This window comes from Arachis hypogaea, chromosome 6, assembly GCF_003086295.3.
Source record: "Arachis hypogaea cultivar Tifrunner chromosome 6, arahy.Tifrunner.gnm2.J5K5, whole genome shotgun sequence".
NCBI lineage: Eukaryota > Viridiplantae > Streptophyta > Magnoliopsida > Fabales > Fabaceae > Arachis > Arachis hypogaea.
In genome coordinates this window covers 111,044,923-111,115,230 of record NC_092041.1, presented here as the reverse complement: position 1 = coordinate 111,115,230, position 70,308 = coordinate 111,044,923, and the positions used below count along the sequence as shown (strand labels likewise).

Here is a 70,308-nt window from a genome sequence, read left to right as displayed (position 1 = left end):
TGAGTATTTAAATTATATAGAATGATACAATATAAAAGGAAATTTATATGTGCTAAGAGAATCGAAATAATAAAGACGTAATATCTTATAATAAATATTCAGATATGGTAAATAATGCTAATTGATCTAATTGATCCTAATTATACTCTAACATCCCTCCTCAAACTCAAGTGACAACTTGAGTTTGAAACTTATTTGAAACAACTAAATAAAAAATGCATGAACTGATAGAATGGGTGCAGATGGAACTGCCTCACAGACGAAACTGCAGGAAGGAAGTGCAGACAGAACTGCCACAAAAAAGCGCAGATGGAACTGCCACAAGGAAACGCAGATTGAACTGTCACAAGGAAACGCAAACGGAACTGCCGGAAGAGAACGCAGACGGAACTGCCTCAATAGTGGCCAACTGCTGAAAAACTACTGAAAAGATGACAAATTGCCGAAAAACTGTTGAAAAGTGACAAAGTGCAAAAAGATGACAAACTATCGGAAGGTGATAAAAAACATATGGTTTCTTCATGAGAATAAGTAGTGGATGAGCTAATCAATGAGGTTAGAAAAGCATCAAAGCATTGACAAAAGAGAAGGAAAAAAAATGACACGAAAAAAAATTATGAAGAGCATGGTGATTTTACGAGAAGAAAATTAACTTATCCTCCTCAAAGGAGGATACCATGGCTCTGATACCATGTTAGAAAAGAGAGAGGGAGTAATAGTAAAAAGTTTGCGAGTATTCAAATTGTATAAAATGATACAATATAAAATAAAATTTATAGGTACTAAGAGAATCGAAATAATAAAGACGTAATATCCTATAATAAATATTTAGATATGTTAAATAATGCAAATTAATCTAATTGATTCTAATTATACTCTAACACATAATAACTAGTTGTTTATTATATATTAATAGATTAACACGATATAAATTTAGATATTCTCAATTTTAATTTTTTATTTAAAAAAGTTAAGTGTAATTTTTATTTTTAAATATTTTTTATATTTTTTTGTTTCATTTGTAAAATAAATAATAAAAAATTACACTTTACCTTCTAAAATAAAATCTAAAATTTAGAAAATTCAAATTCACGCTATATATAGTCACTGATTGATTCGGATTATAGAAGTCTTGAAACAATGACACAAATTATGATTCTGCGACCTTAATTTTCCTTTTCCATATTAATGCTTCGTTTACCTAAATTTTTTTAATAAATAATCTGCTGCCTTAAATGTTTCTTGCAATTTTTATTAAAGGTGAAAATTTGCATATTTTATAAAATTAATAATTAAAAATTATTAAATAATTTAATATATTTAAATAAATTATTATTTGATAGTTTTTAGTTATTAATTTTACACAAATATAAATATATACATGTGTTTTTATTTTTGAAAAAAGATCTTCTAAAGTGATAATACTAGTAAAATAGTAAAGTAATACTTTAATTATTTTTGAATTTATAATATTTATTATTTGTGAGTTTCACTATCTTAATCCAAAGATAATTAATGATATACTTTTTTTCTAAAGTAACAATACAACTTTAAGAAAATTAAATCTTTTATTTCTATATATTAAAATGTTTTTTAATGGTAAAAAAATCTTTAAAGTACATCACATTGTAAAGAGAAAGAGGCCGATTTTAACAATTTAACTAAACAACCTTCTAATGGTAAATTTAATCATCAAATTCTTTCTGTTACATACTCATATTATATATCATGAAATGTTTTATGCGATTGATTCGTACGACCCATTTTTCCTGGCATTTTCTATAAGGTAAATTAATCATTTGGTATTTTATTTTTTACAATATTATTAATAAAAAATTGAAAAAAGTTAAAAAAATTTTAAGATCTAAATCGGTTGGTTTATCCATAAATATTAGCAGAGTTCAAGAAGAATTCTGATACCATAATAAAAAAAATAAAAAAATACATAAAATATTTTTTAATTTTTGTGTACTCTTTACGTATTCTTTAAATTTTTTATTAATTATCCTTAACAAAACCATCAGACATCAGTTCTGACTATTGAAACATCGAATTATTCCTTTGCGGTAGGAACTAATTATTATATTTATTACTATAACTTACTAAACTCTAATTTTTCTGAAAGCGATTCACCCAACTCTAATTTTTCTGAAAGCGATTCACCTAATTTTTCTATGGCTGCCTGACAACATATAAAAAAGTGGAACAAAGAAAAAAAAATGCAACAAATAGAATTAACATTTTCACTTGCAAAAAAATAGTCTATATATAATAAAATAGTTCAACATTAATTTTATACTTTTATTCGTGAATAAATTTATTAAGACTAAATTTTTATGAATAAAAATGATTCTATATAAGCCTAATGCATAATCGCAGGACCCAATTCGGCGACTCCGTAGCCCATAGGGTCCAAGCCCGAAAAGAACAACCAATCATTCTAAGATTTCTAACACTGTCGTTCTCGAAATTCAGAATAATGTAACTAAAAAAGGTGATAACAACACATTTTAATCACAAAAGAAGGAGTAATAATTGTACAAGTAAAATCAACTGTGAAATCTTATATACATAATCAACAACTACAAGTCTACAACCATATATGTATATACATACATACATTAATTAATTAAAACGAGTGATGTACCAACCCAACCCCTATCCATTTTCAAGAATGACAACGCGACCCCTCAAAATAAAATCGATCAAGTTCGGTCCCTGTCCCCGATTTCCGTCACACAAGGCAGTCTCCATGCGTTTTTTTTCGGCAAGACATGACGAAAAACGCTGAGCTGGCTCATTCGGTGCGTGACCTGTCATAAGAGGTGGATAGCGTGTTCAGTCAGTGCTGAGCTGGAGAAATTGAGATGGACAGGGGCTAATTTGTCCTACCCAGTCACCATATAAACGACGTCGTTTCAGTTGCTTTTGAAGAGGTGGGTTTCCATAAAACCCCTTCCCCCAGCCTTGACATTTACAAGAAAACCCTAGGTCAAAAGCTTCTTCACTTCTCGAGACCATTGTGGACGCTGTGTTGGTAGAGGAAAGCGCTGACGTTGCTGCTTACAGTGTTGACGACGTCATAGTTCACGGCGGTTTGGTGGTGCTGTTGACGGAGCTGGACGGAATCGTGTCAGGACGCTGCAGACAGTTCATGTTAGTGATTTTATATGAAGCATTTGTCCCTTGTGCGTTGTGTGGTCCCCCCAAATTGATTTTGCTTCTGACAAGGAACCATTGTTATTTGCAACCCTTTGTGGTCCTAATCATGAAAAAATTCAAATAACCCTGAACTATGTGCATTTTGGAAAAAATTAAATAATATAGTGGTGGTCATTCTTGTTTAAACATGTTTATTGTTAGGGAGATTTTATTAAAGCTTGAATAAACTGATTGCAGATGTCTGAATATATGGTTATTTCTGTGTTTTACCATGGGGGAGATTTATCAGAAACTCTGAAGGTGATCTCTACTACTTGGATGATAAAGTGAAGAGATCCCCCCCCCTTAGACTTGGATTACGTAAATTTTTTTGACTTGGTTGAATTATTTAAAGAATTGGGTTACCGGGAGTATAAGCAGATGTTCTGGTTTGATATGGGAGAACCGAATATGGAAGCTAGACTCCATGTAATTAAAGGAAATATAGAAATTAATCAGATGAGGGAGGGTAAGTTGAGGTACAGGGAAACTGATGAGCTATACATCTATTTTGAACACGATGTGACATGCCTGATGTAGTTAAAGAAGATGTGGCTGAGGAGACTGTTGTGTTGGATTCATCATCATCGTCGTCATCAACTGATGATGGATATGAGACAACAGAGGATGAGCCTTACAAGCCTCCTCCCCCTGGATTTGAGACATATGACAGTGGTAGTGAAGAGAAAAACAATAGGAAGAAAAAGGTTCCAAAAAAGGGAGTTTCAGCAAAGAAAAAGACGAGTAATGAGGCTGCTGGGTATGTAACTGAGGATAAAAGTACAGATGAGGAAAAAAGAACTAAGAAGAAGAATAGTGTGCCTAAAAAAATAGTGTCACCTCAAAAGAATGAGGGTAAGAAGGGTGGTTTAAGTAGTAATACCCCAAGACAATCACCAAGAACTGCTAAGAAGAGAACATCTAAAAAATATTCTGGTGTTAGAAGGAGGCATATCTTAAGAGATGGACTAGGCAAGAAGGGAATGGAGGGCCAAAGTAGAGAAGCTGGACCAAGTGTTGGGCCTGGACAAACAGACCAGAGAGATGGGCCTGTAGGTGGATCAGGTGAGGGTCCAAGTATGGGTGATAGGCCTAGTAACCGAAGCTCAGTCCCAACTGAGGTGGAGATGGATAGTGATTATGAGAAACCATATGAGTATGAGAGTGAGGCCTTTAAGAGCCCAATTTCTTCTGAGGATGAGGGAAGGACAGCATATGATTCCTTTAGTGAGGATACTGAGTATGGAGAGATAGTATTTAAGGTTGGTCAGATGTTCCCTACAATGAAAACGTTCAAGAAGGCTTTAAAAGACTACTTTGTATTTGAGGGAAAGGATGTGTTATATATTAAAAATGAAAAGCATAGGCTGAGGGCAGCATGTGCTACTGAGGATTGTCCATGGCTGATTTTCACATCCTGGAATAGTGCTAGTAGGTGTTTCCAGGTGAAAACTCTGATAGATGAGCACACCTATTGTTGTTAGATGACATATTACACTCTCCTTGCACTAACATGGTTATACTCCTGTGATAGACAAAGGCAAAGAAGAACAAGAAGAAGCTTCCAAAGACAATGCATAAGAAGGGTAATTCTGACCGACAGGAACAGAGAGAAGAAATTCCCCTTTCACAAAATGCACCCCAGGCAGATGAGGTATAGTGATTGGTCAATGTTGTTTTAAGTTGTTTGTTTATTTTATTCTCATTCCATTTTTGTTACAGGTTGCAAGAGAGGCTATGAACCTGAATCAACCACCCCCACAACCTTGCTCCACCCCCAACATCAGTTATGCCCAGAGAAGAAAGCACCCTATTGTTAGGCCCCAACTGCTCCTATCTCGACTCCACCTTCATTTGGACAACCTACTCCACCATCAGTTCAAGCAGCATCAGGTCTTAGACCATGTGTTCCAACCGGTCAGGCTATGAACCCGAGGACAACAAGTGCTAATGTTCCCTTTCAACAAAGTGCTCCTTCTGCTGAGACCATGACTGCAGCAAGTTCCGGGACTGCAGTAAGGCTTTTCAAGTTCATTCCTACTCCTGGGTTTATATCTCTGAGGAAGACTTGATATCTGATATGTTGCTGTTGACATAGATGATAAGAATGACTCCTTTTGTTATTAGTTTAAGTGTCAGTGTTTACAAATCTAGGAAATATTTTGGAAGCTTTTAAGTGTTTCTATGCATGTTTAAGTCATTTTGAAACTCTACTAGACTAATGTGGAAGACATTTAAGTCAGTTTGAAACTTGACAAATTTAGGAAATATTTTGGTTCAAGGCTACATGTTGGCCTTCTTTTTGTTGTTAGAGGGTTATAAGTTGTCCCTTTCTCATGCTGAACAAGGACATGATTGGTTGTTTTGTGTACATGTTTTATATAAGACATCTTTTGGGTTTGTTTATCCAACATTTTCCAGTAAGTCCGTATGACTACATGCTGCCAGAATTCATCCAAGTAGTAACAGACCCTTTTTCTTGGATCAAATCATAATCTCATCTGAAACAACAAACATACTTCTAAAGTAATACAACTTACAATGTAAACAACATACACTGGTAAAAAATAAGACACACTTTGAACTTAGTATCATAGAAAGTTCCTGCTACTCATATGCCTTAAAAAAATTTGGAGATTACAATTCCAAATACAAAAGCAATAACCAAAGCTTTAACACTAATGCCGCTAGAGCCACTATTGGCATTACAATTTTTAGCTTCCAATTCTAACCCACTAACTCTAGCATCTAGTTCCCTCAGTTTTTCAGTATCAACACCAGCAGCATCAGGAATCTGACTTTGATCTCGCATCCAACCCTCTATATCAGGAGAATTTATGAGAAACTCTTCAAACGATGCAACATAATCATCCAACCATGCAAAAAATTTACAATGCGGTTTTGTGCTCTGTAGAATATACCCACAGCTCAAAAGATGTCACATCTGAGTTAAAATCAACGAAACTTAAATTAAATTTTAGATTACTTTGAACTGTGGACATCCAAAAAATAACTGGTTAGGGTTCAGTTCTGTTGAAGAGAGAAACAAAATAGCATGTGCCCCACACCGGCATCGTGGAGTAATGAACTTCTTCTTCTTTGGCGCAGCAACACTTCCTGCAGATACACTTAGAGGACTTCTGCCTTCATCTTTAAAAATTTCTCTTCCACTCCCATCAATGGAACTCGACGGTGGTTCGTTGCTGCTGCTCATGGCTCTGTTAGGGTTTTCTTGTAAATGTCAAGGCTGGGGGAAGGGATTTTATGGAGACCAACCTCTTCAAAAGCAACTGAAACATTGCTTCCCACTGAAATGACGTCGTTTATATGGTGACTAGGTAGGACAAATTAGCCCCTGTCCATCTCAATTTCTCCAGTTCAGCACTGACTGAACACGTCACCCACCTCTTATGACAGGTCACGCACTGAACGAGCCAGCTCAGCATTTTCCGTCATGTCTCGCCGAAGAAAAACGCATGGAGACCACCTTGTGTGACGGAAATCGGGGACAGGGACCGAACTGGATCGATTTTATTTTGAGGGGTCGCGTTGTCATTCTTAAAAATGGACAGGGACTGGGTTGGTACTTTACTCTAATTAAAACAGAAAAAGGTAATAATATACAAACAACACTATTCTATACCAAAAAGAAAAAAAAACAAGAACAGAGCATCTTGAAAATCATCATTGTCATCGCGGTTGTCGTCAATTTCCGGTGTTACTTGTCGAAAGGGTAGCCACTCGAAACCAGCGGGGTTGTGGATGTGGAGCTAAGAGGACGATCAGGAGCAGAAAAATCGTAGTAGTAGTAGTAGCTGCCTTCTCCGCTGCCACTATGCTCTTGAATATTCTAATCTTGACTCGGCCCCTTCTCGGCGGCAACATCTATATGTCTTTGACGGTGGTAGTTATTCGTTTGGCATCTGCTTCCGCCATTGAAGTGAAAAACAGAAGAATTGAACAGAAAAAGTAAACAAATGGTGATTGGAGAAAGTGAAATTCAGAAAGACAACAAGAATAAGAACGAAGAGCCAAAAGAGAAACAAGCCTTTTGTTTTGGATTGTGAATTGTGAATTGTAATAAGAGTGAAGTGTGAATTTGAGTGAGAGCTGTGTTACAAAGGGATTAGAGAGTTGCTTCGTTTACCTAAATTTTTTTAATAAATAATCTGCTACCTTAAATGTTTCTTGCAATTTTTATTAAAGGTGGAGATTTGCATATTTTATAAAATTGATAATTAAAAATTATTAAATAATTTAATATATTTAAATAAATTATTATTTAATAGTTTTTAGTTATTAATTTCACACAAATATAAATATATACATGTATTTTTATTTTTGGAAAAGATCTTCTAAAGTGATAATACTAATAAAATGATAAAGTAATGCTTTAATTATTTTTAAATTTATAATATTTATTATTTGTGAGTTTCACCATCTTTATCCAAAGATAATTAATGATATACTTTTTTTCTGAAGTGACAATATAACTTTAGGAAAATTTAATCTTTTATGTCTATATATTAAAATGTTTTTTAATGGTAAAAAAAAAAAAGAAAAAAACCTTTAAAGTACATCACATTGTAAAGAGAAAGAGGCCAATTTTAACAATTTAACTAAACAACCTTCTAATGGTAAATTTAATCATCAAATTCTTTCTGTCACATACTCATATTATATAACACATATCTACGTTATTAGATACTTACTAATTAAAAGTGGATGTGAATGCTAATATCATAAAATATTTCATGCGATTGATTCGTACGACCCATTTTTTCTGGCCTTTTCTATAAGATAAATTAATAATTTGGTGTTTTATTTTCTACAATATTATTAATAAAAAATTGAAGAAAGTTAGAGAAATTTTAAGATCTAAATTGGTTGGTTTATCCAAAAATATCAGCAGAGTTCAAGAAGAACTCTGATAGCATAATAAAAAAATTAAAAAAATACATAACGAAACATTTTTTTATTTTTGTGTACTCTTTATGTATTTTTTAAATTTTTTATTAATTATCCTTAACAAAACTATCAGACATCAGTTTTGACTATTGAAACATCGAATTATTCCTTTGCGGTAGGAACTAACTATTATATTTATTGTTATAACTTGCTAAACTCTAATTTTTCTGAAAGCGATTCACCCAACTCTAATTTTTTTGAAAGCGATTCACCCAATTTTTATATGGCTGCCTGACAACATATAAAAAAGTGGAACGGAGAAAAAAATGCAACAAATGAAATTAACGTTTTTACTTGCAAAAAATTGGTCTATATGTGATAAAATAGTTCAACATTAATTTTATATTTTTATTGGTGAATAAATTTTTTTTTTTACTAAAGATATGACTCGAATTTTATATTTACTTGCAACTCATTGGCTAAAATTTGGAAAGATAGGAGACTCGAATCCACAACCTCTTAATTGAGTATGGGAAGTCTATGCCATTTGAGCTATTACTCATTGGCGTAAATAAATTTATTAAGACTAAATTTTTATGAATAAAAATGATTCTATATAAGCCTAATGCATAATCGCATGACCCAATTCGGCAATTCCGTAGCCTATAGGGTCTAAGCCCTAAAAGAACAATCAATCATTTTAAGATTTCTAACACTGTCAGTTCTCAAAATTCATAACAATATAACTAAAAAAGGTGATAACAATATATTAAAGGTGATAACAACACATTTTAATCACAAAGAATGAGTAATAATTGTACGAGTAAAATCAACTGTAAAATCTTATATACATAATCAACAGCTACAAGTCTACGACCATAAATGTATATACATACATGCAAATATTAATTAAAATAGAAAAAGGTAATAATATACAAACAACACTATTCTATACAAAAAAAAGAACAGAGCATCTTGAAAATCATTATTGTCATCGTGGTTGTCGTCAATTTTCGGTGTTACTTGTCAGAAGGGTAGACGACGGGGTTGTGGATGTGGAGCTAAGAGGACGATCAGGAGCAGAAAAATCGTATAGTAGTATAGCTGCCTTTTCCACCGTCTTTCTGCTCCTTGTGGCGGCCGGAGCAGGATGTCACTATGCTCTTGAATATTCTAATCTTGACTCGGCCCCTTTTTGGTGATTATTCGTTTGGCATCTGCATCGGCCATTGAAGCGAAAAACAGAGAAATTGAACAGTGAAATTAAACACATGGTGGTTGGAGAAGGTGAAATCAGAAAGACAAAAAAAAAAAAGAATGAAGAGAGAAAAGAGAAACAAGCCTTTTATTTTAGTTGTGAATTGTGAATTGTAATAAGAGTGAAGCGTAAATTTCAGTGAGAGCTGTGTTGTCAATTGTAATAAGAGTGACGCGTGAATTCGAGTGAGAGCTGTGTTACAAAGGGATCAGAGTGTTACTGTAACAGTTTTGTTATTCAAGTTTTTTTCATTTTTACATGTTTCATTGTAGGGTCTTTAATTTTGTTTTAATAGATTCTAAAAATATAAAAAAATTACAACTTAAGTTTTTGGAAATCGAATAAGTATTTAAAATCTTATAATGTTAGACTTATATTTTTGGATTTGGATTCTCTAAAGTTTGAATTTCACTTTAGAGAGTAAAGTGTGATCTCTCCCCATTTATTTTATAAGTGTGATCTCTCACATTTGTACATTCACAAAAATCAATCATTAAATTGCATATTGAAATATGTAGTTGATCTTTTATAAAAAATTATTATAAATAAATTTTATTATTCAGTTATTATAGATTTAATTATTTTGTTATGGCAGATTTAATTATTCTGAAATTTGATTATTTAATTAAAAATATACAAAATAATATAATTATTTATACAAATTACATACTAGTTAATTTTATTTTTTTTATGTATAAATAACAAAAAAATTAAAATGTATTTTATTTATTATTTTTATTAGTAGATCATGTTTTAATGAGTATTGTACTCTACTTTTTGAATTTGAATTTTTTAAATTTTGAACTTTTATTTTAGAGAGTAAAGTGTGATTTTTTCACTCTTGACTAATTTTTCTATCATATTTTCTCTTGATTCTACCTATGAAATAACTTGTAAAAAATCACACAACTTTATTTTCTAAAATTCAAAATTGAGAGGATCCAAATTTCTATTTTTTATATGAGCATTTGTCCAAGAGAATAGACTAATAGAAAAATAAAAATATAAACATTACAATTTTCGAGAAGCTTAATTTTCCTTTAGAAATTTAATAGTTTATTTAAAAAAATTTCATAAACTTATTTTTATTTTTTATCTAAATTTTATAAGTTTTTTATATATTTTTTTCAAAAGTATACTTACCGTATTACTTTTGTTTTTCCTATATATTCACAATTATATTTGATTTTCATAAACTATAAAAGAGTTCTATCTAATATGAAATATATAAAAATTGTATTTTAATAAATGAAATCCATAAAAGCTATATAAAAGGATACCAAACAAAAAAATGTTATATTGGGATAATATTTAAATATGATAATGCAAGACAATAACAAAGTAATTTTATTTAATGTAATATTTAATATTATTTATTTATTCTAACAGTAACTACAGAATATAAAATAAGAAAAATAATAATTAAAAACATAAAATTAAATAATTTTACTTACTTTTTATTAGTTTTCAAAAATTTTGTTGGAATATTTAAAGGAAACACAGAATAGAACTCAAAAACGAAAAAATTTTAAAATTATTTAGAATACAAATATCAATTTTAAATTATTTTTTAATAAATATCCAACAAAAATATTAAAAAATTAACTTTTTAAATTATTAAAAAATATATTTAATATCTAAAAAAATAATTACATCAAACAATACCTATAATATTACCAACTTTACACGACTCTCCAAAATATCAAAACTCCAGAATACAAGAGGAGCAAAATATGAAAATACTGACAGTGGCACATTTTACAAGAAAGGTTCCATAGTATTTCTTGGAACGGAGAGTAGGGGTGTTCATAAAAAAACTAAAATGTGGTTAACCGGTTAAAAAATCATAACTACATTTTGGTTAACCAGTTTAATAAAACAATTTTAAAAACTATATCCATATTTTTTAAAATTGGTTAACCAAAACCAAATTAAAAAAAAACAGTTTTTAACCGGTTAACCAAAACCAAAACTAAATTAAATTCTCCTTTTCTCTCTCTCCCATTCTCTCTCTTCTTTTCCCCCTCTTTCTCTCTCTCCCATTCTCTCTCTTCTTTTCCCCCTCTTTCTCTCCCCTCTCACTCTCTCTCCCCCTTGCTTCCCCTCTCTCTCTCTTTCCTCTCTATCTCTCTCCTTTCCCTCTCTCTATTTCTCTCCCCTCTCCCTCTCTCTCTCCTTTGCTTCCCCTCTCTCTCTCTCTCCTCTCTTCCTTTCCCCTCTTTCTCTCCTCACCTTTCTCCCTTATATGTCTCTTTTCCCTTTTCCTTCTTTTTCTCTCTCACTCCCCTCTCTTTCCTCTCTCTCTACTCACCTTTTCTCTCTCTCTCTCTCTCTCTCCCCCCTCTTTTTCCACCTCCCCTTTCTTTCTCTCTCCTTTTTGCTCTATCCTTTTTTTCCTCTCTCTCCCCATGCTCTCTCTCTCCCGTTTCCCTCTTTCTCTCTCCTTTGCTCTCTCCCCTCTCTCTTTCTCTCCTTCTCTCTCTCTCTCTCCTTCTCTCCCCTTTGTCTCTCTCTCTCATTGCCCTCTTTCTCCCTCTCCCTTCTCTCTCTTTCTCTCTCTCATCCCCTTCCTCTCTACTCATCTCTCCCTTTCCCTCTTTTCCCTCCTCTATCTCCTCCTCCTCCTCCTCCTCTCTCTCTCTCCTCTCCTTCCCTCTCTCTCCTTTCTTCTCTCTCTCTCTTTCTCTCTCTCTCTCTCCCCTCCCCTCTCTTTCTATCTCTCTCTCTCAATCCTCTCTCTTTCCTTTCCTTCTTTCTCTCTCTCTCCTTCCCTCTCTCTCCTCCTCTTCCTCTCTTCTTTCTCTCTCCTTCTCCTCTTTCTTCCCCTACTCTCTCTTCTCTCTTTTCTCTTTCTCTCTCAGCCTTTTCTCACTCTATCTCTCTCCTCTCTCTTTTTTTCTCTTCTCTCCAAAGCGAGAGAGACGAGAGAGAATAGAAAGAGAGGAGAAGGAGGAGAGAGAGAAAAAGAAGAGAGATGAGAAGAGAGAAGAAGTAAAAGAGAGAGAGAGATGATATAGAAAAAAGGGGGGAAAGAAGGCAAGGAGAGAGAGAGGAAGAGAGAGGAGAGAGATACATAGAGAGAGAAAGAGAGAAAGAGAAAGAGAGGAGGGGAGAGGAGAGGGAAGGAGGGAGGGAGAAGAGGGGAGAGGAGAGAGAGAGAGAGCATGGGGAGAGAGATGGAGAGAAGGATAGAGAGAAAGAAAGGGAAGGGAGAGAGAGATAGATAGATAGAGAGGAGGGGGAGAGCGAGAAAAGGAAGAGGGGAGGAGAAAGAGGATGGGGAGAGAGAAAAATGGGAGAGAGAGAGAGAGAGAGAAAGAGAGAGAAAAGGAAGAGAGGATAAGAGAGAGAGGAGGGGGAAGAGAGAGAAATGGGAGAGAGAGGAAGACAAAGAGAAAGGAGGGGGAGAAAGAGTGTAAGGGGAGAGAGAGAGAGAAGGAATAGAGGAGAAGAAAGGGAGAGATGGAGAGAAGGAGATAAAAAAAGTTACTCGTATTATTTAGAAAGAAAATTATTTCCATTAGAAAAAAATTATTTATAGAAAATGCTAAAAAAATAAGAAAGAAAAAGGAACGAAGCAATGAAAGGGATTTCATTATTTACAAATGTTACTCATATCATTTAAAAAGAAAAAAAAAGTAATTTTTAGAATAAAAAAATTCAATTTAAAAAAAAGATTAAAAATTTGGATTTTTGTATGTAAAAAAAATTAATTTTTGTGTAAAAAATGGTTTTTAATTGTAAAAAACAATTTTTTGGTATAAAAACTAGTTTTTGGTTTAGTGAAAAATCGGTTTAGGGTTTTTTAGTAAAAAATCGATTTTTATTTTAATAACCGGTTTTAAATTTTACTAACTGGTTAATAACCAATTTTATAATGTAAAACCAAATTGGTTAATAACCAAGACTATATTTTTAGTTAACCAAAAAACTGGTTTAGTTTTTGGATTAACCAAACCATGAACAACCCTAATTGAGAGAACTATTTAGTGGATAGTTAAAAAATTATAAATAGGTATGAGGAATACAGATTTGTGATTTTAGTGTGCTTTTGATTTTACATTTTCAATAGAATTCATTGTTTTCATTTTTCTCAAGAAATCTTCTCTATTCTAGAATCATCTGCTTCTTAATTTCTTCCTGCTTGGATACACTGCAAAGTAGTTTTTTAGGGTTTTCAATTCCTCTTTTATGGTATCCAGAGCCTATAATCTTGCTCATCTTTGTCATGAAGATTATCCTCTCTGACTCTTCCAAGAAGACCTTCTCACCTATCTCAGACAAACTCACTCAAGACAATTATAGCACATGGAGACACACGGCAATGTTAATAATTCAGAGCCTCTCGATGAAAGATCATCTATACAGCTCCAAGATTCCACCACAGTTCGTGAGTGATGAAGCGACCAAAACAATTTCTGAATCGGCGAAGTACAAGACATGGAAATTACAATATTTAACTCTCACTACTTGGCTTGTAGAACGATGACTACCAGCATCAAGAACAAGGTAATTCATCTCTCACAATTTTATGAAATTTGGGAAAGAATTGAAAAATACTTTGAAGATGCTTCTGCTTCACGAATTCAGAGTTTGAAATCCCAACTCAAATCATGTAAGAAAAATGGAACTGTTTCTAACTTTCTGAACAAGATTCGAAATGTGGTCGACGCCCTTTTTGCTCTTGGCTATGAGGTACCTGACTCAGATCACATACAAGCAATAATCGATGGTCTTAATGAAGATTACACTGTATACATTGGTTCGGTAATGTCAAGCCTTGGAACCTTAAAGGTTGCAGAGGTTGAATCTTATCTGCTTGCGTTTGACGATATGCTGGACAGGTTCAAGAAACCTGATGTAGATATGCTTGTAGCTCATTATGCTCAATCCTCCTCATCATTTGAATATCAAAGAGGTGGAGGCTTTCAAAGAGGCCGTGGTGGCCGCAGTAATCGTGGAGGACATTTTGGATACACCCAAAATCGCCCTCAATGCCAATTATGTGGAAGGCAAGAACATGTTGTGTGGAACTGTTTCCATTGTTTTGATCCTGCTTTTCAACCTAATTCCACAACCAATTCTACCTTAATGCAAATTCCATATAGTAATACACAACCACCCCTCCATCCTCCAATTTTCATCAACCTAGGGCATATCTTACCCATTCCTCTTCAGTAAGTGAAGCTTCTTGGCTGTCGGACACAGGAGCGAGTCATCATGTCACTTCAGATCCAGGAAATCTCCTCACAGCATCACCAAATCCTTCAGATGATGATAACTCTTTGTAGGTAATGGGTTAGGTATTCCAATTACTCATTCTGGTTCTTCCGTTCTTTTTTATTCCTCCTCAAATATTGCTTTTCGTTTAAAGAACTTACTTCTTGTACCACAAATTACTCAAAATCTATTGAGTGTTTCTAAATTCGCAGCTGATAACCATGTCTACTTTGAATTTTGGCCTGATTATTGTGCTATTCATGATCAGGATACCAGAGAACTTCTCCTACAAGGCATGTCTAGAAATGGCACTTACTCTTTTGATAACCTTCGAGTACCAAAAATTTTGTCTAATACCTCAGTACAGATCTCTGATAACCTGTCTAGTTCTAGATCTCAGTATTATAGTGCTTATACTACTACTACATAGCTAGCTAATCAATCTTTAGATTCTAGTGCATATCCTGTTTCCAAATATAATCAGAATAACACTGTGAATTTATGGCATAAACGATTGGGCCATAGTTCTCTTAAAACTGTAATGGATGTTATGAATAAAATTTCTTTGCATTTTAGTTTTCATTCTGCTGCCAATCATGTATGTGAAATCTATCCTTTAGCTAAGATGCATAGATTACATTTTTCTTTAAATGATACTATGTACATGACACCTTTAGAACTTGTTTTTGTGGATATTTGGGGCTACTCCTGTAATATCAAGAAGTGGATTTAGATATTATATTTTCTTTGTTGATGCATATTCTAAATACACATGCATTTTCTTACTCACAAATAAATCTCAGTCTTTAGTAGCTTTTCAGAATTATAAAACATTTATAGAAAATCAAACTGGACAGAAAATAAAGGCTTTACAAACAGATTTGGAAATGGAATTTATGTCACGTGCTTTCACTGATTTTCTTGCAAATGAAGGTATACATCATAGAAAATCATGCCCCTATACTCATCATCAACAAGGAAGTGTTGAAAGGAAGCATAGGCATATTACAGAAGTGGGTCTCTCCCTCTTAGCTACAGCTTCTTTGCCTATGCAATTTTGGGAAGATGCCTTTTTGAGTTCTGTTTATATCATTAATCGACTTCCTACCCCAGTTCTTGATAACAAAAGTTCTTTTGAGGTTCTTTTTAAGCATCAACCAGATTATACTTTCTTTAAAATTTTTGGATGTATGTGTTTTCCTTTCTTAAGGCCTTATAGTAAAACTAAATTTAATTACAAATCTGAACCATGTTTATTTTTAGGATATGATTCAAATTTTAAAGGCTATAAGTGCATGGCACAAAATGGTAAAAGTTATATGGCTCGACATGTGTTGTTTCATGAGCATACTTTTCCATATCAAAAATTGTTTTCTAACACCTTGGGCAGAGATGATTCTTCCAAGAATAATCCAGAGAGTGGCAGCCAGCTTAAGGCCCCTGCATTTACCATCATTGATTCAACTCCACCATCAATGTCTTCATCGAATCAAGCTACGAAGTCTTTGAGTATACATTCAGATACTGTATTACAAATTACAAGTGAACCATTGCACGATACAGCATCTCCTTCTCACTCAGGCTTGGACACTCATGACACTACTTCTAGTCATGAGAATGAGATCAGAATTTCAGAATGTCACCCACCTTCAGCATCTCATACCAATTCTTCTCCGGACATGGTTCCTATTAGTCGTATTGAAACTAGCCTTCCTTCTATCTCTTCAACAAATGCTCATTCGATGACAACAAGATCGAAATCTGGAGTGTTCAAACCAAAAGTCTTGACTGTTCAACAAACTGATCTACTACACAATACTCCAAGGACTGTGGCTGAAGCGTTACAATATTCTCACTGGAGAGAGGCAATAGATAAAGAGTTTGCTGCTCTTCAGAAGTGCAAGACATGGGAATTAACAGAACCACCAGCTAATACCACAATTATTGGAAGTAAGTGGGTGTTTGCTATAAAGAAAAATGCTAAAGGTGATATTCTGAGGTATAAGGCAAGACTTGTTGGACAGGGTTTCCATCAAGTGGAAGGTATAGACTATGATCAAATTTATAGTCCAGTGGGAAGGCCTTCCACCTTAACTATTGTTGTTTCATTAAATTGGCCATTGAGACAGTTTGATTTTGATAATGCCTTTTTCAATGGCACCTTAAATGAGACTGTATACATGATGCAACCTCCGGGATACTCTACAAAGGGTGAACAACTAGTGTGCAAGCTAAACAAGGCCATTTATGGTCTAAAACAAGCACCGAGGGCCTGGTATAAAACATTATCTACTACTCTTCAACAGTTTGGATTTAAAGAAATCAGATCTGATGTGTCTTTGGTTGTTAGATTTTTTTATTCTAATGTGATTTACTTGTTAGTTTATGTAGATGATATAATTGTTACCGATAATAATACTGCAAAATTAGATAAATTAATTTATCAATTGAACAATATTTTTCCGTTAAAGGATATGGGGAAGTTTAGTTATTTTTTAGGTTTGGAAGCTTCATATTTGTCTACAGGTAGTGTTCACATTTCACAAACCAAATATGCATCTGAATTACTTAAGAGAGCTGGAATGGAGACTGGGAATTCGATGCCTACCCCAATGATGTCCAACACAAAGCTTTTAGCTCATTACTCGGAACCTTTTCATGATTCCAAACTGTACAGATCAATAGTTGGTGCACTTCAATATCTCACAATGACAAGATCAGATATTGCCTTTGCTGTTAACAGAGTATCTCAGTTTATGCATCAACCAACATTACTGCATTGGAAGAGTGTAAAAAGAATTCTGAGATATGTGAAAGGTACAGTGGATCATGGATTATTATTTTCTAAATCTACTGATTTTAGGTTGTTGGCTTTTTCAGATGCTGATTGGGGTGGAGATCTAGATGATAGAAAATCAATCACTGAATTTTGTGTTTATCTTGGATGCAATCTGATCTCATGGAAGAGTAACAAGCAGACAAAGGTGAGCAGGAGCAGTACTAAAGCAGAATATAGAAAAATGTGTGCTGCACAAACTGAGCTAATGTCCATACAGCAGCTTTTGGAAGAGCTTCGAATCCCACAACCTATGTCACCAACCATCTTTTGTGACAATCAGAGTGCCTGTCTATTGGCTGCAAATCTGATTTTGCATAGTAGATGTAAACACCTTGAGCTGGATTTACATTTTCTAAGGGATTTAGTAAATCAAAAATCTCTCTATGTTGTTAATATACGCTCTCAAGATCAGGTAGCCGATTCTTTAACTAAACCATTGTCCCTGAGTTCGCTTCATAAATACAGGTTCAAACTACGACTTCGAGACAAATCGTGCCTCAGTTTGAGGGGGAGTATTGAGAGAACTGTTTAGTGGATAGTTAAAGAAGTATAAATAGGTGTAAGGAATACAGATTTGTGATTTTAGTGTGCTTTTGATTTTACATTTTCAATAGAATTCATTGTTTTTATTTTTCTCAAGAAATCTTCTCTATTCTAGAATCCTCTGCTTCTTAATTTCTTCCTGCTTGGGTTCACTGCAAAGTAGTTTTCTAGGGTTTTCAATTCCTCTTTCTTATTGATGTATAATTTCATCTTAACATTACAATAACGTTTATCCTACTGGAAAAGTCCAGGGAGCCAGCAACTTTATTAAATTCTGTCCAGCATGTAACCAGCAAAACAAAAATGAGTAATTCCATACTATTGTATGAAATCTCACACCATTAAAAATATCATTAATGGTTACTTGATGGCTACAAATCACAAAAGTTGCTAGTCCCTACCACTCCTATATTCTACTAGGAAAAAAACTGATGAACACAACAAATCTAGAAGCCATGAAATTGATTTTTGAACTTGAAAATTCATATGCAAATAATTGTTAAATAATAATTTAGTTAATTTTATTAAATTATTTAATAATTTTGATTTATTAATTTCATATAAAAATATTTATTATATATAAATTTTCATTAATTTTAAATTTTATATTTTATACTAATAAATTTTCTTTTAATTTCAAGAACGAAATCATCAATTAATTGTTAATTATTTTGTTTTTTATTATTATTAAATACAAAAAAGATAGAAGACTAAAAAATTAGACTTTTTATTTAAATAAAATAATAAAAGATCAAATTTACGTGAATCCCCCAAATAAAATTTTAAAACGTGAATCTCCTAAACTATATAATATATAAATCATTTCAGTGTAATCTCAGTTAGATAATGCATGAAACATGTTACCCTAGGACGATTTATACATGAAATTTATTGGATAAATGCACATAAATCGTCCCACGTCAATGTGTTTTTCAAGTTGTACTCATCCCACCTTAGTATGAGTTATACATGAAATTTATTGGATAAATGCACATAAATCGTCCCACGTCAATGTGTTTTTCAAGTTGTACTCATCCCACCTTAGTATGAGTTATGTTCTTTCACTTGAAGCCCACAACCCAGCACGATTTAAGTGCAAATACACAAGCTCAGCACCCAAGCACGATTTACGTGCGAATCCAAAACTAATAGATATATTTAAACATAATTTTAATTTGTACTTAAATATTTCTAGGTTAAATATTAATTTTTCAATAAATTTCGGAAGTGAACATTTTAATTAGTTAAAAAATATATATAAAAGATGATTTTGTTACAACAAAGATTTATCTTCTAAAATAAATAAAAAAAACTTTCTTTAAAGGACTAAATTATTGTATATGAATAACTCTATTTTTATTTCAAAGATAATATTTAAAAAATTAAAGAATTTAAATGTTTTAAAATAAGAAAATAATTAAAATGATAAAATAAAATTTGACATTATTAAATTTGTAATTTTATAAAATATATTTTTTATTATTTTATTTTTAAAAATTAAATTTTTATTTTATTATTTTATCAATTTATTCGATTTAAAAATTTTAATCAAGTATTAGATACTTATATTCAAAATTTGTTATAAGTCCAAAATTTGTTTATATTATATTCAGATAGTTATATTTTTTTTGTTATATGTCTAAATAATTTATGAATATAAAAATATTTTTATTTCTTGAATTAGGTTTTAAAATTGAGGTAAACTCAATTTTAGTTTTAATAGGATATTGAAATGGATTTAATCTATATCTACAAGTATTCACACAATAAATGTTTTACAAAATTAATTTTAGTACGTCAAGTACTCAACTTAATTGTTTTTTTTTTCTCTTAAATTCTACATTTGCTATGTATTTTGATTTTTTTACTTCATTTTTATGCTAGTGTTACTTGTATCCTCTGAATATTCAATTATTGATTGCTATTTATCCAAATCAGTACTATTCTCTCTACATAAAATATGTTATCCAATTCTCTATCATTTAGATAAAGAATTCATTGTTCGATTTTAGAATTATTCTAATATTTAATCCTAGATTAAAATCTTTTAAATTGAATAAACTGATAAAATAATAAAATAAAAAATTAATTTTTAAAAATAAAATAATAAAATATATATTTTCTAAAAAATTTTATTTGATCATTTTAATAATTTTTTATTTTAAAACATTTAAATTCTTTAATTTTTTTAGATATTGTCTTTGAAATAAAAATAGAATTATTCATACACAATAATTAATCTTTTCAATGAAGTTTTTTTAATTATTTTAGAAGATAAATCTTTGTTGTAACAAAATCATTTTTATATTCATTTTTTTAAATAATTAAAATTTTCACTTCCTAAATTTATTAAAAAATTAATATTCAACCTAAAAACATTTAAGTACAAATTAAAATTATGTCTACATATATCTGATTTGTACGTAAATCGTGTTTGGATGCTGAGGTTGTGTATTTACATGTAAATCGTGCTGGAGTTGTGGGTTTTAGGTGAAAAAATGTAACTCATGCTAAGGTGGGATAATTTACATACAACTTGAAAAAAACATTGACCTGGGACGATTTATGTGCATTTGTCCAATAAATTTCATGCATAAATCGTCGTAGAATCATATATTTCATGCATTATCTAACTCACATCACCTGGGATGATTTATATATTATATAATTTAGGAGATTTACGTTTTAAAATTTTATCGAGGAAATTCATGTAAATTTAATCTTCTATTATTTTATTTAAATAAAAAAACCAAAAAATTAATATATAAAAAAAGTACTTATAAGAATTTTTTTATTACTTATATTTTTAATAATGATTTAAGGTGGAATAAAGGGAGTAATTTATTTGTTGGTATTCAATTGGATTAGAGAATTATATATTTGATAAATAAGTATAAAAAATTAACTTTTAATTAGTTAATATTAATTATTATTTTTTGTTGTAAATTTTTTAATTTTTATTTTTTAAAAAATTTAAGATTTAGAATTAAAATTTAAAATTTAAAATAAAAATAATTTTAAAAAGATTAACCGAAAAAATGTTAGTTCTCTAGTCCAAGATGTATATTACGTCCTTGTTTTCGAATTTATGCAATAATCATCTCATGATCACAAAATAGAGCATACTTAACCTTGTTAATTATTTTTTTTAGATATGGCTAGGACTCTATCTTATGCTCACCTTAGTTTAATTATCTTCAGTTTGGTTGAATACATGAGATAATAATTAATAAATATTAAACAAAATAAACTCAGTTTATAGAAAATAATAATTAATAAATATTAAATAAAATGACTATTTTTGGTTTTTTTATTAACTATTTTCGATATTATCATATCTTAATAATTAAAGATTCTTCCACTGAATCCTACATTACATTCAATTGTTGCATTGTTGGAAGCTAACTTTCTGACGAATAATCAACGTACTTTACTTAGTCACTCGTCACACCCAAAATTTTTTTAAATCGTTGCTACTAGATCCGTTTACATTTCTATATATATGAAAATAGGGCTGAAAGTGAGTCAAGCCAGCTCATGAGCCAGCTCGAGCTCGACTCATTAACAGCTCGATAAACTAAATTCGTAAGCTGGTGAGTCAAGCTTGAGCCTGAAATTGAGCTAATAAATTAAATGAGTCGAGCTTGAGTTTGGATAAGCTTGGCTCATTAGCTCGTGAGCTGGCTCGATTATATATATATTATAACAATCTTAATTATTTAATATTTATATTTATTTTTTACATATAATTTTAATATAGGACATAAATAAAAAATTTATAATTTATTGATAGATAAACAATATATAAAATTGATCTTTTCAAATATTTTTTAAAATATATAAGTTATAATTTATTGATATAGAATTATAGATTATGTATTTATGTTTCTCTTATTTGAGCTAGCTCGTGAGCTCGAGCCAACTCGTGAGTTTTTTGTGAGCCAAGCTTGAGCTTAAGAAATAAGCTCGATTGTTAATGAGTCGAGTCGTGAGCCAAGCTCAATTTTCGTGAGCCGAGCTTGAGCTTGGTCTAGCTCGACTCAGCTCGACTCACTTCCAGCCAGTGGCGGAGCTTGAACCAAAATTTTGGGGGGCCAGAAACTTAACATAAAAATTTAATAATAATATTTATATCAAAATAAAATTTATAAATATAATTATTCTTTAAGTTTGTTACTAAGATAATAAATAAATAATTCTACAGATAAAAAATATAAAATAGTTTATAATGGTACTCTTCGAGTTTTTAATGACTTAAAATCTTCAATAATTGAGTCAGAACTAAACTTTTCAGCAATTTCTTTCTTAATGTAAATAACCAAACTATCCGTAAGAAAGTCGTCCTCCATCTTGTTTCTTAACCTTGTCTTTATTATTTTCATTGTTGAAAATGATCGCTCTGTAGTAGCTGTAGAAACTGGAAGAGTTAATATCAGACGAATCAATCTATCAATCAAGTAATACACTTTTGACTTTTTTGTTTCTGATAAACATCTACACAGTTCATGAATAGTTGACAAATTCTTCATTTCTGGATGCTGACGAACATCAAGAATAAAATGCTGAAGCTGAAAAGGCAAATTAATTTTCTCTTGTTCAGTAAAGTCTTCGGGATAGTATATCAACAAGAGTAGAAATCTTAGCAATGTCAAAATTTTTGTAAGCATCCTTAGGCATGAGAGTAGAGCTCAGACTTAGTAGATCCATTGCTTGATCATTAAATCTGCTATTTAACTCTTGTAATTGCTTATCAATTGTGACTAAAAATATCTCCACTCTAAAATAATGCTCAACTGTAATATGATCTTTTTGGTGACGCGAGCGTCCTTGCCTTGCAACATAAGAAGCAGTTAAATCAGGAATTAGAATATCATGTTGCTCACAAAATGATTTCACATTTTTTAATAATTCCTCCCATCTGTCATCTCTCATGCTTTGGATAAGTGTTTTTGTAGAATGAACTAGTTGCACAGCATTAATTATGTCTTGAGACTGCTTTTGTAAAACTTGACAAAGAATATCAGTTATTCCCATCATATCTTTCATCAAATGCAAGATCAATACAAACTCAAATGAGGTCAGGGTATTGTAAGCACTATCTGCATCACCACGCTGAGAATAAGTTGATCCATCAACAATAATCTTTTGTAAAACAGTCAACGTTGCACCATACATATTTATCAAACTGCAAACAGAAGAGAAATGAGAACTCCATCGAGTATCACCTGCTCGTTTCAAAGTACCAATTTGATTTGCCCCTTTACCAGTTTCAAGTTCATCAATCTCTAATAAATGGACAATTTCATCTGTCTTGGCAGCATGTAACTCATCATGTCGCTTACTAGAAGAATAAATGATATTGACGATGAAAGTCAATTTTGAAAAAAACTTATGCACAGGAATAACTTCTCTTGATGCAGCAACTAATGCAAGTTGTAATCAGGGAGTAAAACAGTGGATATAGTAAGCATAAGGACAATCTTTTAAGAATAATGCTTGTAACCCATTCCATTCTCCTCTCATGTTGCTGGCGCCATCATATCCTTGACCACGAATATTAGAGACATCAAGACCATGTCGAGAAAGAATGCCACACAATTCTTGTTTTAGAGTTAATGATGTAGTATCTTTGACATGTACAAGATCAAGAAAACGCTCTTGAATAAAGCCATGTATATCAACAAATCTCAAAACAAGTGCCATTTGTTCTCTTTTAGATTCATCACGAGCTACATCTACTACAATGCAAAACTTGGAATCTCCAATTTCTTCACAAATATGCTTTCTCACCTTGTTTGAGAGTATATGCAAGATTTCTTTTTGAATTTGATGTGAAGTATATTTAGCATTATATGGAGCATTTTCTAACACAGTTCTTGCAACTTCATCATTGTAAGATGCTATGAGTTTTATCATTTCAAGAAAATTACCTCGATTTTTTGATTCTGGAGTCTCATCATGGCCTCTGAAAGCACAAGCTTGAAATGTAAGCCAATGAGTTGCATCAATGGAGGATTTTAGACGAAATCGATTCTTTTGAATTTCCTCAGAAGTATGATCCTCAATTACATTTTGGATGTGACTTGCCTGATTCAATAAATCTAGACATGCTCCAACTGCATTATTGTGTGGTGAGCAAGGATCTCCAATATGTTTAAGAAAAGCACAATTCTTTCCATCATTAACTTTTTTCCAATTTCTAAACCCTTTACTAATAAAAATATCTGACCCATTACGTCCACTGGGTTTTTTGCTAACCAAATAACAAAATAAACAATATGCAGCATCTTCAGAAGGTGAATACTCTAACCATGAAGGAAAAATACCAAACCAAGCATATTGAAATCGTCTTGGATGCTTCGTACCAGATAAAGGATAATTGTCAAGATGCTTTTGATATGGACCCATTTAAGATAAGCTCGTCTAACCTCATCTCTCTGGTTTGGGTGATATTGCCAAATTTGAAGCCGTTTTCCAGGGTCTCGTTCCAAAGAATTAAGATCAAACTCATCAGATGCAACTCTTTGAACTTTTGGAGGTTGTATCTCACTTTCTTCGTGATTCATTATAGTAGAAGAACTATCTACAAGTGTTGATATTGTAGAAGTTATATGTTCCCCTTCTTGAATATTAGCCTTCCTCTTAAAAAATGTATCAATTCTTTGATTTTTCATCATTATTTTGTATAAAAATTTGAATATATATTCTGTAAAATATGCAAAAAAAAAAAGTTAGAAGGATAAATATTAAAATTTATAATATTTATTGAATTTTTTTTTATGAATTTATCAAAATACAATAATATCAATACTTATTAAATATTATAATATTTTTATTATATAAAAAATTAAATTAAATAAATAATAAAATATAAAATAATATTAAATTAAATAAATAAAAAATACCTAATTTTTTGAGAAGCAAAGCAAAGGAAATCTTGTGTTTTTATAGTTATCTTTTTTCATTTGATTTGATTATTAGATATCTTTTATTTTATTAGATGATTTTTTTTATTTGATTTGATTATTAGATGATTTTTGTTATTCTTATTTTTTTTTGTTAGATAATTTTTTTGATTTGATTTGATTTTATCTTTTAATTTTAATGTGTTGTGAAGTTAACAAAGGCCCACTCACTAAAAATTATTATACAATAAATGTATGAGATGGGAATTGAACTTGGATATTTCAAGTTATAATAAAGCATTTAAACCAATTGAACTATTTTTCATTTTTGATGAAGTACTACTAATTTTTTTATAAAAAATTTGGGGGGTACTTCTTAAATTAAATCATCTCACATTTTAAAAAAAATATTACACTAAATCACAATTCAAAAACACATTATTGTTAGTTCTATATTAAGAATAAAAATATACTATCTTAAGAAAGGTCAATCAATCAAATCAAGTACTATATATTATCACCTTAACAATTGAGATTAAGTTAATCTATGTCTAAGTTTGAAAAGATATGTGACTTAAACCCGCGACCTCTTAACTGAATATGAGAAGTCTATGCCATTTGAGTTATTACTCATTAGCGCATATGAACCTCTTTATTTAACAGAAAAGCTTTATTTTATCATATAATCAAATGGACAACTAAGTTCACAAAAATGAAACAAATAAGCCCTTATTGAGCTGCACAGGCAAATAAGAATTTTGTTGATATTTTTTAACATACAATGTTGTTAACCGTGAAAAATAAAGTTTGTTATGTTATATATATTATTATAGGTTTAATTTTACTTCAAATCATATACTTCCTTTTAAATTATTTAAAATAACAAAAAAAGGTTATAATTGAACGGAACGGCTAATAAAAAAAATACTTCTTAAAAGGCGTTTAACAGAAATAAAAAAGAGAAAAAGAAAAGGAGAAAAAAAAATATAAATTATATACAGTACATGTATGAAATTAATATATAAGTGTCAAGTTAATCAGTCTCTCATTTTATAAACTTCTCATTTTTTTTTTAATGTGAGACTAATTTTATGCACTCCTCACACTTGCAACATTAAAAGAGAACTCTCAATACTTAGACCACGTGTTGCATCACTAACAAATCAGAACATCTCGCCCCCTATGTTGAGTTAGCACACCTTCCCCGTATTGGTAACACGCCCTCGACGTGACACGTGCTAAGTCAGCACTCAGCAACTAATACGTCCACTAATATATAAATACACCAAATACACTTATTTCCATTAAAAACACTAATAATATTTTCAAATTATAATAGTTTTCGCTTTAGAAGAGGGATGTCGTCATCGGATAGGTGTTCAAGATGTCTTTCTAGCCAGGAATCGGTTATACATTGTATTCGGGATTGTCCAAAAGCTCAGCTTGTCTGGCAAAGGTTGGATATTCCTTGTCATCCTTTGGATTTGAAGAACTGGTTCTTGTATCATAGCAGAGAGCACCCGTTCAAGTTCTTTTCGGGACTTTGGTGGATATGGCGAGCAAGGAATAACGACATCTTTAATCCCCACGAAACTTGGCCTCCGGAAAAAGTCATTTGTCTGGCATTAACTTCAGAAAATGAGCTTAGAAATATTTTTGAATTACAACGTATGTCCCTTCCCTCTACTCTAAATGGTTTTTGGAATCCCCCATCCATTGGTACTTTTAAGATTAATTGTGATGCTAGTTATTTTGGTTCGGGTGATAGTGTTGGTTTTGCTTGTGTTATTAGAGATTGTAATGGGAGCTGGCAAAGGGGGTGTTTGGGAATGATTGAGAGTAATAGTATTCTTCAAGAAGAATTGTTTGCTATTTGGAGAGGATATCTCTTAGCTTGGGATGTGGGTCAACGAGATGTTATTTGTGAGACAGATTGTGTGGAAGCATTTAATCTTGTTACTCAAGATGGTTTTGGGTTTATTGATCCACTGGTACTCAAAATAAGAGATATCATGCATTGGAATTGGCGTGTTGACTTTCGTTTGATTATGAGAGATGCAAACACGGTGGCAGATACTATGGCAAAGATGGCGATGAAGTTACAACTTTCGCATGTGAAGCTTCTTTCACCTTGGGAGGAGTTTAAGAGTAGTCTTAAACGGGACTGTCCCTCTATTTAAGCAGTTCCTTGTTTTGTTTCTTTTGTTTTTCTTTATTTAATTTATTTCAGTCACCAAAAAAAAATTATAAAGTAGCCTAATTTGGCATCTTTAAATAAATAACCACAAAATAAATAGTGTATTTTTTTTACACTTTGTTTGGATGTTGGAAAAAAAAAGAAAAAAAAAGAAAAAAAAAGAAAATAGAAAGAAAAGTTGAGTTATTTGTATGTTGTTTGGATGAATAAAAAATAGATGGAAAGAAAATAAAGAGAAAATTTTTTTTTGTTTGAATAGAAAGAAAAGTGAGAAGGAAAAAAAATCATAATAGTATAAAATTACATTAATACCCTTATCATAAAATAAAGTATAAATATTTTTATTTATTCATGTTTTATTATATTTTATAAATATTATAAAATATTATAATTTTATATATTTGATTTAAATTATTTATCTAATACATATAATGTTTAAATATAAATTTCTATTATAATAATATATTAAAACTAAATTTATATTAATATTTGTCAATAATAATATAATTAAGGGTAGTATTAAAAATACAAAATTATAACACTTTTTTTTTTGTTTTCTTGTTTGTGATGAAAAGAAAAATTTTTTAAACTCACACAAAAAAAATTTTTCATTCTTATTTTTTTGATAACCAAACAAAAAAAAATATCATTTTTTATCTATTTTTTTATTTATTTTCCATCAAACCAAACATAGTGTAAACTAGTGAATGAGCTGTGTGATGCACGAAAAATATTTAGTATTGGAATTAACAAAATACATCATTTATGCATAATATAGTGTGTATCATAATCAAACAAATTTATACTTAAAAATCCTAATGTCTGCCCTTAATCGAATTAAATTAACATATACAAATTTTTCAGCATAAATGAGAAACTGAAAATCATTTCTTACATATTCGTTACTAATGTAAAAAAGTTTCTTCATGTCATGTTACATAACAAAAACACAATTTCATATATTTGCTGGTTCAACATTAGATAGAGTTACCTAATAACCTCCTATTAAACATTGAACTACCTAATAAAAAATATCAAGACTTCAACTTAAAAATATCATCCACAATTTACTAATCAATAATACTGAATGATACAAATAGAGATTTCTCTATATATAAAAAATATAATGCCCGGAGTCATAGATTATGAAAAATCTCTTTATACACAAAGGCCATAAATGCATTAAGAAACAAAAGGATCTAAAAAGCATGAAAAAAAAAGACAAACAAAAGTTGATAAGAAAGCAAATGAAATTAAACATAAAATGAATGAAAGATTATTTTATTTAGAAGTACATAATAAAAAAACATAGAACGTTAGTACTCTAATAATTATATAGAAATATTTAGGATTTCATGAAAACCATGATTTATTAATTATACTCTAATATTAGCCTCTAATAAAAAAAACATTACTTCGATGTAATATTGAAAATATGCATTATAAAACACATAATGCATATTAAATTATAAATTTAATTATCTTTATAATAGTTAAAAGAATTAAATGTTAAACATGCATTAATTTTTTATATACTAAAAAGATAAATTATAAAATATTAAAAATCATATTGTATTTCTATTAAAGTTTTAGACAATTTGTTAAAAATTGCAACCATAATTATTACAATACTAAAATATGTATTCAACTTGTTCCGTTTATTTCAATCTCGCAAGAAAAATTGTAAAATATCTCTGACCATACTAAAAATAAATGCCAAGGCATGGTATTCCATTTTATTAGTGATTAGATTCAAACTAAACCATCAATATTCGTGTCAATAATTATTTATATGTCAACAATGTACTTATATATTCTATAAACTTTAGAAATAATATTGGTCTCTCGTTAGATTTACAATGAAAACGAATGATACAACAAATTTTAATTTGTATATATAGACTACTTCTTAATGGATTGAAGTTGAGAAGCCTTTCAAAGTACTCTTTCGAGATACCAATTGTATCACTTGTATAGCAAATCATTCAAAAGCATTGAAGATTACTTATTTTCTCCAACGAAGTCTGAAAAAGGCAAGTGCTACTAAACCAAAACTGCAAAAAAAAAAAAAAAAGTTGTGCTACGAAACCAAACCTGTTATCCAGAAAAACAGATGGTGTACAATTTTGATTTCTATAGATTGTTATAAACTAATTTAATATGATAATAAAAAATCTTTAAAGCCAAAATTATATCTCTCAAATAAAAAAAATGAAAATATAATATATAGGCAAATCAAAATTAGCACATAACTCTTTCAAAAACAAATAAAAAAGAACACGTATATATATAGAATCTTCTTTTCCACTTAATTGCTCAAGTACCGAATGATATTAAATTTATCAATCACATGAGCAAGTCTTTCAAGAATTTCTTAGTCCTAAATCATTTTAAAAACATAAATGGTTATTTTTTTAAAAAAATTGGATGCACAATGCACAAAGCCTAATAAAGAGGAGCTAAATACAAATGGTCATATAATAATTCAACACATAATATTTTTCTATCAATGGTCAACTAAATTTCCAAAATTCATAACATTTTCTAGTTATCCAACTGATGCATATAAATATGCTCAAACACACACACAGAAGCACCAAGAAAGGGGAAAAAGAAATAAGAGTACAACTAATTACCAATCACAAAGTTGTAAGGTGAAAATCCTATATTCTTATTGCACCTCTTTTGATAAAAAATCTGCCCCAATAGTTTCTTTATACTAATTGCTAAACTTATTATTCACATTTCTAAATTATATTTATTAGGAAAATATAAGAATATGTAGCTCCTTGGTATACCGTTAAACTATACAAAAACAAATCACAAAAAAAAAATATAATAAGAATCAACAAAGATAAATAATTTTGAAGACAATCAAATACTAAAGAATACCTTATTTATCAAAGATGTCTTTCTCACCATCTGATGTAAACTCAAGCTTCAACCACGATTGAAAGTGCACAAATGATTCAAATAATTGTTACATGTAATGAAAATTATTTTACAGTATCAACAAATCATAATAATAATGATGAAAAACTAAAAAAAAAAAAGAATTGGTATAACAGTAAAAGAACAAAATAATATCTTTGTAAAGCTCACAACTAAGTTACCTGAGAAGGATTAATTTCAAAAGCATGAGTTTCTTTCTCTTCAATAGCTGCTGCCACTTCACCTTCATTTAGCGACTTACCATGAATGCCTTCAATTTTATCTGTTGCTTTACTAATTGCAAATCCATCCCCATTTGTACCATATAAGAGAAAAGTCCATATGAAATTTAAATTTCACTGGTTCAGTCAAAGAATGCATATTGCATAGTATTTAAGATACAGTAACATTTTCAAATGTTCACATCCAAAGTTGTATGCATCCACAACATCTATACCACAATCACATATTAAACAATACTAAAATTGTGAAAAAAAGAAATGTACTTTCTGCACCCCCAAAATCACAAATAAATGCATCCTTTATGACAATAATTTCTACTAAGATTTAAACATGAAAATTCTAGAAGTATGCATATACTTCAAAGGCACATGCACACATCAGCAGTTGAAAAAAATACCTAACCAAGACAAAATAAGCTGAAAGCTTTCTGTTCATATCAATGCCTCAGGAGCTAATGTTCAAACACAAATAGTTCACTGCTCTGATCAATTTTAGCCAAAGTTATTTAAAAATAAAATAAATTAAAAAGGTGTTCGTGAAGAAGGAAGCCTGCAGAGTGATAAAGCCAGAAAAATGTTCCATGTTGCTATGCTTCAGAATGACACTCTCATCCACCCATTCATTTTCTTTCCGAAAAACACTTTAACAACAAATTTGAGAAGCTAAAAACTCGAATTTTCTCAGTATTATGAATATGAATTCATATAACATGAGGCAAAAAGTAAAACAAGACAAAAACAAAAAAGGTCCAGATTTGAAATAAACCAGTTACAAAAAATGGAAAGAAAACTGTGAATTTAAGAGAGAGGAATGTACCCAAAAGCTGATATGCACTCTTAGACTGCGATGAACAGCGGAGCAATCGATGCATATGAAGAAGCCATACGTAACGGACGCTCATGTTGGATTCTTCACATTGCAATCGAAACACATCTAAAGCGAAAAAATAAAAAACGAATTTAAAATCACAAAAAGTAAAAATATAGTAGATCAGAAAAAAAAAACTTGAAAAACATCAAACCAAAATCTTAAAATTGAAAATTTGGACATAAGAAGTGATCAAACCTTGTTTTCAAAGAACTTATTTAGAAGTCCCTTGTAAAATGCCCAGAATCCCCATAGTTGTAGCGGATCCGCTGCCACCACCATCGTCGTGCATGCCTCCACATCTGCGTCCTTCTTGGTTGCAATCCCTGGCCATATGGCTCATTCCCACCACAGCTGTAGCAAGCGCCAGAAGAACGACTGAATACAGTAAACAATGAAAAGAGGAGATTATAAATATACTTGTTTTTTCAATTCAAAATTGAAATTTGAAATTTCATATTCTTTTTACTTGTTTGAAGAGGTGGAAAATAAATGTAGGTGAGAATGAATAAGAAATAGTTAGTATTGAAAGAGAAATTAAAGGAAGGAATTGTCAGAGTCATTAAAGCCAAAGGGCAAAATTTATAATACCATAAATAAATGATGACTGAATAGTAGAGGCAGAGCTCAGATGAACAAACATTGCATATATAACACCTTAAAGAACACAACCCTCATTCCCTCCTCTTCAAGACAGTTGAAATGCATTCCACTTACTTACCAGTGTGTCAAGTAAGAAGAGCAAGCTGTTTAACTTGTCTTACTAGATTTCTAATGCCAACATCCACGAAAAAACTTATCATGAAATCATCACGATTTAAACAATTAGCAAAAAAACTTTTCTGAGGAAGCTAATATGCACTTCGAAGATGCTACAAACAGCGGAGCAAACGATACATATGAAGATCCTATACATAACCGATGCTCATGTTGGATTCCTATACATAACCGACGCCCATGTTGGATTCCTCACATTGCAGTCGAAATGCAACTAAAGCGAAAAAATAAGATCGAATTAAAATCACAAAATTTCAGAATATGGAACAAAAAATTGAAAAACCTCAAACGAAAAACCTCAAAATTGAAAATTTATGGAATCGAAAGTAATCAAAGCTTGTTTTTAGACTTGGCCGTGAGTTTTCTGAACACTGCACTAGGAATCAGAGAAAAAATAGAAGAGTTGGAAAATAAAAACTTTTAGGTCAGAAATTGCTACAAACTCAACTACCACTTTTCCAAAATCTAATCTCAATACAATTTAATTAGATGGAAAGAAGGTGTAATGGGATATCATACGAGGAAGACAAAATGTTAGTCTCTATGAGGAAAAAGCAGTTAGCAGCAGAGAAAAAGATGAACTGCCTTCTCCTCCGTGGCCATGTAACCCATCCCACCACAGTTGTAGCAAGCACCACCACCATTGTCTCCTCTTCTGTATCCACCACCATGCTCTTCACCGAGCGTAACAACTACAACCACACTGCAGTATAATAGGAGGCAAAAAGAAAAATAAAACAAAAACAAAAAAGTTCAAGATTTGATGTAAACCCAATTACAAAAACGGAAAAGAAACCATGAATTTAAGAGAGAAAAATGTACCAAGAAGCTTACTGGAGAATCTTCTAAATGTTCCAAATATGTTATCTGTTTACAACGCCCTCCATCACCACCACGATAACGAATTGAAAAATAAGAAAATGCAGGAACAACCACAAAACTGCAGTGAATAATAAAATTAAGGGGTTATAAATAAGAGTGATTCGTATGATGTATGGCAGTTAAATTCAAAATTTGAAATTCACTAAAAAATTAGAAAAACAGGTAAAAAAAAGGAGAAAATTAATTGAAATGAAAGAGTGAATAACGCTATTGAGAGTGAAAGAGAATAAGAGGAGTTGTCAGAAAATATTAAAGACATTGAAGCAACTATACAAACTGAACAATGAATGCTGGGTTACCCTTTTTTTGCCATTCAAATTTAAAATTTTAGGTTTTTGATACATGTTAAGGGAAGAGAAAATAAATATTAAAGTAGAAGATGAAGGAAAATTAATTGAAGGAAGAAGTTGTTTTAAGAAGCAAAATTTACTTGAAAAAAAAAAAATAAATGATTGAATGAGAGACTACACATGAATTAACTGTTTAGATAATACTATAAAATGTCTAACTCTCAAACTCTTTCTAACATGACACGTTGGATTTCCACTATCTAACAATCCTCTATTAATAGTTTAGTATTAGATGAATGCTGACGAAAGAATATTCTTTCGACAAAATTGATCAAATGTTAATTTGATTTGACCGTGATAGACTCTATATTAACACTTCCATGACTTTCGATCTTTATTCTTACTCCTTTAGAACCTTGTGACCATCACAACCATTAACACTATTATTATTACCTCTTACTGCCATGACTTTCCTCTTCTCCTTCCTGTTACTACTCCTCCACAATGTATATCCAACTCGATAAAATTTGCTCTCTTCCTCTTCCTCTTATTGTGTGAGTGACCATTTTTTGTTTATTAAGTAGTTAGAGACTAAAAATATATCTAAATTATTAATAAAAATACTTTTAAATTTTATTGTCAATAAAAATACTTTTAAATTATTTTATTTTAAAATATACACTCATGAACTAAAATATTTTATGTTAATGAAAAATAATAATGTGACAAATAAAATTTTTTATGTGGTAATTGAGATTCTGATATTGACAAATAAATTATGTGATGTTTTTTTATTAACAAAATAAGTCTCTGATTACAATTAGATATTTTTAACACATTTTAAAATGATTTAAAGACGCTTTTGTTAATGTTTTGTCGATTTTTAACAAATCGATGGTTGTTCGATTCTAATGGTTTGTGAGCGAAACTTATTCTTTTTTTGTAGGTACCAGTTTTCTATAGATGCATCAAAGTGTCTTCGATTAGATGGGTATCGAGATGAAAGATAAATTGAAAATTGTAAAATAATAAAAGAACTGAAAAAATAAAGTTTTCGAAAAGAAACAATACTGAAATCGAAAAAGTTGCGTTGAAATTTAAAGAAAGTAGTAAAGTGCCTTCGATTGGGTCAAAGGATTTTGACATGAAATTTAAAAGTATTGTAATGTAAATTGGATATAGAAATTAAAGAATACTTGAAAGATAAATTAACTTGAAAAATAAACTTGCTTAAAAGATAAAGTTTACTGAAATTTTAAACGGAAAATAAAAACAAATGGAAGGAACTCTACAGAGTACAGATAATTGACTTGAGGCAAATTCAGAAAGTCGTTGGGATGTGAGAGTGCGTGAGTAATTTCTGAAACGAAGTTCCAACCCTTATTCCTTAAGACTTTCTAGTATTTATAGTCTACTTCTGTAACGGATAATTAATTACATAGTGCAGTTTTGCATACGCACTCCTTAGTAACCGTTCCCGCTTTTTGGCTAATTAACGTTTACTCATTAATTCTTCATGTGGTAAAAGCCCTCAACTTCTCTACTTATGTAACCCTTCGATCCACTTACTTTAAGCGCCTATTTAATTTCTCCTTCGAATATCTATTCGACTAGGCCCACTTGATTTTAATAATGTATCCGAAATCGAGCTTGTGTCGAGTAACTCTCAACCTATACCTACACGTGCCTTTTTAAATATTTCGATCTGATTCATTCCAATCAAAATATTTTTCGACTAACAGTTAATAACAAATTTAAAAATATTTTGCCAATACCAAAATATTTTGGTACATTTTTTGTGGTTTATTATTGGTAGTTAATCTCTAAGCTTTTAAATTGCGAAATACATTGATTATTTTCCGTTGTATAACGGTATAAGTTTTTGGTAGTTTGAAAAAAGAATTAAAAAATTGTTCTTTTGATAAATTTGGAGGCTAATTTCTCTCACAATTTAAATTTTTAATAATTATTAAACTAAATATTTAATTTTAATGCACTATTAATTTAAACCATTTTACATACTTATTGAATCGAATTTATGTGTTTAAATAATTTTTAATATATTTAAAAATTAATCACTTTTCCAAGACAATTAGTTATCCATATAAAATTTATACTGATAATACATGAAATTAAATTCTTAAATTTATAAATAAAAAATTTAACAAAATTGTGCTTTTAGATTACTCGTTAACGATTCTAAATGTAACAATTTAAAAAAAGTGTGTTAAAAATATAAAAAATTTGAATTTTTAATAAATATGTCCTCTTCTATTTTCTTAACATACCCAAACTACAAAAAATTATGAGAAAGTGATAAATAGATCTTTAATTTTTTGTCCTGCAAATATTTTCGTTTTTAACCATTTGAAAATACTTTTAAGTCTTTCACCTCCTTAAAAATTGGATAGATTAGTCATTCCTTAAAAGTTGAGTCTGACAAAGACGTTTGTATGGAGGGACTAATCTGTCAAACTTTTAAGGAGATAAAAGACTTAAAAGTATTTTCAAATAGTCAGGGATAAAATTGTTTAAGGGAAGGGACCTATTTGTCTTTTTCTCAAAAATTATAGACACCAAAAAAACATATAAAAAAATAGACAAAAAAGAAAAAAAAAAAAAAAAACAAGTGGGACACGTTTGGCAATACGAAAAAGATCATCGTGTGGCCTATAAATAGTAGATAGCTCCTCCAGGATTCCATATGCATTGATTTGCATTCTAACCTAGCTAGGTTGAGTGTGTTATCTCGATTTCTCTCTCTTACTCTTTCGTCAATCTACGAGGTTTAAACGCCTCGCAATTTCTCTTCCCCGAAAATATTGTTTTTTCTGCTAACAAAATTTCTTTGCAGCCTCTTCGCAAACCCTAACCCTCACACCCCTCACTCTCTCTAATATTCCTTCGATTTCCTCTTCTCGCAGGTATTATCCTCTTTTCCAAAACCCTAGAACTACAAACACTTGAGTTCTTATGTTTAAACCCTAATTTTTTTTTTATTTTCCTTTCATTTCAATTTTTTGAATAATTGAACACTTAATGGTTCGCAGAATATGGGAGAAACCAAGGACGAAGGATACGAGGAGGAGCTTCTTGACTACGAAGAGGAGGACGAGAAGGCACCTGACTCCGTTGGAACCAAAGTCAACGGTGAAGCTGCCAAGAAGTGAGTTTGTCTCTTGCTTATGGTTTTATCTGATTCGAATAGAAAACCCGCATGTTAGAAATAGAAATGATTGTTTGGAATAGGATTTGCTGGTTGAAACATGTCAATTTTTTATTTGGTTTCCGTTATATCTGATCTGTTTTTATCGTATGCATTCTCCCTTTACTTGGGCTTGTAATTGTTTCTCCTTTTGTTGAGTTTTGGAGTATAAATGTTGAGCTTATATAAATCCCTGTAAAATAGTGTTTTGTGAATACTGTGTTTGGTATTTATTTTGGTTTGTTTTTGTTTTGCTTTTTGTCTGATGTTTTATGTTGTTGTTATTGTTTTGTCCGCAGGGGCTATGTTGGTATCCACAGTTCAGGATTCAGAGACTTCCTTCTGAAGCCAGAGCTTCTCCGGGCTATTGTGGACTCTGGATTTGAGCATCCTTCCGAAGGCAAGTTATCACTCATCCTCATTTATAGTGATTGGCTCATTTCGGTTGCACCTGTCCTAATGACTTACAAGCTCCAAAGATCTAATTGGATTTTGGATGCCTTTACCTTTGTTGATTTTCTGGGATGAAATAAAATTCTTTGTTGATTGTTTACCCAAGTCATTGAGATTTCTAATTTTTGTTTGAATAATTGTTTTGATAAGCTTTAGTTTCTAATGTAGTTTTTGACACTTGTGTTTATGCTTATCTTCCGGCCAATTTTATGCTAAGATTTGGGATTGAGGTTACCAGACAGCTTGTCAATTTTTGTTGCAATATTGCACACATTGGCATCCCTGACAAGTTATCGTTCTGCCAGTAATATTTGTTTGATGCACACGCTGATTGAGAGACTGAAAAATTGACGTATCTCTGACCGTACTTATTTGTCAAATTTTCTTTTCGCAGGTAATACTTCTATATAATCTTATTTTGGGCAACTAATATGCTTTGGTAGCCCTGCAAAGGGTCAGAAAGGTTTGTTTTACTTACCACCGGTTCCTTCGACCGTCTTTGGTTCATCACCAGTGCAACACGAATGCATACCTCAGGCAATCCTTGGAATGGATGTGATTTGTCAAGCTAAATCGGGAATGGGAAAAACTGCAGTGTTTGTTCTTTCAACTTTGCAGCAGATTGACCCTGTTGCAGGACAAGTTTCTGCACTTGTTCTGTGCCACACTAGGGAATTGGCATACCAGGTATTTTATTTGAAGTTTATTATATGAATGGTGATGTAATTTACTATTCTAGTATCTTCTCAATCTTATTTTAGATATCTTTTCGGTTTCTTCCATGTAGATCTGCCATGAGTTTCAGAGGTTCAGCACTTACTTACCTGATCTCAAGGTTGCTGTCTTCTATGGAGGTGTCAACATTAAAGTTCATAAGGATCTACTGAAAAATGAATGCCCTCATATTGTTGTTGGTACACCTGGAAGAATACTAGCACTGGCTAGGGACAAGGACCTTTCATTGAAGAATGTTAGGCATTTCATTTTAGATGAATGTGATAAGATGCTGGAATCACTGGGTATGTCTAATTGCTGTGCTGTAATTGTGTTCAATCTTATATTTGAGTGCTCTTTAATTTGGATATGGTTTTAAATATTCCTATTACGCTTTATGCAGACATGAGAAAAGACGTGCAAGACATTTTCAAGATGACTCCCCATGATAAGCAAGTGATGATGTTTTCTGCAACACTTAGCAAGGAAATTCGTCCTGTCTGCAAGAAATTTATGCAAGATGTAATGTCCCATGGCCAGCTCTACTTGTATTTGAAGTCTCTTTTGCATAATACTCGCATTCCCTGAGAGATCATTAAATGTTTACAACGCTCTGCTTCCTGAAAATTTTACTCTTGATAGGAGTTTCTGTCGGGATAGTTTCTTCTGTTTTCAAATCCACTTTCATGGTACAAACAACTGGTGGGGTGAAGAGTGGTTGTGTGACCATAGCTTGGGCTAGAAGACCTTAGCTGGGTTGTTTTAGGAACTCCTATCTGTGACTGTTGTCCTTCTTGTGGCTGTAGTCCTTCTTATGTACTTTTCCTCCATGTTTCACTTTGGAAGTTAGTTTTTGTCTCTAATAGTATGTCTATCAGATGTGACTTTTCACAACTTAGGATATCCTTGAGTTTTGGTTGTTGTGGGGGTAAGTTCCTAGTGCATTTTGGGGTTTTGCCTACATTGTTCTTAGTGTGTCAGAGTGTCAGTGGAATTTTGCATGGTGTGACTGAAAAAAATGTATCTACAAGGAGACAAAACTGATGGACCAGAACTGTGATTCAAGGGATCTGCATCCATCATTCATTTCGTTCTGGATTCTGTTAGCTTGAGGAAGGCTCCTAATATGATTTACTGTGACATTGTTGCTTTCAGCCAATGGAAATTTATGTTGACGACGAAGCCAAGTTGACCCTTCATGGACTTGTGCAGGTGCGTTTTTTGCAAATTAATTTTTTGATAGATAATATGTTAGCTGAATGGCTTACATTGGGGGATTGAAATTGCAGCACTATATTAAATTGAAAGAGGAGGAAAAGAACAGGAAGCTGAATGACCTTCTTGATGCATTGGACTTTAATCAAGTTGTGATCTTTGTTAAAAGTGTTAGCAGAGCAGCTGAGCTTGACAAACTACTTGTGGAGTGCAACTTTCCATCAATATGTATTCATTCTGGAATGTCCCAGGAAGAAAGGTTTGTATTGTGTGATATTAATGGACCATTAAATTATGGGTTGATATGTGTGTGAATCTGATGTTAGAGTTTGCTATGATTTCATTTTTTAATGGAGAATATGTAGCAAGAAAATGTAATAAATCAGAATCGCAGGAGCAGTATATTATTTTATTATACTTAAGTTAAACACTTGGTCTAAAATTTTGAAGTGCATTTTCACAGTACAATGTGTGGCACTGGAAGTTTCACAATTTCTATCATTCATTTTTTTCTTTTAATAATTTAGTGTACCCTTGACGAGCAACTTGGATATTTCTCTTAATTGGAATTGATCTGTAGGCTTGTGTTGTATGATATAATGGTTTTACCTGAAAGTGGGGTTCTGAGAACATTTAAGTACTGTGTTCATGTCATGTATGCACTAGTCTGTGTAAATGTCATTGTTTTGATATGACTGAGAGCCATCTGCTACTTAGTGCTAATGTTTTGAATTTTTAGAAGGTATATTGAGCTGTACTGTTTGAATTGTTGGTTCTGCGGGCAATTATATTGACTCTTCCTGTTTGTGTTGCTCATTGCTGTTGTCTGCTTGCACTTGGATTTTTGGTTGTGTCATTTAAGTGGGCCATTTAATGGATTTCCCATTTTGTATGTTTCTTGTTTTTCTAAAACAGGGAAGGCTTGGTTGTGTGCACTATTAAATCTTGTCTGATTGTGGTTAATGGTTTTGTAGGTTAAAGCGATACAAAGGTTTTAAGGAGGGCCACACTAGGATTCTTGTGGCTACAGATTTGGTTGGTAGGGGAATTGACATCGAACGCGTGAATATAGTTATAAACTATGACATGCCCGATTCTGCAGACACTTACTTGCACAGAGTATGGCTAGAAAATCTTCTATTTCTAAGTTTCATTTTTCACTTAGTTATATCTTATCTGCAGTCTAATTTCTTTCTGGCTGAAACTCTGAGCAGGTAGGTCGAGCTGGAAGGTTTGGCACGAAAGGCCTAGCAATTACATTTGTTTCATGTGCTAATGACGTTGATGTCCTTAACAATGTATGTATGATGACTTATGCTGTCTTTTTTGATGATTGACATTGTTTATGAAAATGTGGCAAGGCTTGTGAAAATAGTCCAGAATCCTCGTGAGTTAATGGTATTGAGGGTTGATACATTGGTGCCATGGTTTTTGATTCTCTCTCTTGTTTGGTTGGGTGCTTGGTTTGTGATTCTGTTCAAAGACACTTATGTTCATTTTGTTGAGTTTGATGTAGTCCTCCTTCCATATTCTTTAGCTTGTCATTTATGGTATCTCAGTAGTCTCCCTCTTTTCTGGCATTCTGTCCCTGGCCTATGTTTCGAAATTTCTGATTTCACATGTTTGCAGACTTGATTGCTCATCGTAAATGACCTGCTTAAACTATCAGCAATGTCATCAAACCATGAACTGACAATACTCCATAGCAGATCTTCACAAACTGGAAAATCTGACTGAATCAACATAGATGTTGCTCCGAATACCCACACCATGGATCACCCAGAAATTCTGTTTTGGGGGATTTCATGTCCAGCCGTAACATAACAACCAAAGTCAAACAAAGTCCCTGAAGTCCTTGCATGTCCATTTTTCAGCCTGTTATTTTATTTATGCTAAGTCACCTCTCCCCCTACCCTGTTGTTTCTGTCTTGCATGGTTTTAGTGTGGCTTTACCAAAAATATCACCTTGTTGAATAAAAAATTTTCATTCAGCTTTTTCAATTTTATGAAAAAATTTCGAATTATAAAATTTAGATTCTTTAAAGAGTCCAAGTTGGATAGATTTATTTTTGAATACATTGGTGTTTAGTACAGTTTATTTCTGTGAGTGCTGCTGTTTGCAGAAATGCAATCTTCACTATAACTTTAGTGGGCGTTTGGATTTTTACCAAGCTGTGATCTGCCATCCTTATCACAGTCCAGGTTACTAATTTCCTTTCTTTTCTATTTCAGGTTCAGTCCAGGTTTGAGGTTGATATTAAGCAACTTCCTGAGCAGATTGATACCTCTACCTACAGTATGTTCTTTCTTGTCCAATGCTTTAATTTTCTATATTTGTCCAGCACTATGTTTTGGTTAGATACACCACTTAGCATGCCAGAATCAATCAATCATTTTCTTTCTAGTGCTGTTAATTTGCTTATCTTTCATCTATTGGTAGCTTGTTTAAATATTTTGGTGTCTCAGTTTCTTACAGCCTTACAGGATGCAATTTTAGAATTGGATTTATACCTTTTGTTATCCTTTGCCAAACTATAGGGTTAATGGTCAATATTTAAACTCCTTAACTACCTCTATTGAGGATGTTTTAAATTAGTCCCTTGAAGATACGACAATGGATTATATTGGTCCTTCCATTAGTTAGGTGATGATTAAGGATTATTTTTCTATTAACCATTCTAGTTGATAATTCAAATGTGCTTGCTACTAGATACTTTTGCTTGCATCGACACCCCAAATTTATGATTTTGTTGATATTGGATTGCTCTTGATTGTCCTTTGTATATATTGTATTAGTACTTACTGCTCGGCTCATAACAAAAGTAATGCTGAAATGTTAACTATAGCATTATAAATATTTGTACATTTTTGTACCCCGAGTTGATGAGGCTTCTTTGGTGGAATATTGAGAAACCAATTTTTTTGTTTTCAATATACACTTTCAAAGCGTTAAATACATCAGTAACAATAAAAGTTGGTTTTATTAGTTCTATTAACAAGTTCCCTACACTATCTCCTACTGAGAATTGTCCTTTCTTAACTGACACATTTGCTTTCTGGGGTTTGTGCTGTTGGCTGCTTCCCTTGACCCTTTTTTTCTCTCTCAATATTTTGCAGTGCCATCTTGAATACCACGCTGGTGAAGAGTCTATCTCATGGATGCAACGAATTTATCTTTTCGGCATTCAGCGGCCCAAGGCTCCTAAACCACTGAGCCCATTTTGAGCCTTGTGTAGTTTTATGTTCTATGATGACCGTTTTATTATTAGGGGTTTTTGTTGCTATTAGGATTTTGCGGTATCCTGGCTATGAATTTGTGGGATTCAAATTCTGTACTCTGTATTCTGTAGATGTTTGCACTTTAGGGCCTCGACTGTTCCTTCAAGAACTTCTGTTTTGAATTATTATTGTAGTGAACGAAGTGGTCTTTTATTTGTTTATGTCGCTGCTTGTGTTTATACAGATTTTGCTGGTGTTATCATAATGAGCTGTTTATTTGCAATTTTGTTTTGGACACTGGTGATAAACTAGATGAGAATTGAGAAATATGGCACGCCTCTTGCGTCATACTCCCAATCTCTCTTGCATCTTATTTATTTCGAGTTTTCGACAAATGGTGGCGCTATCACCCTTTACTCATTCTTTCTTTCATAGGAACTGCTAGTTTTACATTAAGATTTTAAAATGCCCCGTTTTATTTTCTTGGTGGTAGTACTTTTGTTTTTCGAAATTTACTCCTAATTTTATGCGAGGAGAACGTAGGTGTTCTAGTAATGGCGTCTCATCCGTCATACACACCCATTTCAATTTTCAATCACCAAATCGTTGCTCAAAATGATACAATGGAGGATAAGATTCAACAATGAACAGGCACCAGGAACAGCGATAGATGGGCCCCAAACGGACAAGAAACACCGCTCCTCAATGTATTGTTCATCAAGCGAGTGAGCTATACTAAAAAAATTCCTTCTTTCCCCCAAACTACCATTTCACGGTTCACCCGATTAACATTGAATTCCTTCAGAATTTAAAAAACTACAAGTTTTTTTTGTACTTTTTTTATTTATTGGGAAGGCATTTATTTATTCATTTATTGGGTGTACAAGGTAAAGAAAGAAAGAAAGAAAACAGGAAAAAGTTAGCTAAATATGTCTTGATGCAAAATATGTTGCATCTCGTATCCTAATTCTAGCCATTCCATATAATATCTCTATTACTTTGCTGCATTTGTTGTCATCCAATTAGCAGCACTGTTGGTTGTCTCTCGAATCAAAGGAAGCTGCACTTACCAATTTCTCTAGTGAGAACCTTTATGTACAATCTGTTTCTCAAATAACCTCCTTAATTTCACATACCCAAAGGAACACTAATCCCCTTCATATTGCAAGATGTTCTGTATGAAGTCCATACTATGAAGAACATTTGAGACTTCAACCTTCCCTTAACAACTTTTTATTTATTTTCAAAGTATAACAATTACTATTAATAGTAATATATGGTTTGTGATTAAAGTGATCCCAGCCGTCCAGCTAATGCAACAGCAATCATGCTCAAGGGACATCCACTAATATTGTTTCTCCTCCTATAACATGTTTGAGTCAATACATGCACATTTAATTAATTTGTTAGAGGTATATAATAAATTTGTTATTATTTTAAATTTGAGTTGTTTTATTTAGTTTGGAACTTTGGATTAGGTTTTATTGTTTTTTTATTCAATTAGTTACGATTATAATCACTTTCAATTTGTAATCGATTTATCAATATATAATAAATTATAACATAATTCATATTTAAATTCAGCTAACTTTTCATTTAAAACGTCTTCTGTAAGTGAAGTATTAAAATTGACTATGAAAATTTACATTATTGAATAAATGGAAATTATGACTACGTAAAATTCGTTAAGTATTTTGTGCAGTGTTTTATTTCTGATTTTCTTTTTCTCTTTTTTGGATGCATTTGATTATAAATGCTTGATGCTAGTTTGATTCTTCTTGTTTCAAGCTACAAAAGACATCAAATTAGAGAATAGAGAATCATACACCTCATGCTCATTCATCCAATTTAGAAAATTAGTGTCCCAAATACTTATTTGGATATTATTTCTAAGATAAAAATACAGAGATTTAAACATAAAGACTCGTTTATCTATAGAGACAGAAATAGAGATATAAATTTTGGTACTTCAAGGAGAGAAAACTATTGTATTTTCTCTATCTCTATGGCTATATTTAGATACTGTTTCTGAGACAGAAACCATTGGATATAGAAACTTGTTTGGTTGTAGAGATAGAAAATATCTGCTCCGTCTCTCATGTCTATAGTTTTATCCAAGAGACAATATCTAACTCACTATTGGAAATATCAATTAAAATGAGTGATTTCATCAAATATTATCAAGCAAGACAAGAAAAGAAAGCATATTCCAAGGAGAAAGCATGGCATAGTTATACCAAAACAAATAGAAAAGAACATAGAAAGAGCTTACTGACAAAGAATGGAATCAACCTGAGCTTCAAACAAGATTCCAACAACTACTCTTCGAGATGCTGATTGCTGAACCAGAAATCCAAGATGAATCATGAAACTGTCTAACGAAAATATAAGAATGAGATTATAATTTTATACATTATAAATCATTATATTTTATAGAGAATGAAATTTTATTTGAATAGAAGAGTACAAAAGCCTAACAGTAGTATAGTAAAATCATGCAACAATGCATGAAGAAACACCATTGAACCCTGTGTAGAGCAGCAAAGAGATGCCAAAAGAGTAATCATAGCGCAAATAAAGCATAGAATGAAAAGGAATAACTAATGATTTTGGTATTATTTTCCAACCAGATACAACAACATAAATGATAAACCAAAGATTGTCACAATGTCTGCTTTTCATTTACAGGATTCAAAATCTTTTCAAGAAAAAAGATGATGTTAATCCATATGAAAAATCCACAACTCCAAAAGCATGATCCAGAGAGATCTTGTCATAGGGCATATGAAAAGAGATCAGCTTCTACGTCATGATACATTGATAAACATATTTGGGAACAAGGCAGCAAGTTACAAATACACACCTGATGTAGGCCTCAGATCAGCAAGCTCTGGCTGGCTATGAAAACAAGAAACTAGAAAAGCAAGGGCAAAGTGAATCCAGGAGAGGGGAGTGTGAAGTAGACAATTTCAAATTCCTGATTCTTGGGTTATAAGGTAGCCTTTAACCTAGAGAAACTACAAAAAACTATAAGCAAATATCTGAACAGCATATGCTATAAGAGAATGTTTTAAATACAATTAAACAATACATTACTCCCTGCAAATGACTTGTCCAAATGCATCCTAAGGGTGCACATTGACAAATAATTATTTGGAATCAATTTATTTATTATTCCAAAATAATGCATATAACTTCATTGATTTCATGAAATTAACTCTAAAATGGCTACCTTAGTAAATTACATAGCTTACATTTCAATTTCAGCCGTACAAAAGTTGGCAACCAATAGCATTTCTACCCTTGGTTCAGACAAGTAACTGAGGACAATACCTATGTTTTGACACCAACAAAAGAAACTTTAACTGTCTCGTGAATTGTTAGGATATAGCATCAAGATTGACCCATGGTTATTCATCTACCTCCTAGTCAGTTTTTGGACAACATTTTGTACATGATGGAAAGTAGAAACCTTGAAAAAAGAATTAAAAATCGTAATCCCAAAATGATATTCAGACATGAAAATTTTGATGTTTCAGAAAATGTGAAGAAAATTAATGATACTTCAATCAACTGGTCACCAGAAGTCTTTACAGGAGCACACGCCATTCTTGAAATGGTGGAACCGATTGCGGTCCCTCACCACAATCTCTCTGTTATAAACCTTAGATATGAACTTAGTAGCAGAATGACAATCTTCACAGACACGCAAGTTTTTCACGAGTCTAATGGGTGTGCCAGGGGGTGTATTCAAAAGAGAAAAAGCTATGGCAATTTTTTCACTGTGTCTATACAAAGCATCTTCTTTGTCTTCTTCATCAATGTCAAGCAATACCTGTGAGGTTGTAGGCACATAGCCAGCCCTCTTTATCTCCCTTCCCATCTCGTCCATCATTTCGTATATTTGTTTCGACTGATTATGTGACTTATCTCCAGCAACAAACTCATACATCTCATTATTCAGTTCAATCATGGTGCTTCCTGGGATCTTCTTCATCCCTTTCAAATCCATCATCTCTCTAACCTTGGTCTTTTTCTCCCAGCGAAGCAATTTTGCGTAAATGTTTGAAAGCAGTACATAGTTAGACTCTTGCATTGGCTCGCTTCTGATAAGTTTTTTTGAGATGCTCTCTCCAAGCTTGAACTCACCCCGAGCATGACAAGCAGTGATTATGCTTCTCCAGATGATTTGGTTTGGGTTAATAGGCATTTTTTGAACAAATTCCAAAGCCTCCTTGACAAGTCCAGCTCTACTTAACAGATCCACCATACATCCATAATGTTCAATCTTTGGCACAATGCTGAAGTTCTTCTCCATTGAATTGAAATAGTAATGTCCTTTATTGACCAGCCCGGAGTGGCTACAAGCAGAGAGGACCCCAATAAATGCAACATCATCAGGTGCCACCCTTTGCTCAATCATCATATCAAACAACGAAACAGCCTCTAAGCCGCGGCCATGCATTGCCAAACCAACAATCACCGAAGTCCATGAAACTATAGTGCGAAAACTCATTTGTCTAAACAGTTCCAGAGCTTTGTCAACATCACCACATTTTGCAAACATGTCTATCAAAGCATTGCAGAGCTCCACTGACTTTGGTATTTTCTTCCTCTCAACATAAGACTCTAACCACTTCCCAAGCTCAAGTGCACCCAAATCGGTACAAGCAGACAACACACAAACAATGGTGACATCGTCAGATACAACACCCTTAACCTGCATTTCCCTAAACAATCCAACAGCTTCCATAGACCGCCCCAGACGCGCATATCCACCAATCATAGCACTCCAAGTAACGGAATCCATCTTGGGACTTTCATCAAACACCTTCCGAGCAAACTCAACCCCTTCCCCACAACAACAATACATGTGAATCATAGTGTTCTGTACATGACGATCATCATCAAAACCAAACTTCACCAAAGATCCATGAACCATTTCCCCCAAATTCAAGTCACCAATGCCAGCACACGCCTTGAGCACAAAAGGGTACGTGAACTTATTTGGCAAAACGCCATAGCTAAACATGGTTTTGTAAAACTCCAAAGCCTTAAACTTTGAGCCAGCCGTTTGAGCATAAGCCCTGATAACAGTGTTAAACAAGAATGCATCATACAGTAAGAGATTGTTATTATTATTAGAGGGGGAGAATAGGAATGAAGCAGCATAGTGAATGGCATTGAGATCTGAAGATGTTGAAGCGAACTTGGTGAGAACAAGAGGGTTGTTATGGAGACCCAATTTGAGGATGATGGTGTGGATTTGTGTGAGGTTGGTGAGAGTGTTGCAAGAATGAAGGAGGGTCAAGCAGGTTTGTTCTGCTAGTCTGCGTTCGGAGGTATAGGAAGGGAGTTGGAGGGCTAAGTTGGTAATTGCACGTGAAAGCTTGGTTCTGATGGAATGATTCATCACTCTTAGTTACTAAGATGAGTCCAGCGTTAGAGTGAGCGAACATTTGATCACTATGAAATTAACCAATATACGCAACTTCTTCAAATTTTACATACGTGAGATAATAATTAAGCTATTATTTATTTAAATAAAAATAAAACCCCTCACTTAGATGCGATCATGCGACGAAAATTCTTAAAAAAGGTCCACCCTATACTTTGCCTGACAAATTTTGGTGGTAACAGAAACGGCCACGTCAATCGCCATCTACCTTCCTTCTTTCTCAACTCTACTTGTCCCTCTCTTATGTTACGAGCTACCTGCATTCTTTATGATCGCATTCAAAGCATAACGCAAAAAGCAACCTCGTTTACGGATTTGGAAAAAGATGAGAAGAATATTCTATCTTCTCTCTGAGTCCAAGAAGCTCATTGCAGAAACAAACCCAGCTTCCAAGCTTCGTTTCAATGCGCTTCGCTCTTTTTGCGATCACTCTCTCCTTCGCCCACAAAGCCGTCCAGGTTCACCAAGCTCCACCTTCTGCAATTTCTTTCTCATTTTTATTTCGCGAAATGAAGTTAAATTCTCTTAATTATTCATTGTTATACCAATTTCTAGTTGGTTGCGTGGTAGGCAAGTTCCTTTCTTATGATAGGTTCCGGTGGTGGCAAAGATAGCGAAGAAAGCTGTTCAATTTTATAGCTCTAATTTTTAAATATTGAATTTGAATTTGTCAATTGATTTAGTTAGTTTTTTTTGGTATCATTACAGGGCCGCTTGTGCAGTATAAGAATCTAGTGGAGCAAGGGAAGTTGAAGCATGATCCATACCAAGAGGGTGTTGCTTCAGAGCTTGAGAACTTGCTTGCAAGGTTGGAGAAGTATGAGAAAGATATGGAAGAATATCATGTAAAATTGGAACTGGATATTTTGTTCTATTCTAATCTTTCTTCATCCTTTCGTTTGTGCCTAGCAATGTGCTTTTTTACTTGGTTATGGATGTTCAAGGATTCTGTAAGTTTTTGTCAATGTGATTTTAAAATCATAGTCTTCCACTTGTGGCAGTTAAAACTATCTGAATGGGAGAAGAGTAGGGAGAGTGAACGGCGAAAGCTTCTCACGGAGGAAGTTGAGCAGCAGCAGAAAGAGGAGGATTGGTGGAAGCGGTTGAACAATAAACTTGTTGATAGATGGTCCTCCCGGTAAATTTTGAGTCAAAGTTTAGGTGATTTGGTTTCAACCTGCTGCTTAAGCATGTGATCGGTTTGCTTCTGAGAATTTTCAATCAAACCTATATTTTTGTCTGAGTTTCTAATTTTGCTTCATTTATGTTTCCTTGGTTTGAAATTTGTTGATGTTTCCTTGTTTTGAGTTTTGCTTCAAATTATGTTTTCTGTACTAGTTACATTTTATTAAAGGGAGAAGTCTTTTGTGACTCAGTAAGAAACCAGAAAATATGGAGCCAGGGGTCGGAAAATGGGTGTCATATCTGAAACGTGAGAAGAAGTTGGATTCACTAGTTGGTCGACGTCCTACTGCTCCTCCAGCCCCAAAAGGACTTTACATATATGGCAATGTTGGCACAGGTAACTTCATTCTTTCATTTTTCTTTATTTCAGATGAATCTCTATGTTACCTGTAGTTCAAACTTCACCACCACTTAATTTATGGTTATCATAATGCTTTACGTTTATGCTTACATCATTTATATCAGCTTCCAGTTTTCATATAATGTCTGCTTTATTTTGCAACTTTTTTTCTGATAATCTTGATCACATTTTTAATGCCGAAGGGAAGACAATGCTGATGGACATGTTTTACAGTGCCACTGAGGGAATAGTTAAACATCGAAGAAGGTATCACTTCCATGAGGTGAGTATTTTTTCCTGGACTATTTATCATGTTTCTTTAGTCAGACTACTGTGAATGTAGCGCTGAAAGAGAAAGAGTTTAATCTTTTCCTATCAATATGCAGGCCATGCTTAGAATAAATGAACACATGCACAAGATATGGAAAACTCAAATGGAAGAGAAGTCCTTGCAGTCTAGCATTGCTGGTTGGATTATGAATCTTCCTTTTGACACAAAAGCTAAGGAGTGGCTAGCTGCAGAGGAAAGGTACAAGCAAGAGATGCAGATGAAAAACATACTTCCAGCTGTAGCAGATGAATTTTTCCTGAATCAAGAAGAGGACAGAAAGGGGGCTAGTATTTTGTGCTTTGATGAAATACAGGTAAATAAAAATGTAAAATCGTATTATAATAGATTCTCATTATTTGTATTGTAGGTTATTTTTTTCAGAAGCCATCATGACTGATTTAATTATTTAGAAAGTAAAATGGATGTAATGGGGTATTTTCATATGTATTATAATTCTGTTTGGTTTTCTTGCTTAACAATGGGCATGTACTGTTCCTTTCCACTTTTAGAAGTTTTTGGTGATCCATTTGAAAGGATTCTTTACGGTGGTGTAAACTTCATGTGGTTTTCCACTTTCCCTACCCCTTGTCTATTTCTTTATGCATAAGGTGCTTGGATTTCTTTTGTGCAAATAAGTTTTTTGCACCCCTATGTACACATTACCTCCAGCCTCCAGATCACACTGTCTGGAAGCAGGCTTTAAGGCATCACTGTTTTAGCTTGTAGGGTTGATTTTCTTCCATTGTTTTGTCCTGCCTATTTGATTCATTCTGTGAGCACTCTCTGCACTATGCTACTTGTAGCTTTTGCTGATCTGATCCTTTCAGAATCGCAAATTATAATGACTTTTTGATGCTCTATTTCAGACTGTTGATGTATTTGCTATTGTGGCTTTATCTGGAATTCTAAGCAGATTACTGAGCAGTGGAACCATTATTGTGGCAACCAGTAATCGAGCGCCGAAGGATTTAAATGAGGTGTGTGTTTTTTATTTGTCTCTCTTTTGCTGCATGTGGGTCAAGTTATTACAAGGATGATGTGTTTTTTATGTTGTGGGGATGGAGGAGCCTTGGAATCCAGACCTGTTGGATATGAGGTCTTATTTGTTTCCTATTCTCTTTCTTGGATAATTTGGCTTGTTCAGGCTGGTATGCAACGAGAAATCTTCCAAAAACTTGTATCCAAGTTGGAACAGCATTGTGAGAATGTATTAGTAGGAAGTGAAGTTGACTACCGTCGGTTTATAGCACAGAGATCAGCAAATCAGGTGAGAATTTAAAGATATCTATTTACAAATGGGATGTCATATTGTCAACTTTGCTATAAAACAATGATTTTCTTTTCTTGAATATTTGTATATTGATGGTATGCACCTCTGAATTCTATTTTCAACTATTGTGGTCAACTGGTCATTGATTTCTCTTATATGTCATCTACAACATATAGTTAACAAAGTCATTCAAAAGTAATAATTAAGAGCTGATATTGTGTTATGAATAGAAAGGAAAATAATCAATAGTTGGTAAGCATATACTTCACTATGATAAATTTAAATCTAGACCAATATATAAAGCGAATTGGGGTAGTTTGATTTATATTTTGGTCTTTCTCACATTTGTCTCTCACACAATTTGTAAAAATAATTCCAAAATGGTTTACGTGAGGAATTGAATCTAGTCTCTTCAAGTCGTACCCTTTACAAATTCTTTAACCACTAAGTTATAAATCTTGTTGTGTTTATTGTTTTATATAAAAGAAAATATAAAAATGCTCAATAAACACCAAAAATAAGTTTTGTGTATATTTATACATGTTTGTTCACTCATCTTTTTGTGTTTATTGTTTTATGTAAAAAAAATATAAAAATGCTCAATAAACACCAAAAATCAACTTCGTGTATATTTATACATGTTCTTTCACACATCTTTTTCAACAGAATAATCAGCTACCAGAATAATGAAACATATCATAATCAAAACTTGTCCCAGTAGAATAATCAAACCTTTTTATAGCATTATAATCAAAATTTTTCATGAACACCACATATGTATTCCTATACGGTGGCTTGGTGGCTGATTTTTTTATATTCATGTTGCACAATTATAAAAGATAGGCGCTAATATATAATGCTTAATTGGAACAATTTTAGTTTTAATGGTTAATCAAATGTAGATGCACTATTTCTGGCCCATTGAACCAGAAGCTGTCAATAAATTCGAGAAGAAGTGGCATGACGTAACAGGAAGGTTTGGAGGAAGAATAATCAGCAACACCATCTCAGTGATGTTTGGAAGGTACTCTACGAATCTAATTATAGTTAGTGCTGTCAAACAATGGTAAATAGACAAATAGTAACCTTGAATCATATAATTTTTGTTTCAATGACAGGACACTTGAGGTTTCTGAAAGTTGTGAGGGAGTTGCACGCTTCACGTTTGAGTATCTCTGTGGTCGTCCGGTACATTGTCTCTTTGTGTCCAGTTATTTCCAACTTTCTTCCAGCTAACACTGTCGTTAAACGGGATTCTATTTATTTATTTATTTACACCCCCCCTCCCCCCACCCCCTATTCTCTTTCCTCTCTCCCCAATTGGTTAGTTCACATGGAACATCTGGTGATTAAATTCCTACTTGATGTGGTTTTGATCTTGCCTCAATGACCTTAGGGTCAACTACACTCGCCTCAGGGTAAGGGGTATTGACAGTCTTGTATTAGAAATTTGGATCAATGTAGAATCCTTTTTTTAATAAAGTATTAGTTGAATACTAGGTGGCTTGAATTGCTCGAGTGAAATCCATAAAGCCTCATTTATTTGTATGGTATATATTGCAAAATCAGATCCCAAAATGATCATTTATCCACTACTGTAGCTATAGCATGCACCAATGAATATTTAGAGTAATAACAGTGCGAGTTATCATTGTTAGAAAACAAATTAAGCTTCAAAGTTTGATAGATAAATCATCCGCAGACGACCATGTTTGGGAGGTTTGGTTCTGAAAACTGAAAAGGGTAGGAATAGTACAATATCATGCTCTGTTGTTGTTCCTTAATCCCCATTTTTATGATGTAACTTGCTTTCAAGTTTTATTCTAGTGTTTGTGCATATACGACAACTTGTTTACTCTCTCTCTCTCGGCTTTCAGTTGGGTGCAGCTGACTATATTGCAGTTGCTAAAAACTATCACACTGTTTTCATATCTGATATTCCAGTGATGAGTATGCGCATCCGTGACAAGGTATTGTTACTGAAAGGTTGAGTTGACCTCAACTGTATTGATAATTGCCTTATTTTACTATGAAGGGAAATTTTAGGTTATGAAACTCGTATTCTCTCACTCTGTATCTGCATTATTTCATAGAATATTCCTAAATAACAGCCATTGCATTGAATTAGTACAATTGTTTCTGCATAGCCCTGTCTTGTTTTGATTTTTATATTGTATATATTTTACTTTTCAGGCAAGGAGATTTATAACCCTAATTGACGAGTTGTACAATCATCATTGCTGCCTTTGTTGCTTGGCATCCTCCTCAATTGATGAATTATTTCAAGGAACTGAGGATGGCACACTTTTTGACTTGGAGAGGTAACCTTGTTGATTTGTGTTATTTATGTTGTGCAGAAAGAACTTTCAGATTAAAAAGTATGAATCCTTTAGAGGAGCTCTAACCTGGTAATTGATTCTTATTCTTGTAGTCTTAAATTTTCTTCTGATGCCATGTAGCTGGGAACAGATGGCTCAGATTATAAACATTTTTCATTGAATTCCCAAATCTAGGTATTTTCAAAATCCCGGAAGCGTGCGGCAAGTCTATGTTGACTGATTTACAAACCGTGTTACAATTGCTAAAATGCATCATACATAATATGTGAGGCGAGGCAATAAGGAATTTTAGTCACAGTTTCACCAATATCTATTGTTAGCAAATGCAGTATTTGTACTGATAGGTTCCAAAAGTGATGTTTTATTGATTTAGTTAAAAAGTTGGAGGCCCTAAATAACCCTGTATCTGAAATCTGAATTTTTTAGTTCTCAGGTTTCTATCAAACTTGGGATAGAAGGCACGTAGATTTGATAAATAGCTACTGATTTATGTATATCTTATTAGAATTTTCTCAGTAGTGTATAAACTAGTGCTTATATAAGGCTTATCAACTCTGTTGCTGGTGGTATTCTAGTGATCAATGTTGCATTGCTAACTGAACCTCCGCAATCTCGTCTTGGTTTCAGTTTCCAGTTTGAAACAGAGACCGAAGGTGCTAAACTTCGCCGTGATGTCTTAGCAGAAGGCAATGTGGGTTCAGGAGGTACTCCTGTTGGTATCACATCCATATTATCCGGTCAAGAAGAGATGTTTGCCTTTCATAGAGCTGTAAGTATGACCTCCCAGCTTTTAGTTTCAATGGAAGCAAAAACACTGCTTGTTATGTTTTTTAACCTTTTGAAAGAACATCATTAACATCGGCTCTTTCTTGGAATGCTTGGTAGGTTTCGCGTCTTGTAGAAATGCAAACGCCATTGTACTTGGATGGAGTTCGCGATGTCCACCCTTATTTTCAGAGGCAATGTAGGAGATCTCAAAAATCTAGTGGCAGCTTACTCTCTGAGGCATCATCAATCTGAAAATAAGATTTTCATTCTATTTGTACCAAAATAACTGTTTTCCAACGGCCTAAACTCTGCTTGTTATTCCAAACAAGCAAAAGTTGGTGAGTGATCTAGTTAGTGTGATAATAATGTTCATTCTTTATTCCTTACAGCTATAGGTTCTAAATAATGCAGTAATGCATATGATAAATATGTACTTTGAAAAGTCCAAAATGTGCAAGTAATGCTGAAGGATATTGAATATTATCCTCATAATTGTTGTTTGATACTTTGATTCATCAAGTTTAACAGTAGTTTCTGATACTTTTTCATTGTCAGTGTTATGTGTTGTGCAGATTTTTTATCTCTCTTTTATGGATACGCAAGCTACCTTTTACAGAGTTACCCATGGTTAAAAAAAGCTAAAAAATCGATGGTCTTATTTTTGCTAGTTAAATCGATGGGGTTTTCCGTTTTTATTTATTATCTTTTTGGGATCTGAAAAATCGATTGTTTATAAGTAACCTTTTTTGGGTCTGGATTTGAATAACTTCACTGTTATCTTTGATCACAAGGAATAGCCCAACAATATGGAAGAGTGACAAAGCAAATTAGCTTCGGTACGAATTATGTCTAAATATAATATTTTACGCATTCTCCTAAATGGCATTCACAATTATAATCTCTTTTATGCATGTAGTACACTTTGGATTTCTTAATTTTTCTGAAATTGTAGATCTTTATATTTGGAGAAAAATTATAGTAATTAACGTGAAAAACAAATTATAGAATTGGTCATAATGGTAGACTAACAAAAAATGTTAGGAGGCAATAAAAAATTAGCCTAAAATAATTTAAAATGATCATATTTTGTATTTTTAATTATTTATTTATTTATTTTTTAATTATTATTAGAATAATTGAGTAATTAAATATAATAAGCGTATAATTATAAATGTTACATATATAAAATTATAGATATTAAATTAAATAAATTAACTTTAGATTATTATCTCTCTAATATTATCGATAGATTAATTAAAAATTGAGATAAGTAATGCTTCTGTATAAAATAAAATAGGTAGATTACTAAATAGTATTACCCTATTATATGATTAGGGGTGACAAAGGATAGTCCGTCCCCGCGAAGGCTGTTCAAGAAAGAGAAAGGGGGAAGAAGGCGGCCTGCTCTACAAGCCAATTTAAAATGCTAGCTTGCTTAAGTTTTTTAAAATAAAGTAATAAAATTAATTTAAAAAATTATAATTAAAAAAATACAAATAAAAAATAGTTTTACTATTTTTTTTTAATTTTGAACTTTAAAAAAATATTTAAAATAATATTCGTCAATAAAATCTTTTTATTTTAAAAAACAAATCATATCATTTAAATATATACATGAAAGTGTAAAATAAAATAAATAAAATCAAAAACAAAAAAAAAATAAAAAAAGTTTGAAACATGCCTTGTTGTGCATGCAACGATTCATTCATAATAGAGTTTAAATCTGCGATGGATTAATTTTTGACAAACTTAAAAATGCTATGAAATAACCTGAAAAAAAAAATAATATATTTAAAAATTATACAATTATTAATTTTTGTATCACTAATAATTCTTTTATTAAGAAAAGAATAACTTTTGGCTTAATAGGTTGGTCTGTCCTCCTCTACCGAAATATGTGAATTTGACTGTGCAAGTTTGGGTTTTTTTTTTTTTTTTGAGGATTTTAAATTTTAATTTGACCCGTTTTTTATTGTGAGTTTGACTCGTTCTGCTATTTCTTTTTTTTTTTTTTTTGGTTTCCCACGGTATCCCCCAACCCGGCAGGTCAAGGACTAATCCGTCGCGGTACTGAGCTCCATTTAAGGGTTTGCCGCTGGCCAATGGGTTGCTGCATGCACAAGGCGGGATTCGAACCCCCGACACTTGCTTAAGCGGACTAAAAAAAAAAAATTCGTTCTGCTATTTCTATATATGATTATTTAATCAAATTTTTGCATAATTTTATAAGTTATGAGTTTTAAAATTAGTTTTTTTTATTGATGTGCTAATATATATAATTAGTTATTTGTAAAAAATTCTTTAATGTTAATAATGCACAAAAATTAAATTCTTTATTTGTATATACCCAAAAGAATTATTTGTTATTTTTAAAAAAATTAAAATCCAATACAACATTTCCTTCCTTTTTTGGTTATAGAATTTATGGTTATTTCTTATTTTTTTAAATAAAATCCAATTTAATAGTTTCTTCCTTTTTTGGTTATACTTTTTTTTTTAAGATCACATTATTATTTTAGTAATTGATTTGGTGCTGATTCCTTTTTTTTTCATAACATTTTTTATTATCAAATAATCTTTATCTAAATACCAAAAATATTCTTACCTCAATCTACCAAAATCTTTAAATACCTCTTATTTATTGATATGGATATTGATTTCCAAATTCGTTGCTGATTGATGATTCATATTTATCTACATAATAATAATATTTAACATAAAAAATATTTAATAACAAAAATAATTAATTAAAAATAGTCAAAATTTATTTTATTTAATTTTTATTAATTATTATAATAATTAGTAAAAATTAAACAAGACAAGTTTGGATTTTTTTTTCCTTAACGTTACCAATTTAATACAAACTATTTCTCTATCATAATGCTGACACAACTTTCAAGTATTTTAATAAAAAATAAAGCATTTTTTTATTTTTAAAATTTGTTAAAAATTTTAAAAATATTTTTAAATTTTATTTTATTTTAATTTTATCTCAAAAAATTTTTATTTGCATCAAAATTCAAATATACTTCTGGTGACTAACTTTTCAAAAGATTTAGGATAATTTTGCAATAATTTACAAGACAACTTTTAACACAAGCAAATCAGATATAGTTGTCATGTATTATTATATGAGGATTGGTCTTAAATTTTTTGAAAATTTAGCTGTCAGGAATATATTTGATTCAAATAAAAAATTTCAAAAATAAAATTGAAATAAAATAAATTTAGAAATATTTTTAAAATTTTTTACAAATTTTAGAGATAAAAATTATATTTTACAGCCTATTTGAAAATTTTTAATAGTATATAATTGAATTGAATTCTAATGTTTAGAATGAATTAGTAAAACTATAGAATTGAATTGAATTCTAGTGTTTAAAATATTTATCAAATGAATTAAAATTTTATAATAGATAATTTTATTTTTTATTATTATAACATCATATTTAAATAATAAATATATTTATATATTAAATTATATACAATAATTATAAATGATATTTTTTAACTAAATTTGTTTACTTCTTTTAAAAAAATAGATTAATCTAAAAATATTAAATTTAAAAAATATTATTATTAATAAAAAAAATAAATGGTTCTTCATGTTTGGTTCCAACAACAAACCAACAATAAAAAATAAATATGAACTATCAAGAACTAATTTGTTAAATGGTTTAAAGACATAGCAAGTAAAACAAAACTAGATATTAACGTTAAATTATAACAATTAGTTAAATTATAGCAATTAATTCATGTTATTAAAATGGAACAAAATTATGCTACTTTTTGTTAGTGTCATGATTGACACAACTTCACTTAAAATGTTAAGATATATTGACAAACGTTTAGTGTCATTAATCTAAGTTAAACACATAAAATCTATATGTGTGGATAATTTTTTTAGATTTATATAGTAGACCTTTCAAAAAATAAGTACATATTATATTAAGTGACTTAAAGGAAAAGAAATGAAAGAGAATGGAAGGGAAGATAATGAAGATGGTAAGAGAAAAAAGACCGTGTGTTAAAAAGTGAGGGACGTTAAGAGAATGTGAATGACAAAAGTTAAGAAGAAGTAATTAGGTTATAAGGATATTTTAAACATTTTAAGTTTTAAGTAAAATTACAATGGAATAGAATTTTAAATCGGACCTATTTAGGTCGGAATTGATTTTGAGAAAAAATAATAGAATTGAATTGAATTCTATCTAAACTAATTTAATTATTTTGTTTTAAATACTGGAATTGAATTCAATTTCTATAAAAATTGAGTTATAAAGAATTTTCAAATATCCTGTTACTCTTTAATAAATTATTAACATTTTGTTTGGATGTAGAAAAGAAAATGAAAGAAAAGAAAATAAGAGAAAAAAAAAAGAAGAAAAAAAAAAGTGGAGTTATTTGTATATTTTTTGAATGAATAGAAAATAGATAAAAAAAATAAAAAAAATCTTCTGTTTGAATAAAAAAAATAAAAAAAAATTATAATAGTATAAAATTATATTAATATCCTTATCATAAAATAAAGTATAAATATTTTTATTTATTTATATTTTATTATATTTTATAAATATTATAAAATATTATAATTTTATATATTTAATTTAAATTATTTATTTAATACATATAATGCTTAAATATAAATTTTTATTATAATAATATATTAAAATTAAATTTATATTTATAATTATTAATAATAATATAACTAAGAGGAGTATTGAAAAATAAAAATATAAAAAGTTTTTTTTTTGTTTTTTTGCTTGAGATGAAAAGAAAATTTTTTAAATAAGACCCATACAATGTTTTTTTTATAACAAAAAAAAAATATTTTCTATTCATTTTCTTTCTATTCATCATTTTCTTTGTACTCATTTTTTTTCTAACCAAACATAGTGTAAATGTAAGCCAATTACTTCCTCAATGTATAGAAACTAGAAAGTATAAAAGTTAACCTTAAAATCTGAGACAGCGACATCAACTAGCTAAAAACAGAGTCACCAAAAAAAAAAAAAAAGTAGGTACAAAACACGTCAAACTATGTCAAATAAAGAAGAATATATCTCTTTGAATTCACTTCCCAAACTTCGTTACACCAACCCAGACTTCCAACCAAACCAAAAAATAACAGGGATTGGTCCTCTAATTTTAGTTTTTTGAATTAAGAAAACGTTCACATCAAATAAAAACATTTCATGAAATCCTTTTTTATAAATAATAATATGATAAATTTGCTTTAATTTATTTATTTAACAAAAATGGGGAAAGAAAAAAAATCATATGATGTCGATACAACATACAAGTAACAACGAAATAAAGTACATGAATCAATCAAATTTGCAAGTATAAATAACATAAGACAGATCCACATTTCTACTACTCTTTCTAATGTGTTGAACACTTGAAAGAGAGAGAGAGAGAGAGAGAGAGAGAGAGCAGCGCTACGCTAAGAAAGATTCACGTTCACCTAACACCTCTCTGTAGCTGCCGCCACCTTATATTATCTCTCTCGTTTTCATCGCCTTTCCCATTTAACAGTTTTTCCTTCTTAATATCCCTCTCGTTCACCAACCCTTCCAAGCTAAAATCATTTTTATTTTTTAATTATTTTATTTATTTATTAAACCTTGGGAACTGGGGAGGAAAGGAATAACAGGTTTTGTCACACAAGGTTTTAGGTTCATCAATTCATGGGTGGAAGAACAGGAATTCAGCGATTTCACCACGATGATGATAACCGAAAACAAAACGATTGGTTTTTTCTCTCTGTTTCCGGTTTAGGTTCTTCTCATTCTGAATGGGCTCTCAACCCAGGTGGATTGTTCGCAAGCGTAGGTCAAATGGGAATGGGGTTTGGTGCACCAAACCCTACACCTTCTCCCTCTTCTGATTCCCAAGGAAGCAACAATGGAGTCAGAATCCCCTGCACTGAGTTGTACGTGAAGTACGTGCATTCAGAAGGGAAAGTGAAGATTGTTTCTGAATCGGAGGAGTTAGTTATGGAGGAAGAGGAAGGTGTTAAGGGGAAGAAGAAAAAGGCTGGGTTTTTTGGGGTTAAGATGAAGGTTAAGGTGAAGAACCCTTCACTGAGGAGGTTGATTAGTGGTGCATTCGCGGGTGCAATTTCGCGAACTTGCGTGGCGCCATTGGAGACAATAAGAACTCATTTGATGGTTGGGAGTAGTGGCCATTCAACAGGTGAGGTGTTTCAGAATATCATGAAGACTGATGGCTGGAAGGGATTGTTCAGGGGTAATTTTGTCAATGTCATCAGGGTTGCTCCTAGCAAGGCTATTGAGGTAATAAATATATTATGCATTTTCAATGCTTTTTGTTGTATGTAGTTGTTAGTTATAAGTTTTAAGATCAATTTGTTGTATCTGTAAGAAATTGAATGAGTATTTGTTGGTTAGCTATATGTATGATCAAAAAATTTATCAATGAATAGTAGAATAATTCATCTGAATGATAATACTAATAGGTAGTTTGTGAAGTAATCTATCTCTAAAGGTTTTCTACTAAGTATAGATGTCTGTTATAGCCTTCAATTCATGTAGCATGTGCTACTATGCTATACATATTTGTTACAAGTAGTTGAATGTTATGCTGTCAAAATGTTATGCCTAACTTTCAATTTTATATGTTGCATCTCCTTTATTACCTCATAGATCCTGAAGCTGGTTGTGTTAAATCATATTTTCAATAATGTTGATAAAGAGCCTTTTTTTTTTTAACTCTCTTGTTTTCGATACTCTTGTGCATCTATGCTATGGCCATTTTGTCAATTAACCATGAAAATCCACATGACTTGAAAGGGCCAAGTGGATTTTCGAATTGAGAGGATCCACTGCCTCAGGTTGGACGAGTGTTTAAGCATATTAGATGGCCCTTTAGAAAGGTCAAAATGCAACTTGTCTCTAATGCATCCATGATCACTTAATTTAAGTAGCTCAGAATCTTTATCCTTTAATCCTCTTCACTAGATTTCCATAGTTTTCATGTCTTTTAATGAGGTTAATTACCTTTTATTTTCAGCATAAACTGAAGTGTTTATTATCACTTTCGTTGGCCGTATTTTGGTGTAGCTATTTGATCTTTGTAGATTTGCTTTTTTGGTGGGGATGGCATGATGAGCTTGGTTAATTTATTTTAGTGATGGAATACCAAAATCATACGCATGATGAGAAGTCCCATATTTGCAATTAAGGGAATATGCTTTGTTTTCAGGAAAGAAAAGCATCGAATCTCATTATCTTTTGTTTACTCTTTAAATAAAACTTTAAAAAGATAAAAATTCATCTTTCAAACCATGACAAGTTATGCTTGTTTCAAACATTTTCTTCTGTGACCCGTTTTTTTATATATTAACAATTCACATCTTGAAAAGAGTTGTTGTCTTTTAGATAGTGATCAAATCTACTCTTGCACTAATGCTCATCTGTCTCATTATATTTCATTTGTTTCTGCACAGCTATTTGCTTATGACACAGTTAACAAGAATCTGTCACCAAAGCCTGGGGAGCAGGCCATGCTTCCTATTCCTGCGTCATTGATTGCAGGTGCCTGTGCCGGAGTTAGTTCAACTATATGCACATATCCTCTAGAGTTGGTCAAAACTCGACTGACCATCCAGGTGCACACTTATAAAATCAAACCAGAGTGTGATTTTCTTTTCAATATGTATCTTCTAAGCATCATACCGAAAATTGGAAACAAAATTTAAGCTGCGTTGGTGATTTTGCAGAGAGGTGTTTATAATGGTTTAGTTGATGCATTCTTGAAAATAATTCAACAAGAAGGTCCTGGTGAACTTTATCGAGGACTCGCCCCAAGTCTTATTGGTGTAATTCCATATTCTGCCACCAACTACTTTGCATACGACACATTAAGAAAAGCATACAAGAAAATCTTCAAACAAGACAAGATTGGAAACATTGAAACGCTCTTGATAGGATCCGCTGCTGGTGCCATATCGAGTAGCGCAACTTTTCCACTCGAAGTGGCTCGCAAGCATATGCAAGTGGGGGCACTCAGTGGAAGGCAAGTTTACAAGAATGTTGTTCATGCCCTTGCAAGCATACTTGAACAAGAAGGTATTCAAGGATTGTATCGAGGGTTGGGACCTAGCTGCATGAAGTTGGTGCCAGCTGCAGGTATCTCTTTCATGTGCTATGAAGCTTGCAAGAGGATACTAGTAGAGGATGATGATGAAGAATAGAATGAGTTTATTTAGCTATCTAAGGCTTATAAAGCAATGACCTAAGATTGCTATTAAGAGGAAGAGGTGCAATTTTTTCCCCTTCAAATGACTACTTGGTTAAATTATTTTGGATTTCTTTTAGATTATTGGATTCTTTTTTATCCTCTATTCAGTTTTGATAGGCAATTGAGAATGGAATTATGGCTTGTTTTTTGCAATCATTTCTAGTGGCACCTAGCTATATTTGGTAGTCAGTACTTGGTTTCTTACTAACTGCTCATTGTTACAGTGTAAAAGACCCAAAAGGATAAAGGGTGGTTGTGCTATCATGTTCATAGAGTTTTTCATTTCTCTTGTCTGTTATTTTTAGCTTCCCACTAAAGTTTGAATCTTAAAATAATAATGGTTACGGGTGAAAATTGGTCCTTGAAATATTTGTAGGACATCAATTTAGTTGTCAGAGAAATGGATGCTGGCAACGATTTTAATTTTATTTCTTTTGTTACTTGGTACTAAGATATATTTTTATGTTTTGTTGAGAAATTTCATCTCTTCTCGTGCTATAGACCCTTATTTGAATGAGCTTTTCTCAAAAAGATTTTTGAAAGTAGGTTACTTTTATATTCAACCATGTAAACGGCATATATATTTGGTGTGGCATGATATGTCCATAAGATAATAATGGAATGTATATTATGCCCAAAAATAATAACGCTTAGGAAATCATTTTTAGAAGAAATTATGTTTTGACACAGCACACATTGCTCGAATGGTTTGGAGATCACTTTCTCGTTTTTTTCTCCGTTCATAAATTGTAATGACTGATTAAGTATTTTACAATGCTATAAACTGTGAAGGTTAAACTTTCAAATGTTACAAATGAATCTAACTATTTGCACTAGAATTTCAATCTTACTAGATGAAACTGGTAAAAAGAATGCTATATAACATTGCCAAACTCTAAAAACATTGGCAAATATTTCTAAACCACTTAACAGATCCTTAATGTTGAATTATGACGGAAAAATTTTCATACTTATGCAAACAAAATCCAACATAAACAAACCACTTAACAGACAAATTAACAACAAAGTAGATAGCTAACGGAACCTTAACTAATAGTAAAGGTTTGCAACTAAACACTTTTGTTGGTAGAATGATGCTTGAATAAAATTTTGACACAATTTGTTAGTGCATTCAACCTAATGCGACAAATGATAATCCCACCTTTAATGTTATGGCATGCACTCCAGTAGCTAATTGGCCAATATTATTGTTATAGCTCATTTGATCAAGAGATAAAGTCTCAATACGTTGTAACTTAGCCTATACATTACCAACCACTATCTCCAAATCTCTGGTTTGCCTCCGCTTTTTGTTGCTCCAGAATTTCGCGTATCTTGGGATTGTGGAAACGATCACGAACGTATTTCCTCTCCTCGGCTTGTATCTCCTTGATGGCACTGGGATATGGGTTTGGAGGAGGTTTCTTTCCTTGAAGACGCGCAATTTGCTTCAAGCGAGCATATGCTTTCTTCTTTTCCTTCTTCTCTGCCAGATATTCCATCTAAGAAAGAAGAAATTTCAACTAATCATTAGAGGACAAAAGGGAGAAAACAGATTGTAGAATGATCATCATATGCAGGAAATTTCAGGTTACATACATCAGCTACAGCCATTGCTTGTTCCTCATTTATGCCCTGCTCTTTCAACTCAAGAACCCTCAAGGCATATATACGTGACGGAGGATGATCAAAAGCAGATATCCTGTTCCAACATTACATACAAAGGAATCATTGACTACAACATTTGATGCTAAATAGCATAGACATGCAGACAAGGGCTATGCTACGTACGAGACTTCATGACAAAACTGGAGGCAACTTGAAATTTTTACAGTACACTACTCTTTGGAAGTATTTAAAAGATATTCCAATGACGGATTTAGGATTCTTAGAAAATTGCTAAAACCAGCATAACTTAATCCCTTTTTTTATGTATGTGCGGCACAGATTAACAATAGCGCTAACACATAACTTGAGAAACAATGTGAACCATGCCATATTTGTATTGGAAAAATAGCACTTGAGGTTTGAGGACCACACAACTATCATAAAACATAAGAAAGCACAAAATAATCAGATAGCAGCCCAAAAAACTTATAGACTCTTTCATACTGTTCAAGTGCAAAGTTGCGAACAGGCTATTGGCTTGGCTGACACTGTTCACAACATGACTAGTTCAACAATGCATATTTAGCTACTCAGTCCCCTCATGACCACATCATACATATCACACTGTAGAAACCAAACTCATCAAGATAGCAGTACATCACACGACAACACAAAGAATGATTGATGCTTGAATATTGTAACTGGATACACAGAGGTAGGAGAAAAAGGGCATACTTGATTGGATCATGGTATTTCGAATCCGGATATTTTTTGTAAAATTTCTTCACGTAGGCATCCTCAGGAAGAGTAATGGTTTGAATTTTACCCTCTGCTCGAGGAAATGTTGCTGGTGGAGCTCTAGTAAACACAGTCAGAAGAGAATACAGGAAAGTGGTCACCCTTATGGGAAAAAAAATGACCATGAAAAATATTAACACTACTACAACTACGATAACAACAGCTATGCTTTGTCTCATTAGGTGGAATAAACTACATGGATCAAATGCCGTCAATATACTCTTTTGTGAATCATATCCATGTCTAAACAACTTGTATGTAAAGTTTTTCAATAACTTCCCATATAATTTCCTATGTCTCATTCTCTATCTCTAGCTATAAGACTACCCTCCATTAGATACACTTACTCTATTGTGAATCATAACCATATTCAAACTTCAACCCATTAAATTTAATTTTTTTAAAAATAATTTTCCTTATAATTTTCTTAAGCTTCCCTCTACCTCTCTAGCTAAATGACTATTCTGCATTTGATACTCTCTTAAATACTGGGGCCTCCGAAATCCTTTGTCGAACATAACTAAACTGCCTAAGGCAAGATTCTGCCTCTACAGCATTAGAAGATTGGTATCACACAACTTGAAGAATTAAGTAAATAATAACCAACCTAAAAATGCTTACATTGATTCAGTGAGAATGAAAAAAGAAAATAATTATAACATTAACAATAATATGAAATAAAATGCACAAGGCTTCTCATGATTGATATAAAAAACCTAAATTTGACAAGAATTATGAGTCCAGCCATGTTAAAGCTTCCACTGTTTGGTAATTTTCCTAGCTATTGCAATGCCTTCTATGCCTCAGGGTTAATATGATTGTTTCTTTAAGCTAGGGCGTTGAGTATATAATCATGAACAAACACATCTTCAATTCATGTCCTAATTATTCATGCGTTCAAATTGAATGATTTGCATCGCGCCCCTTTAAAATTTCCCAGCAAATAACATTGTTCCCACCCAGAAAAAAATAAATAAATACATAAATAAATTTACAATCTAAACTGAAATCTGAAAGCAAAATATTTGACTGAAGCCATGTTAAATGCCCAATTAATTGCAGTAGTTGAAGAGATTGAATCCAAAATCAGGGTTCAAACATAAATCCCAATAATAAGAAAGGAAGAGAGAAAGTAACTGACTCTTCCATGGCTTTGAGCCAGAGGGGTTCGGCCTTGGCCATTCCCTTGACGAGTTTTTTAGTCTTAGAGAGCAAATTTCCTCTCATAAACGACATTTTTAGCGCCTCCTTCCTCTTCTTCCTCTTTTCTGAAATGTTCTCTGAACTCTCTCGTGTTTGGAAAGTGAAGAGGCAAACTCGTGAGGAAGACTTTGCGGTTTTACCATAAAACCCTTCGGTTCAGATTGGATTCTTTTCAATGTTTTCATTGACGGACTGGATCAATTTAAAAATAAAAAATTAAAATATGGCCTAAGGTATACATTTTTTTAGTATATAGTCATTTTAGCATTAAAAATATTTAATTTTGACAAAATAGCCCATACTATTTGTTAAATGGGGTTGATATTTAAAAATTTATTTTATCAACAAAAATTAAGGTCTATTTTATCAAAATCAAAATCTTTTAGCTATCAAAATAATTATTTACTCATTTTTTTTATACAATCTCTTCATCAACCTCAAATTAACTTAGTTTAAATGTTTAACATCGACTCAATCTAAAATCTTATCCACGTTTACAGTGTATTGTTTTATATTTGGGTATATTATTTTTATTTGGTATAATTTTTAAGTTGAATTTAAGTTATCTTTCGAATATATATTTAAAATATATATTTTACATTAGAATTAATTATTTTTAATATTATATGATATTATTTTTGTTTTAAAATAATTTATTATAATATAAATATTATATAATATTTGTGAAATTAAATATTTAAAAATAAATATTTATTAATTTATTAGATACAATTTATACATTAATTATGTATCGAATCAATTCAATTTAATATATTACATATTTTTTTTTGGAATTAATGTAGGACTTCATTCAAATATCTAAATTAAATTTTACAGAAAATCTTTACGTACAAGTCTTTTTTCTATACAAGTCTTACAAGGCCTCAATATTCCTTATTCCTAAAACGCGCTTCTCTTTAGACGTATGTTTCACGCGCCTGTTTTACAGATTTTTCAATTAATCAACGCGTGAATATATAACTTCCTTTTTCAAAAGGATTTCGTTTCTTTTTTCGAATTTCTTCTCCGTTTCCTTTCCTTCTCTCTTCGATCTCTTTCAAGCGTTTCTCTGTGCCTTCTCCTTCGTGTTTGACTTGCGTTTCTCTCTGCCTTACGTGCTTCTAATTTTTTGTTTCGTTTTGCGTTTGAAGATAATGGATGATTCAACTTCAGATTCTCAGCTGAACCAGAGCGCAGTAGATTTTAAAACTGAATCCAATGAAGTTCCTGATGTGTGATTTAGTTTTAGTTAGTAAATGAATCTAAATTTGAATTTGATTAGTAGTTTTTTTATTGTGTAGCTGAATAATTTGTGAACCTTGCCTGTGATATTTGCTGTTTGTTCTTCCTTAGTTGAATTGAATCTAATGCACTAGTTCTCCTTATGATTAAAATAATTTTGTCCATTTTATATCAGACATTTGGGTGTAGATCAGTAATAATTAGGTGCATTTAAGAAAATTTTGGGTGCATTTACAGTTTGTTACAGTTTATTATTTTAGTTGAATTGTTTTAGTTTCTATTTTAATATAGTGTATTTTTTGAGTTTATTTTTGCAGATCTTCTGTGCAGTTGATGACCAGTTTATCCCTAAGGTTGGGATGACTTTTAAAACCCTTGACGATGCTGCAAAATTCTACAAGGATTATTTAAAGGTTGCAGATTTTTCTACAAGAGTTCGGTGCACAAATAAGAAGGAAAACGAAATTAAGAATCAATTGATTACATGTACTAGAGCGGAAAAATGGAAATCAAAAATATCTCCGACTGAGAAGACAAATCCCTCAGCTGGTTTAAATTGTCCTGCAAGAATTTATATACACATATTGAAGGATGTTGGTATTTGGATAATTTCGAAGGTCGTGTTGCATCATTCACATCCCTACTGTCTAGATCAAGCAAGATGCTCAAACAGCATAGGGAACTAAGCATGTCCGTGCGTCGTACAATAGAGAATAACGAGGAAGTCGGTATCAGACCTAGCAAAACTTTTCAATCATTTGTTGCAGCAGCCGAGGGTCACCGCGATTTAAATATTATCGAAAAAGACGTGAGGAATTACATCACTAGAGAAGTGCGGAATATTTCGGAACAAGAGGATGCAAAAGAATTCGGGAAATACTTGTTAAGAATGAAAGAGAAGAATCAGAATTTCTTTTTCGAGCTCGAACTCGAGGACGATTAGTCCATTAAGCTTGCTTTTTGGGCAGATGCAAGGAGCAGAGCTGCCTGTGAGTATTTCGGAGATGTTATTTCATTTGACACCACCTACAATACAAACAAGTAACATGGTATTCTGGTTTATGATGATGAATTTATGTTGTTTTATGAATCTGTTGCAGAGATGTATATTGGCATTTTTTTGGTGCATAGAATCATTATTTGGGTGCATTTTGTTGATTATAATTCTGTTTTGTGGTAATCTGTTTCAGGTATAATCTGGTTTGTGGTGCTTTTGTCGGGGTGAATCACCACGGTCAGTCAACACTTCTTGGATGCGCTTTGATGAAAAACGAAGAAATTGAATCATTTAAATGGTTATTTCAATGTTGGCTTCGTTGTATGGGAGAAAATGTTCCGAAATGGATTCTCACCGATCAATGTGCGTCAATGAAAAGGGCTATCGAGGCTTGTATGCCCACAACAATTCACCATTAGTGTATTTGGCACATCACGAAGAAGATTCCAAGAAAATTAAACAGGTACAAGGGACATGCAGAAATCGAACAAGAAATGAGCCAAGTTGTTTGGAACTCTCATAGCAAAGATTCATTTGATAGGAATTGGAATGATTTTCTGCTGAAGTATGGTCTTGTCAAGTGGCTTTCAGGTAATGTTTTTTAAAATCTGCAGCAGATGTGCAAATTGCATATTTTTAGGTGCATTGTAGTCTGATTTGGGTGTATTTTGCAGATCTTTATGAAGACCATCATATATGGGTTCCAATTTATCTGGATCACCACTTCTGGGCTGGGATGAGAAGCACACAAAAGAGCGAGAGCATGCATTCATTTTTTAACAAGTTTATTACCCGAAACAGCTCGCTTATTCAATTTGTCAAACAATACGATAATTGCCTCGGAAGCAGGGAGCAAGCAGAGAGAGGATTGGATGCTGCAAAATTTCATACGGTGATACCGTGTGCAATAAAATCCTCCATTGAAGCTCAGTTTCAACATGTGTACACTCACCAAAAATTTAGGGAAGTCCAAGCACAATTCAGAAGGAAGGCGAATTGCATCACAAGATTAACGAACTCCGCTCTAGGCTATTCAGTATACGAAGTTGGAGAACAAGTTTCCAGTTCAATATTCAACAAGTTTGTGGTTACTTACGACTCAGTAGTAGCCCAAGTTGAAAGGCCAATGCTTATTATTCGAGTCAATAGGGATATTGTGTCGTCACGCACTAAGCGTGTTAAGCTTTGAACGAGTAACCCAAGTGTCACCGAGATATATATTGGAATGATGGAGCAAGACGATAAAGAGGCGACACACACACATCAAGAGCATCCGCGACGAGCCACTGTTGGAGCCAAGAAGCAAGAGGTTTGACGAATTGGTGTTTCGTTCGCAAAATATTTGCGAATTTGCATCAGAATCGGAAGAGCTGACTGCCATTCTGCACCGTGCATACGATAACGTCATGGTTGAGATGGAAGAACCGAAAGCCAAAAGGAAGGGGACATGTTCATTATCTCACGAAGATGCCAACTTGGAATCCGTTAACGAGCTTTAAAGGCCCTCAAGGGTTCGAACAAGAGGACGTCCAAAAAATAGGCTAGGTTCAAAGTTGGACAAATAGATTGCAAATGCTTCAAAGAAGAAGAAAACGAAAGCTTTAAACGAGGTAAAAGTGATGTTCTTTAAATATGTGGTGATTGAGTTTAATTTTCTTGTTAATAGTTTTGCTAATATGTGAGTTTATTATTTTCAGTTAAACCTCTTTGATGCTGCATCAGTGGTACGTCCAAATTCCAGCCAATATCACGGACATGTTATGAATTATCAGTTCAGGGAACCAGCAGTAGAGGATAATTTTTTGGGTGTATAGTTACAGAATATGGGTGTAAAGCTCAGTTTTTTAGGTGTATTTCTGAATTTTCTTGTGTATGACATTTTACATTTATATATTTTCAGATGCTGCTGTTTATGTTATAAATTATTGTTTTGTTTAGTTTTTATGGTTTAGGGTTTAGGGATTAGGGTGTAGGATTTTAGGATTTTAGAGTTTTAGGGTTTATGTCTTTAGGTATTTAGGGTTTAGGGTTTAGGGCTTTAGGTATTTTAGGGTATATATTTCGGTGTTTACAAGTTATATTTGGGTGCATAATTAGGGTTTAGGGTTTAGGGTTTAGGTTTCAGGGTTTAGTGTTTAAGTTTTAGGGTTTAAGGTTTTAGGTTTAGGATTTAGGATTTAGGGTTTAGGGTTTTAGGGTTTAGGGTTTTATGGTTTTAGAGTTTTAGGGTTTAGGGATTAGGGTTTATGGTTTAGGGTTTTAGGGTTTTAGAGTTTAGAGTTTTAGGTATTTTAGGGTATATATTTGGGTGTTTACGGGTTATATTTGGGTGCATAATTAGGGTTTAGGGTTTAGGGTTTAGGGTTTAGGGTTTAGGATTTTAGGGTTTATGGTTTTAGGTATTTATGGTATATATTTTGGGTGTATATGGGTTATATTTGGGTGCATAATTAAAGTAATTGGGTGTATTAGTTAGTTTGGTTTTGTTTTCCTTCATTTTCAATGTACCTGTAATTTACAACTTTTGAATACAGCACAGACAGTTTATTTATGCAAACAAATTTTATAATACAAATGAATAAAATATTCACAAAATTTACAAGTGTTCAAACTATTTCAAAACTACATAAAACTGAA

The 70,308-nt window shown here is 32.1% G+C and overlaps 6 protein-coding genes and 1 long non-coding RNA gene across 13 annotated transcripts; 3 read left to right on the top strand and 4 right to left on the bottom strand.

Moving 5' to 3' along the window:
• Positions 1 to 22,565: 22,565 nt before the first annotated feature.
• LOC112754199 (uncharacterized) lies at positions 22,566 to 23,885 on the bottom strand. Its single transcript, XM_029293907.1, has 2 exons — positions 23,447 to 23,885; positions 22,566 to 23,392 (listed from the first exon to the last, which is right to left on the bottom strand). The coding sequence occupies exons 1-2, from the start codon at positions 23,883 to 23,885 to the stop codon at positions 22,566 to 22,568; spliced, it is 1,266 nt and encodes a 421-aa protein (XP_029149740.1).
• Positions 23,886 to 28,781: 4,896 nt separating this feature from the next.
• On the bottom strand, positions 28,782 to 32,842 carry LOC112755698 (uncharacterized). Its single transcript, XR_011862678.1, has 7 exons — positions 32,724 to 32,842; positions 31,704 to 32,592; positions 31,311 to 31,490; positions 31,062 to 31,178; positions 30,185 to 30,296; positions 29,964 to 30,009; positions 28,782 to 29,125 (listed from the first exon to the last, which is right to left on the bottom strand). It is a non-coding gene; the product is annotated as an uncharacterized lncRNA (long non-coding RNA).
• Positions 32,843 to 35,692: 2,850 nt separating this feature from the next.
• On the top strand, positions 35,693 to 42,150 carry LOC112755697 (DEAD-box ATP-dependent RNA helicase 15). Of its 6 annotated transcripts, none has more exons than XM_025803950.3 (13): positions 35,693 to 35,795; positions 35,916 to 35,985; positions 36,112 to 36,227; positions 36,566 to 36,666; positions 37,234 to 37,406; positions 37,507 to 37,738; positions 37,837 to 37,955; positions 38,589 to 38,645; positions 38,723 to 38,907; positions 39,623 to 39,767; positions 39,863 to 39,946; positions 40,881 to 40,944; positions 41,766 to 42,150. In XM_025803950.3, exons 3-13 carry the CDS (start codon positions 36,115 to 36,117, stop codon positions 41,774 to 41,776), a joined length of 1,284 nt encoding a protein of 427 aa, XP_025659735.1. In that variant the 5' UTR covers positions 35,693 to 35,795; positions 35,916 to 35,985; positions 36,112 to 36,114; the 3' UTR covers positions 41,777 to 42,150. The 6 variants fall into 6 exon arrangements, with proteins under 6 accessions (XP_025659735.1, XP_025659734.1, XP_029149980.1 ...); XM_072197640.1 differs by having other exon boundaries at positions 35,766 to 35,847; XM_072197641.1 differs by having other exon boundaries at positions 35,766 to 35,847; positions 37,114 to 37,406.
• A 2,304-nt stretch (positions 42,151 to 44,454) lies between these two features.
• LOC112755695 (pentatricopeptide repeat-containing protein At4g21065-like) lies at positions 44,455 to 47,315 on the bottom strand. The gene has a single exon (XM_025803947.3). It carries the CDS (start codon positions 47,278 to 47,280, stop codon positions 45,445 to 45,447), a length of 1,836 nt encoding a protein of 611 aa, XP_025659732.1. The 5' UTR covers positions 47,281 to 47,315; the 3' UTR covers positions 44,455 to 45,444.
• A 283-nt stretch (positions 47,316 to 47,598) lies between these two features.
• On the top strand, positions 47,599 to 54,112 carry LOC112755696 (uncharacterized). The gene is made up of 14 exons (XM_025803948.2): positions 47,599 to 47,783; positions 48,034 to 48,170; positions 48,327 to 48,463; positions 48,702 to 48,847; positions 49,054 to 49,133; positions 49,237 to 49,494; positions 50,048 to 50,158; positions 50,326 to 50,448; positions 51,354 to 51,475; positions 51,570 to 51,639; positions 52,329 to 52,421; positions 52,645 to 52,772; positions 53,418 to 53,559; positions 53,676 to 54,112. The coding sequence occupies exons 1-14, from the start codon at positions 47,651 to 47,653 to the stop codon at positions 53,808 to 53,810; spliced, it is 1,815 nt and encodes a 604-aa protein (XP_025659733.1). The 5' UTR covers positions 47,599 to 47,650; the 3' UTR covers positions 53,811 to 54,112.
• Positions 54,113 to 58,931: 4,819 nt separating this feature from the next.
• Positions 58,932 to 62,105, top strand: LOC112755694 (adenine nucleotide transporter BT1, chloroplastic/mitochondrial). Its single transcript, XM_025803945.3, has 3 exons — positions 58,932 to 59,857; positions 61,030 to 61,191; positions 61,303 to 62,105. The coding sequence occupies exons 1-3, from the start codon at positions 59,249 to 59,251 to the stop codon at positions 61,774 to 61,776; spliced, it is 1,245 nt and encodes a 414-aa protein (XP_025659730.1). The 5' UTR covers positions 58,932 to 59,248; the 3' UTR covers positions 61,777 to 62,105.
• A 796-nt stretch (positions 62,106 to 62,901) lies between these two features.
• On the bottom strand, positions 62,902 to 65,609 carry LOC112755692 (uncharacterized). 2 transcript variants are annotated; one of them, XM_025803943.3, is made up of 4 exons: positions 65,371 to 65,609; positions 64,167 to 64,289; positions 63,423 to 63,525; positions 62,902 to 63,325 (listed from the first exon to the last, which is right to left on the bottom strand). In XM_025803943.3, exons 1-4 carry the CDS (start codon positions 65,463 to 65,465, stop codon positions 63,092 to 63,094), a joined length of 555 nt encoding a protein of 184 aa, XP_025659728.1. In that variant the 5' UTR covers positions 65,466 to 65,609; the 3' UTR covers positions 62,902 to 63,091. The 2 variants fall into 2 exon arrangements, with proteins under 2 accessions (XP_025659728.1, XP_072053740.1); XM_072197639.1 differs by lacking the exon at positions 64,167 to 64,289.
• Positions 65,610 to 70,308: the final 4,699 nt, after the last annotated feature.

What these genes read in the sequence shown, in the direction of transcription:
- LOC112754199 (XM_029293907.1), bottom strand. Translation starts at nt 23,885, where the DNA reads ATGATAAAACTCATAGCATCTTACAATGATGAAGTTGCAAGAACTGTG. An exon ending in AGCATTATTCTTAAAAGATT is followed by an intron (nt 23,393 to 23,446) that starts GTCCTTATGCTT and finishes AACTTGCATTAG; the next exon opens with TTGCTGCATCAAGAGAAGTT.
- LOC112755697 (XM_025803950.3), top strand. Translation starts at nt 36,115, where the DNA reads ATGGGAGAAACCAAGGACGAAGGATACGAGGAGGAGCTTCTTGACTAC. An exon ending in GGAATGTCCCAGGAAGAAAG is followed by an intron (nt 38,908 to 39,622) that starts GTTTGTATTGTG and finishes ATGGTTTTGTAG; the next exon opens with GTTAAAGCGATACAAAGGTT. An exon ending in ACGTTGATGTCCTTAACAAT is followed by an intron (nt 39,947 to 40,880) that starts GTATGTATGATG and finishes TTTCTATTTCAG; the next exon opens with GTTCAGTCCAGGTTTGAGGT.
- LOC112755695 (XM_025803947.3), bottom strand. Translation starts at nt 47,280, where the DNA reads ATGAATCATTCCATCAGAACCAAGCTTTCACGTGCAATTACCAACTTA.
- LOC112755696 (XM_025803948.2), top strand. Translation starts at nt 47,651, where the DNA reads ATGAGAAGAATATTCTATCTTCTCTCTGAGTCCAAGAAGCTCATTGCA. An exon ending in GTTGATAGATGGTCCTCCCG is followed by an intron (nt 48,464 to 48,701) that starts GTAAATTTTGAG and finishes TTTGTGACTCAG; the next exon opens with TAAGAAACCAGAAAATATGG. An exon ending in ATCTCAGTGATGTTTGGAAG is followed by an intron (nt 51,476 to 51,569) that starts GTACTCTACGAA and finishes TTTCAATGACAG; the next exon opens with GACACTTGAGGTTTCTGAAA.
- LOC112755694 (XM_025803945.3), top strand. Translation starts at nt 59,249, where the DNA reads ATGGGTGGAAGAACAGGAATTCAGCGATTTCACCACGATGATGATAAC. An exon ending in CTCCTAGCAAGGCTATTGAG is followed by an intron (nt 59,858 to 61,029) that starts GTAATAAATATA and finishes GTTTCTGCACAG; the next exon opens with CTATTTGCTTATGACACAGT. An exon ending in AAACTCGACTGACCATCCAG is followed by an intron (nt 61,192 to 61,302) that starts GTGCACACTTAT and finishes GTGATTTTGCAG; the next exon opens with AGAGGTGTTTATAATGGTTT.
- LOC112755692 (XM_025803943.3), bottom strand. Translation starts at nt 65,465, where the DNA reads ATGTCGTTTATGAGAGGAAATTTGCTCTCTAAGACTAAAAAACTCGTC. An exon ending in TGGCTCAAAGCCATGGAAGA is followed by an intron (nt 64,290 to 65,370) that starts GTCAGTTACTTT and finishes TGTGTTTACTAG; the next exon opens with AGCTCCACCAGCAACATTTC. An exon ending in AAATACCATGATCCAATCAA is followed by an intron (nt 63,526 to 64,166) that starts GTATGCCCTTTT and finishes ATGTTGGAACAG; the next exon opens with GATATCTGCTTTTGATCATC.